The 72089-nt window shown below is 38.5% G+C and overlaps 3 protein-coding genes and 1 long non-coding RNA gene across 4 annotated transcripts; 3 read left to right on the plus strand and 1 right to left on the minus strand.

Moving 5' to 3' along the window:
- Positions 1-567: 567 nt before the first annotated feature.
- LOC125490209 lies at positions 568-1791 on the plus strand. Its single transcript, XR_007267537.1, has 2 exons — positions 568-924; positions 1418-1791. It is a non-coding gene; the product is annotated as an uncharacterized LOC125490209 (long non-coding RNA).
- A 12690-nt stretch (positions 1792-14481) lies between these two features.
- Positions 14482-16474, minus strand: LOC105395351. Its single transcript, XM_048628640.1, has 3 exons — positions 16027-16474; positions 14799-15562; positions 14482-14499 (listed from the first exon to the last, which is right to left on the minus strand). The coding sequence occupies exons 1-3, from the start codon at positions 16211-16213 to the stop codon at positions 14482-14484; spliced, it is 969 nt and encodes a 322-aa protein (XP_048484597.1). The 5' UTR covers positions 16214-16474.
- Positions 16475-17464: 990 nt separating this feature from the next.
- On the plus strand, positions 17465-23929 carry LOC125490166. The gene is made up of 2 exons (XM_048628581.1): positions 17465-18697; positions 23028-23929. Exons 1-2 carry the CDS (start codon positions 17828-17830, stop codon positions 23193-23195), a joined length of 1038 nt encoding a protein of 345 aa, XP_048484538.1. The 5' UTR covers positions 17465-17827; the 3' UTR covers positions 23196-23929.
- An 8725-nt stretch (positions 23930-32654) lies between these two features.
- On the plus strand, positions 32655-39400 carry LOC119690505. The gene is made up of 2 exons (XM_048628604.1): positions 32655-34275; positions 38951-39400. Exons 1-2 carry the CDS (start codon positions 33927-33929, stop codon positions 39211-39213), a joined length of 612 nt encoding a protein of 203 aa, XP_048484561.1. The 5' UTR covers positions 32655-33926; the 3' UTR covers positions 39214-39400.
- The last annotated feature ends 32689 nt before the right edge of the window (positions 39401-72089 follow it).

Below are 72089 nucleotides of genomic sequence, written 5' to 3' on the forward strand. Positions count from 1 at the left end.
GCAGATCTGTGCTCTGTATAAGAACAAAGGTGACCGTTCTGACTGCAACTCTTACCGAGGAATATCCCTGCTGTCCACGCCTGGAAAGATTTTTGCACGCATCTTACTCAATCGCCTTGTACCTGTCTCTGAAAAGATCTTACCTGAGTCACAATTTGGTTTTCGCCCACAAAGAGGCACATGCGAGGCCATCTTCTGCCTGCGGCAACTTCAGGAGAAGAGTAGGGAGCAATGTCAACCTCTGTTCCTCTGCTTCGTTGACCTTGAGAAGGCCTTTGACTGTGTGCCACGCGAAGCCCTCTGGATGCTGTTGGGTAAACTTGGATGCCCCGATAAGTTTGTCCGCATTCTCCGACTGCTGCACGATGACATGAGGTGCTGCGTCAGTACAGACGGTGAACAATCAGACTTCTTCTCCGTCACCTGTGGAGTAAAGCAAGGCTGTGTACTGGCACCTACCTTGTTCGCATTATACTTTGCAGCGGTAGTGAATGAATCACTAAGCGTTTCAACAGCCGGTGTCCAGATTCGATTCAGAACAGACGGGAATCTTTATAACCTGTAACGTTATTTATTTCTTCCAAATAAATAACTTACATCATAGTAATTAACTTAATAATTTAATTGTAAATTCCCTTTTAAAGTATCGACTTTATCGATAACTTAATCTTCGGCGTCGATAATTCTTTAAATTATCGACGCGTTCCCATCCCTAGCCAGCGAAGCGGTCTTTTGTTCATGTCCCCACTATCGCGGCAGCCCCACTCGGTGACCACTGGCTCTCGATCATTCGGCCACGGGCTACGGCATCGACTGCGCGTGACCCTACCTCACGGCAGTCCTCTAGGTGCCTAGCCCGCTCTAAAGTGTTGAATGACCTAGACTTTACCAGTGGTGCCTTGTGCGTGTCTTCCCCAATATCGGGTAAGTGTGATCAGACTTTCTTAGCTCATTTTAGGAACCTATTTGTGTCTTAAACGTGTACTTCTGTATTTTAAAAGTGTTAATTTAAATTTGTTTAACGTAGCTTCCTTTCTTGTTTTATTCGCTTGCTTACGCGCTAGCTAACTTAACTTACTGCGCACTTATAACAGCCAAGATGGCGGATATGCAATTACGCATTATCATTTAGATGTTTCATCAGCTTTCCTGTTTCTTTTATTTTATCTTTTTGAATACCCTAGCTTGCCTAGATGCATTAAATACTTTTATCCAAATTATGCTGCAGCTAGTGTACCGCTTTCGGCCTTTCCTTATTATTACTATTTCTTATTTAATTAATGTTAGGTATTCCGTTCTGGTTTCCACTGCCGCCTCAATCAAGTTAGATTAGGTACTCTGCTGTAGGTCTTGATGACGGTATGCGGAACCTAGACGATAACGGTGTACTGATGCGTTGGATTTCCATCTTTTCCAGGGTCCAAGGTCCACGCTACTACTCCAAGGTCCACGCTTACGTCCACGGTACGGTTTACCGATTCCACGGTCCACCTACGTGGTTTCTACGGCTCGCCCTCTACGTGCTGGTTCGGCAACCCCCTGCCTTCGTGTTGCTGACCACGCCGCGCAGCCGACCTACACGCCACGCGCACGCAACGGCCACGTGACCTGCCTGCCTACCTACCTGGCCACTGGAGAAGAGGACTTCCACGCCGGTCGCGTTATCGGGATTCCACGCCGATACTCTTCGACTCAGGGGAGTCCCTATCCGTACCAACTGAAAACTGACTGATCGTGTAGTGTAGGCCTAACCCACACTTGACCTCTAAATAAATTTGTGTCAAGCTAAACCCTGGCTTCTCATTTCTACTCTCCTCTTAGCTAGCCATTTTCATAAGCGCGACAAACCTTGCCAGATTAAAAGCGCGTACCAAGGTATCCTGTGACACAATTAGAGAGATCATGTACGCCGATGACCTGTGCTTTGTATCAGATTCAGTAGAGGGACTGCAAGAATGGATCACCAATTTCGACGAGTCATGTCGCAGGTATGGCCTAAAAATCAGTGTTGGCAAGACGGAAGTCATGGCGATGGACACTGAAGAAGGCACCGTCAATTCGACTCTCGACATAAAGCTCGGAGAAAACTCTCTGAAACAAGTGTACAAATTCAAGTACTTGGGTAGTACTGTGTCGGCGAAATACGATCTTGACCCTGAAGTCAACAGCAGAATCGGAGCTGCTGCTGCAGCTTTCGGGAAGTTGCAGGCCAAAGTGTTCCGCTCGCATGACATCAGGCTCTCAACCAAGATTGCTGTCTATATGGCAATTGTTCTCCCGAATCTCCTCTACTCTGCCGAAACCTGCTGCCCATATCGTAAGCACATCCGCGCGCTAGACAAATTCCATCTGAGATCCCTCCGCAACATTCTGAACGTCAAATGGTCTGACCGTGTCAGAAACACGGAAATACTGCGTCGCTGTAATGTTGGGGGAATTGAAGCTTACCTGATGAGACGTCAGCTGCGCTGGTGTGGCCACGTGCGACGGATGCCCGAGGAGAGAATGGCTAAACGCATTTTCTACTGCGAACTTCAGAAAGGGAAGCGCAAACAGGGCGGGCAGTACCTTAGGTTTAAGGACGTGCAGAAACGCCACATGAAGAGTTGCGAAATTGACCATTCGACATGGGAAGAGCAAGCTGAGGACCGAGCCGTGTGGCGGCATACTGTCAACACCAACATCTTCGAGTTTGAGGCTAAACGAAGAGCTGCTCTTGATGCCAAACGTGACGAACTCAGAAGTAGACCACCAGCTGCCATACAATACCACTACTCCAATGGAATCCTGACATGTAGCCAGTGCAACCGCACGTTCACAGCCAAGATCGGCTACATAAGTCATATGAGGGCACACGACCGACGCCCTCCCCAGCCGTAACAGTCGCCGTGACCGAATCCGGTCGGACAGAATCATCATCAAGTACTTAGTTAGGTTAGTTTCACTTAATTAAATGAATACCATGCACTACTCATAATAATATTATACACGAGTACAGCAATTAAATATACACGAAGTACCTGGCTCTAGCCACAGCGCGGCGCTCGCAAGTACCCCCTGAAATACATGAATTATTTACAGAGCTCCGTCTTGTATGTAATAACAATTAATTCGCTCTAAGTGGGCGAATGTACCGACCGACAACCGTTCATTTGCAGATATGAGGCGCCTCTGCTGACAAAGGGACTCCGAACTTAAATAACGACTATGTGAATGCATTACATTTGCTTACCGAGAATTAGTTGATGGAAACAATTTGCGTAGTTGTAGAATGAAGTACAGCCGAAGCCTATTCTCAACCACTCGTGTAGTTGTCTTTTTAGTCAAGTGAGTAGGTACTTATTCATTTCAGAATGGTCACTATTATTGTAATGGTTATTAATGTTCTTGCTTGTTTTGTGAGAATAGACTGGGTATAAAAAATAATACATCTAAGAAACCTGAAGAAACGTTCCTTTAATTAAAAATTAAAACTTGTAAAAAGGAAAACATACATATTATGTAGTTTATATAGGTTTAGTATTGTTTTATACCTTGCACTTAATTCATTCTCAATACAAAATGTATTAAAAAAATACAACAAATTGAAGCCTATTTGTGTACACTATTCGAGTCTCTTACCTCAATTGGGCTCGGTCACTCACAAAACTTCACCCACATAGACGCGGTATCATTGCACCCGAGTGTATTTGAGTACTAATATTACTGCAGCTTGTGTCGTCGTGACTATCAACTGAGAGTGCCATTATTCCTGGAACAGCTAGTTTCTCAAATAATATGCTTCAAAACTAACAGTAATATGATAAAGATAATGAGTACATTAATATTATCATATTATAGGTACCTACCTGAATATTAAGCATGTTTGTTTGTGTGTAGATATTTGTGAGGCTAGAGAGAACGACAACTAAATCAATCTTTAAAAAAAAAACTAAATAGGATTGCAAACTAAAGCGGAATTAAATTGCAGTTTACGTCAAGACCTTTTGAACTGGCGATTCAATCAGATACAAGCGGGCGCTCCCATTACCAGCAGGGGCCATCAAAGGGTTCAAATAGAAGATTCCATCATTGCCGTGCGTCGAAGCGCCGGCACTGCGGGGTTACTCTATACTGACGAAAACCGAGCGAACGAAAGATGTCGTGCAATCGGCACGTTTAATATAACAATTACCCAAAATAATAACACTCGTAAATTATTTTCAAGTTAGTAAAGTGGCGGCAAGTCACCGCGGACTTGTAGGGCGCCTTCAAATTAGTCGCTAAGTGTCGCGCGACTGCAGCGCTGCTGCAGCGCTGCAGTCGCGCTGCTGTCAAAATTCCATATAAATTATTAACGCGCGACTGCAGCGCTGCTGCGGCGCTGCAGTCGCGCATCTTTTAAATTACAAAATTTATATGGATTTTGACAGCAGCGCGGCTGCAGCGCTGCAGCAGCGCTGCAGTCGCGCGACACTTAGCGACTAATTTGAAGGCGCCCGTAAATTCGCACATGAATATTGAAGCCAGTCGGTCAGCACTGACTTGTCTGGATTTCAGCGCCAGTCAGTGTCAGTTAGACAGGGTCAGTGGACCCTGTCTAAATCTGCCTGTAGAGTCGTGGTGCGCGCTGCTGCACTCACGCTGTAGTGCTACGTAATTTCCTTTTTCTTCGTATAGAGTGACCCCCTGGGGCCGCTTGTCCATGTCCACGGGAGCGCCCGGCGGCGGCAGTGGAGCGCGCTCGCAGTAAGCCCCATCAGATTAGAGTGTGAACATATTCGCCGGCGGCGGATTTATGCCCAATCTGACGGCCGCGTATTTACAGACAACGGGTTGTTCAGTTTGGAAAAATGGTTCTGGAATAAGGTATTCGTTGGTCGCGCTTTCATTAAAAAAACAAATTTTGTTTTTATTGTAACTAAAAGTTTAAACTTATTTTTTTAAACATAGGTAATTATGTAACACATGTGTATGTGTATATATATTTAAGTATCTTTCTACTAGCGTATTAATTATTACAATGACGAAATATAATGGAATGAAAGTAAAAAAAAATAGAAGTATAATTACTAAATAATATGTATTCTATTATTATAATCGGTACATATAAAATTGTAGGAAATTGTAATAATTACAATTATCTGTGCAAGAAATTTTTTTTTTTTTAATTTATTAAAACTATTACTACGCTACTCTTACAGCTAAACCAATACAGTAGTGTAGATAAATAATATTAGCAATTTAAGTTACAACTTATCCTAATAACAATTAAAAACATGATGTGCACTCTATTCAAACTTTGTGCAAACCGTACACGATTTCACTTACAGGCTGTCATTGCCACTCGCACTGTGTCGGAGATTATTGCGTCTCGGCGAGGCATCGGCAGGCGAGTGTTTGCTGACGAGTGATTGAACTTATCGTTGCTCTGGAGACTGCGTCTGTAGTTGCGTATACTTTCATATCCATCTTTAGACACGAATATAATAGAAAACATTGAATAGATAATTGAAGAAATTATTATAATCTAAGAACTTATAAATAAAATCAGTACAAAAAAGCGGCATTATTGCTTAAAGCAATCTCTACCAGACAACCTTTGCATGAAAGAGACAATTTTAAAATAATTTATAGGAATTGTGCATAAACAGTAAATACTAGTCTAAATAATAAAACAACAAACAAAAATATAAAAATACTTTACCTAGACCTACACATTACATAAACTTAGAGTTATATTCCTGAACCTCCTGCAGGTTGACTGGTAGAGAATGCTCTTAGCATTGATTTATTATTAGCGTCCACGTCATAGGTGTAAGTACTTACATCAACTTTTTGTAAATTGTGCAAGTATAAATTGACGAATATTTATCATATGTACTAGGTATATTAATTGAAATATTTCTTCTAAAACAATACATAAAATTATTGTGCGAGGAAGGGAGTGAGTAATTAATTTATTTTAACATTGATATTTTCAATGAAGATGTTTTTAATGGAAGTAATAAGTGAACATTGAGTTCAGACACTAAGTAGCACATACAGAGATACGTATTTACTGCATTTTCTCAATGTAAAAAAAACTGAATTATTTAGAAAATACTAAAAAAACATAGAAATCATATAAAAGTACCGAATCTAGTCGAAAATTACGATTACATATCAAAAATATGTCCATTTTGCGAACTCACTGAGGTGTGAACGATTGTACCCTGACCAAAAAACATTTTCTTATTATTAGAATTGTAAAATAAAATAACTTACATAGGTACTTTACTTGTTTAAATTAAATAAATAATATTTATATATTTATGTAAATAATGTCTAGCTAGAACTCATCCATGCCTCGAGATAAAAGTATTTAAGATAAGAAACACTTTTAAAACACAAATAAACTACTGCTGCACATAAGAGCTCTAGAACATTAAATCATAATATGTTTTTCCTTGCAAACTCAACCACATCAAAATGTATTAATCACTAACTGCCAGTTTCAATAACTCTACATATCTATTGATACCTGACAGTTACTTTCATATGATTTTGACAGAATGCAACTTTTTATGTGTCAAACTCGTATGTATGATTCCTATCATACTGTCAGCTATCGATAGAGTATTGAAACTGGCAGTAATAGTTCATGGTGTGGTGACAGCGACGGCAGCGCCGCCATGGCGGGAGGCGCAGCGGCGGCCAGAGCTCGCGTTTCCACCCGAGTGACTAGTAAAAGGACAATAGCCGGTAGGACAAAGGCCTTAGAAAATGGATCCTTTCTCTCCCCACCTTGGGCCGGATTTAAATGGATTTTTAAGTGTGTTCTGTTTGTCTGATTCCGCGACGCCATCATTAAAACCCGCCAGATGAAAGAGCGCTATTCTTGTCACAAAAGATGAAAGAGAAATTAATATTTTTCCCGAGGAAAAAGTTGTCATCTCGAAGTCTAGATCAATATTGTGTTCAAGTGTATTTGTATGTGCCACTACCTAATGCATAACCTCAGGCGTTTACTTATTGTTGTGTTCTATTTGTGTCACTATAGGATCAGTATATTATCTTTTAAACTTTTTTGTTGTGATAGATGTATATACAGGATGATATTTTTATGGTGTTTGTGTTAAGTGTATATAGGATGTTTTTTTTATTTACTTACGAGTTTTTTTATATATTTTTTGGTTTGTATGTACAGGGTGTTTACATTTCGGGGGGGTGTTAAAAAGGTAAAACCTCCTTATTACAAGTAAATCACTGGCCTGTACAAACGTAATACAAAATGACACTGACAGTCAATAAACAGACATTAATACATAAAATATATATTATTATTTTCACTTCTGCTTTATCCTAAAATAATAATTTTAAATTTCGAATACCATTTTATAAAATACGGACGTGAAATGTGGATCTACAGCGGTACAGTCTACGTATTCTTGGCAGCGTGCTGCGCCGCAACTGTCGCGTCCGCTCGCCGTCTCACAGACACAGCCGGCCGACCGTACCTTCTACCTACTTGAGTAAATAATTACTTCTGCATTACCTACTTACTTTAAAATAGTTAACGAATAGTTTGTCAAGCATGCCAATGTAGCATCAGGCATCTATCTATCATGGCGGTAGCATCAGGCATATGATTGATAATACTCTGTTTGTTTAAATCGGGACAGAGGATAACCGAAAATCTAACTGAATTACGCATGTATCGCGCTAGTCAACCCCGAACAAACGTCATTGACTCGCACAAAAGCATTGCAGCGTGATTTGCGCTTCAAGCCGCGATACCTCGCCTCACTCCGCCTGCACACGATTATGGAAACACAATAAAGCGCTGTCATTGCTGCTACGCGAATACGCGCTCAGTGACAAGTGTGATTTAAGGGAGATGTTTGCACAGTGAATACAATACAATACAATCCTCTTTATTTGCACCAAAAACAGAAAAAAATATAAAATATAGCTTAAAAATAAAAAAAGTACAAAAAGGTGACCTTATTGCTTATAGCAATCTCTACCAGACAACTTTTGGATGAAAGAGAGTTTATACTAATTATTATAATGCTTTTATTTTCATCCGTTCGTTCCATATCCGTATCATTGCAAAGCTTACAATAAAAAACTATAGGTCGTATTAAAAATACCAACACAGAAACAGAAAAATAAACAATTCAACAATAAATCAAAAGCAATAACAAACTGGCAGTGTTGTCCGTCGATTGTCGTGTTGCGGATTTAGGCCTTGTGCCTTTGTGATAAGATTGGGAATGGCTTGGGGGCTGGTGGATTCAAATTATAGCAAATAGATCGGCCGGGGGTCAGCAGGGCGTCCCACGGGATGCTCGGCTCCATTAAAAGTTGAATTAATGTACGGTGGCCTGCGCCTAAAAGTATACAGGCGGAGTTTTTAAAATAGCGATTCCTGATGATGAAGGGACCAGCTACATCTGTTATAAATCCGGGGACGTGTTGTGTGTGATGTGTGTAGCAGTGGTGTTTATGTGGATGTGCTTGAGCAGCATGTGAGCTTGATATCGCTATTTTAAAAACTCCGCCTGTATACTTTTAGGCGCAGGCCACCGTACCTGTTTCTGTACACTGCTATATTTGACCGCATATTGTTATGGAAAATCTTACAATATTACCTATAAATAACAATTAAGTAAATTTATAATTTAATATGATATATAATTTAATAGATATATAATTTAATATAATTTAATATAATTTTATATTAATTTAATTATGTAAATTTTACTTATCGACATTTGTATAATTTTACTAAGGTGAGGGTGAGGGTGATAATAATTAAGAATCAAACGAACTTACCTTGTGAAGTTTGATTCCAATTATGCGAGTATCTCGAACGAAGACGATTACCTTGTTTACATGCAGCATTACGTAGTATGGTGCCATCCTTGTCACATTTTCAAAGCTATAAGTCAGCTAAATTCAAAAGTCAACTGGTATCCCCACGCCACTGCCACCTAGCGGCCTCCTTCATTCGGCGCCATTATTTTTAGTGTAAGTACCTATTGAATTTTTTGAGCAAATTTTGGGATGATATTTAAGGGTAGGGTGGGAGGTAATCGTCTTCGTTCGAGATACTCGCATAATTGGAATCAAACTTCACAAGGTAAGTTCGTTTGATTCTTAATTATACTTCGTATCTCTCCCGAAGACGATTACCTTGTTTACATGCAGATGTTTAGAGTCGCAAAAAATTCATATACATATACTGGAGCTTAAAGTATTTATTGATGGAATAGATCAGGAAACCGTAGGTTTAAAGGACAACGGTTTTGTTACATATTTCGAAAAAAAAATTATAAACATTGAGGTAAGTAGTTATGATACTTGTATACATTAATATCTATAAATCAAGCTTGCTCATAAATTTACAACTCCTTTATAATTGGGTATATTATAAAAAGATACGAATCATACTCGGGAAACAACATTGTATACTTAGTAAGTACTTAAAAGTAAGTGCAAAAAAGTAAACAATCAAAGTATCTAATAATGATAGGTTACAAACTGTGATATCCGCACACTATTGATTAAACAATGCATTAGCAAAATCATCATTGTCATTTTCGGCAACCTCTCGATTATAATATTTTAGGAAAACGTTAGAGGTCTGGCTCCAGCCCGCGGCCCTGCGCACCACCTCCAGGCTGACGCCCGCGCGCCGCGCCGCCGAGGTGGCCGCGTGCCGCGTGCTGTGTGCGCCGAACATGGACATGTCTATGCCACTTGCCTCTAATACCTCCTTGACCCAGTGGCCCAAAGTCTGGGACCCTACTTTTTTATGAGGCTTTTTAAAACTAATGAATAGATAATCACAATTTCGGTCAGATCTAAGATTTTCTGTTTTATTTATGTATGATTTTAAAGCCAATGCGGGGCATATTTTCGGATTCTCTTTTATGTATGGTAATCTAATAAGTGGTTGATGGGTCCCAGGCCTGGATGTTTTAATTAGATTGTCAATTTTAATAATGATTAAATCTTCTCTAAAGCAAATATTACCTATTTTAATCAAGCTCAGAGTTTGCATTCGCTGTGCGGATGCTAGTGCAAGTAACGCTATTGTTTTTAATGACAGATCACGTAGGGAAACACTTTCATTAGGGAAAAAATTACTAAGATAAACTGTAACTAAATTTGGATCCCATGTTATTTCATATTTTGGTCTTGGTGGTCTTAATCTGAATACACCTTTAAGGAATCGAGAGACACAATCACTAGATGTTATCTCAGAACCAAGTAACAGTGCCAATGCGGATCGCGTGCTATTTAATGTACTATAGCTCGCGCCTTCATTATACCGTTTAGTCAGGAATGATAACAACACCTTGAAATTTGATCGTAGCGGATCGCAATTGTTTTCTTGACAAAAACCCCACCAACACCTGAGGTTTGAATTATATTGATTGAGAGTGTTATCAGCAAATGATGCCATTGCAATATCTAAGGATACCATGGGCATACCGCCTCTAGCGCCTGCCGGATAATCTCACCGCCGCCAGGGTAAGGTCCCTGTGGAGTGGGTGGACGCGTCTGAAAGGAGAAATTAAAAGGGACTCGTTAGGATCAAATATTATTTCTTTAGATACCATTAGTTTTCGATATAATGGATACCATGGCTGAGATGGCCACACCGGAACTACTAATATGCCCTCAGCCTTGTCATAAATAATTTTTTGAAGGACTTTTGCAACTAGGCAAAAAGGGGGGAAGGCGTAGAAATTTAAATTTTTCCAATTAAATGTAAAAGCGTCAACCACCTCGGAACATGGATCAAGCTTCCACGAAGCATACCTCTCACATTTGTGATTCTGTACACTCGCGAAGAGATCGAACTCCGGAACACCCAGTACATCAATGATCTTTTGAAATGCGTAGTCGGCAATTTCCCATTCGGTGTCTATCTTTAGGTCACGTGATTCGCGGTCGGCAACGACATTATCCGTCGATTTTATATAAGAGGCAAATATAAAAATGTTGCGCTGTTCGCAGAACAACCAAATTTCACGAGTTATATCATTCAAGTGTGTGAATTGAATGCCACCCATCCTATTTATATATGAGATGGCTGTTGTGTTGTCAATTCTTAATAGTAAGCTACAATTTTTTAAGTTAGACCCAAATATTTTTAACCCGTAATAAGCAGCCTTTAGTTCTAGATAGTTTATATGAAATTCTAAATCTCCAGAATCCCAATGTCCGCTTGCTGTGTGGTTCCCACAGGCGATGCCCCATCCGGACCGACTCGCGTCACTAAATATTTCCAAGAGATAATCATTATTACGGAATTGAGAATTGGACTCTAAGATGTTATGAGACCACCATTCTAAGTCTGGTTTTATATGATCAGCCAGTTCCATAGTTTTATTATAATTGTTTGAATAATTTAATGCCAAGAACTTTTCTCTTTCAAAAATCTTTGTATGAAGCCAACCGTATTTTACAGCTGGGCAGGCAGAGGTGAGTAAGCCAATGAATTCGGCAAACTGCCTTATAGAACACTTACGTATTCGAAGGAATTTTTCAACCTTAGTTTTTATACGGACTCTTTTTTCTTCTGGCAAAGAGAGAGACATGCTTGTAGTATCGAAAATAAAGCCAAGAAATTTACATCGTAAGTCAGGTGTTAAATTACTTTTTTCATAATTGATTATAAAGCCTAGTGATGTTAATAGTCTTATTGTTTCTGAAACGTTATCTAAACAATGCCTAATACTATCCCCTTTTATTTTATTTTTTATTTTATACCGGGGGAACTGCTTAAATATGGCGGTGAGGAACTACACTCGGAAATATGGAAGCTTTTTAGTCTTATGTGGAATAAGGAAGAGGTCCCTCCAAGTTTTAAAGTTTCGCGCATAAAACCTCTATATAAGAATAAGGGTGACCGTTCCGATTGTGGTTCCTACCGCGGTATTTGCCTTCTATCAGTCCCTGGAAAAGTGTTCGCCAGAATACTCCTAAACCGCCTGATGAAAATCTCCGAAACATTGCTGCCCGAAACCCAGTTTGGCTTCCGACCTGACCGTGGCACAGCTGAAGCTGTCTTCTCAGTGCGTCAACTGCAAGAGAAAAGCAGAGAGCAGGGCCGTCACATGTACCTGTGTTTTGTTGACCTCGAGAAAGCTTTTGACAGCGTGCCTCGAGAAGCCCTCTGGTTGGTGCTGAAAAAGATAGGGTGCACTGAGAAGTTTGTGAGACTCCTCAGACTCCTCCACGACGACATGCAGTGCTGCGTCGCTGTCAACGATGAACAATCTGCGTTTTTCCCCGTTACTTGTGGGGTAAAACAAGGTTGCGTTCTCGCGCCTACATTGTTCGCGTTGTATTTTGCGGTCGTAGTCCGAGAGGTCTTACAGACTTCTATGGAAGGTGTCCGCATCCGTTTTTGCACTGATGGCAGCGTGTTCAATTTGGCGAGGCTAAAAGCCCGCACAAAAGTCTCACACGCCATGGTTACTGAGATAATCTACGCGGATGACCTATGCTTCGTGTCAGAGACCTCAGACGGCCTGCAACAGCTTATGGCCGATTTAGACAAGTCCTGCCATAAATTTGGCTTAAGAATAAGTGTCAAAAAGACGGAGGTAATGTCTCTAGATATCGACGGTCACGAGGCGCTTAAAATTAAACTTGGGGATGATGAGCTGAAACAGGTCGATAAATTCCGCTACCTGGGGAGCACTCTAACATCAAAGTGTGACCTTGACGCAGAGATCAACAGCAGGATCGGAGCTGCCGCTGCAGCATTCGGCAAGCTGGATAATAAGGTCTTCTGCTCACACGATATAAAGCTGGGTACAAAGATCTCAGTATACATGGCGGTTGTTCTGCCTAACATCATGTATGCTGCGGAAACTTGGACCGTGTACCGTCGTCACATCCGCATGTTGGATCGATTTCACCTAAGATGTTTGCGTAAAATCCTAAATATCCGATGGTCTGATCGCGTGAGGAATACCGAGGTGCTGCGTCGAGCCAATGTGGGTGGCATTGAGGCTTACCTCATGCGGCGACAGCTTAGGTGGTGCGGACACGTGTCTAGGATGTCAGAGCAGAGGGTCGCAAAGCGCATCTTCTATTCAGAACTTGAGGAGGGCAAGCGAAAGCATGGCGGACAACTCCTCAGGTACAAAGATGTGCTGAAGCGCCACATGAAGAGGTGCGGCATAGAGCCTTCTCAGTGGGAGAAGCATGCCGCCTTAAGACCTGAGTGGAGGGCTTTGGTTAAAACCAAAGTCCGTGATTTTGAAGTCCACCGGCGCGCCGAACTCGACTTGAAGCGCGATGAGTTAAAAGCCCGACCACCTGCGCTAACTCAATATAATTATGAGAATGGTGTGCTCACATGCCCGCAATGTGCGAGGATCTTCAGGAATAAGATAGGCTACACAAGCCACATGCGAGCACACGAGCGACGAGTCTGATCCTCGAAGCGGTCGCCGTGACCGAAATCGGTCGGACCGCATCAAAACACATAAAATCGTCCAAATAACAAACAGACATGTAGCCTGCCGTTCTAAGGTGTTGTAACACAGGTTTCAGTAGTTTGGTATACACATAGGGCGAGGTACATAGGCCAAAGGGTAAAACATTGAATTCGAACAATTGAGAGTTGTACTTCTGGGATTCCCATTTAAAGCGTAATAATTTCGTATCACCTTTATCTATTGATACTAAAAAATATGCGTCCTTTAAATCTGAATTTGACATATAATTATTTTCTCCTAAGGGTGAATTCGTCCAAACATCACGTTACACGAGAATAAGTATACCGGAATTAAAATTATACGCGAGTAAATATCTAAGATAAGTACATTTGCATTCTACCAAGTTATACCATGATTAAATTGAATGAACGAGGAACGAAACTGTAATGCAACTAAAATAAAAATAGCTGTGTTTCAAAGCATGCAATAGAAATGACATGCCAACTTAGTTTGAATGGATTATAAAAATATGAAATTGTTTATGTTTTAAAATTTTATTCGCTGTTGTTATTCTGAGACTTTGCCTTTTAACGTACTTTTGTTTATGTTTTGACAGATGTGTTTATATGTCATTATGACGGTTTTCTAATCAGCTGATGTGCTGCCGCCATTACAAAATTACTCTCGGATAAGCTCGTTACACGGTCAATTTTGGCGGTATAACATTTTATTCTTGGGATAAGCTAGTTATCTTGGTTTCAGGTTTGGTAGAATGCAAAATCTGCTTACTCGCGAGTAACTGGTACTTTACTCGTGAGTAAAAAGTTACTCGACGTTGGCCGAATCCGCCCTAAAAGTTTGAGTGCAGTGCGGTAATCTTCCATTTTAAAATGTTCTAACTTTATAAATTTATTTAACATTTTAAGATTTAAAATAAATCTATGTTTTCCGTTTGGTTTTGGCACAGTAAATATAGGTGATAGGAACTGTCCCTCGCAAGCATCACACATAGAGATGTATTTTAATTCAAGGAGCTCAGAAATACACTCGTCTATGATATCACATTCCGCTTGGGAATATTGCCTTGTTTTCAAGTCATAATTTTGGATTGGAGTGTCTTTAAAAGGTATTTTATACCCTTTTACCCAAGATAATATAACGGGATCTGACGTTAATTTACTCCATTGGTCGTAAAAAAAACGTAACCTGCCAGCTGTAACTGTAGGAAGTACCTGTGGGTTTAGGGCGATTAACGCCTCGTCCTCTGGTTCCGATGTTGGTAATAGGTCGTTCTCGGCGCTGTTGCCGTCTCGCGCTGCCGGTGGCGCGGCGCTGGCGGCGGCGGTGGCGGGGGCGCAGGCGCCTGACCTGATGGTACCGCGGTGCCGCTTGGCGCGGACTGGGCTCGGCGGCGGCGGCGGGCATCCGCGGCGGCCCCCTCGCGTTTAAAGCTCTCCGTACAGGAACTACAGTGCTAGCAACAGGCTGCCTAGCTCTTGGAGGAAGGTTGCGAGTTTGCATCAACTCGTAGCCGGATCTAGAAATAGCTTTTGAAGATTTCAGATGGTCAGCCAGCTCGGAGCCGAAGAGGTATTCGTCAATCTTTGTGTTTTTAACGGTATCCCTTGTTTGTTTATTAAGGGTATTTATGATTGAATATCTTCTTGACTGAGACTCTCTGTAGTGGAAGTCGCAAATCATACGCCCAGCGTCGCTTAGCGGTTTGATTATCTCGCGTATGACAGGATCCGTGTGGGCCAACGCTATATTTAAGGCTTTACCAACTGCGGCCAAGCAGCTTGATAAGTGTCTTTGTTTGCCCTGACTGTACATATCCTTTTTGTTGTCAATCTCGTTAAGAGCTGCCTTTACTTCTAAGTTTAACTTGGGAGCTTGCATATTCGGACAGTTTTGGGCCGGTAAATAAGTCTTCAGTAAGTCCGACTTGGTTTCTTTATGAAGTCCATTCAAAAGAATGTGCTGCCATCTATTAGCAATATCTTTGTGCAAGTCTTCGCCAAAGGTTCTTTCAACTAATGGATCATCGCCTAACATTTCGAGAATATCTGGATTTAATGAAGGTTCATCACCAATTACTTCAGTACTGCTTCGCGGTTCGTTGATAATTTCTTCTGTAAAAGAAGATTAAAGAATATAGGTAGGTATATACTTTTATCGATCTCGAGATAAACTCGGTGAAAATCAAAGATTACTTGTGTGTGTTTGTCCGTATAGGCACAATAATTATGTTTAACTCAACGCGATATACGCGGAGGTTTAGACGAGTTAGGCAGTAATGCTGGGATTCAGGGCTCAACACGGTATACGTGGAGCATAACTCGACGCCGACACTACACGATATACGTGGTGCGGGACAGATTTGTGAACTCACAGGACGTACGAGCACTTCACGGTACACGCGGTGCATAATGATTCGAAGCCACATAATAACATGACATGCATAAACATTGTGTAAAAACTCATTTTTTAACAAAACCATTAAGAAAAAAAGATAGTATCTGTTTTTAATTTTTTGAGGGTAGTTTGAAAAAATAAAAATATTTTTGAATATTGAGAAAAGAAAAGTAATGTTTACCTGATAAAGACGATTCATCATCGACGTTCACGGGTATTTGGGATAAATCCGGGTTCGAACTTGCTTCGCTATCCGACGAAGAAGATGATATGATCCTGCGACGTTTGTTTGTCTTTTCTTCCAGTTTTCTTAATTTGCGCATAATTTTTTCGTATTCACGGTCCTTACTGCGCTTTCGTTTCCCCATGATAACACGATAAGATGCACAGAATTTAAAATTAAAAAGTATTTTATAATTCTATAAATTAAATGCAAAAGCGTGTGACTCGGACGGCACGAAAAAACGTAATGGCGCCGAATGAAGGAGGCCGCTAGGTGGCAGTGGCGTGGGGATACCAGTTGACTTTTGAATTTAGCTGACTTATAGCTTTGAAAATGTGACAAGGATGGCACCATACTACGTAATGCTGCATGTAAACAAGGTAATCGTCTTCGGGAGAGATACGAAGTATAATTATTATGTACAAATAAAATATTCTTTGAATTTTTAACGAACATCATTCCACATTCCGGCTGGGGATCAAATCCGGTACCTTCGGCTTCTCAGTCAGGCTCACTAAACACCACACGTCGAATCTAGTTCGTTTTTGGTGATGTTTGTGAGATTATGATGGTACTATGAAAACTATGATCACTACAGCCAAAACTAACTAAAACAAACAAAAACTATACACTGAATAAAGCTACGTTCATAGCTAGTAGTCTTCAACACAGTAATTTATCATCTCGGCGGCGGTGTTGTTCTTGTTCCCTAGGGCTGAAAGCGCCGCAGGTAGCGCCTGAATCTTTCAATGATTCTATTCAGATCGGTTTTTGTTCGTCTGTACCCGAATGCTCGGGTGATGAATAGCCCCGCTGTAGCCGCCGCGCCAACCTGCCTAAATTAAATAGTTGGCGAATTTACCAAGTTATGTGGAATGATATTCAGTGCGCTCGTGTGTGATATTACCAACTAGAAGACATTATAATTAGTCGGCGAATAGTTTCCGAATGACGACCACACTCGCACCGTATCACCCGGCTCTAGGGAGCTTTACAGTCGAACAAAGCGCAAAACTCTCAAATCAACCGAAACTCTTATAAAAGAAGGAAATATGCAACCAATTTGGCGCAAAATTATTTCAGCCAAATTAAACAAACCTCACTTTGAAACTTTGTAAAGGCCGGCGAAGTTCTGTAAGAGGCATGAAAAATTTGACAGGCTCGGTCCCGCGGGGGCACGGGGGGGTGAGGAGAGGGGAAGGGAGGAGAGGGGAGGGAGATTTAATTCCAGATTACAGATTAACAAATCAAACTGAGTTGTGCGAATCAATTTGCGTTACAATCGCCGCGTCCCGGGGCATTGAGTTTTAAAGAATGTTTCGATCGAGCGTGAGCCGAGGCTGTCACGGAGATAATAAACTTGGTGTTGTAAGTGACGTCACGAACGTGTACGAGTGTTGCTTACTGTTGTGTACTTTTGTTTTTAAAAATAAAACGACAAAGTTCTAAGTCATAAGAAGTTTATTAAAAGTTTTATCTGGTAACAACTAAGTGCATTAAATGTTATCTCAATTATTAGTGCCGTATTAACATCAATATTAGTGTTACTAAAAGTGCCTAAAGGATATATTGTGGATACTAATTGTGGGTACCACCTAGTTCCTAAAAGTGTGTTTACCCCATAATCGCAAAATTTATCATTTAATAAATCAATAACAGCGCCATCTAGGGATCCCAATATCACAACGGACGCTAGTGACATCTATTACAATCATAGTGTACTTGCTATCTCGGTGGTAAACTAATTACTCTCACGATCATGACCAAGTGCGGTGGCTGTAAGAAATATATAGCTCGGGCGGATATCGCCAAGTGTGCGAAATGCACTAAATGCGGTACCGTGTACCATCCATTCTGCCTTAAGGGAGGCGAGGAAGGTACCCCTAACTGGGTCTGCCCGGGATGTGCATCCGGGAACCAGCCGCCGGCGCCCATCGTCGATGCTCCCGTTGCTGAGGGGATGGACTCCCTTGAGCTACCTGAACCGGTTGTGTCCGATGGCCGCCACAACTCCACTGCGAATGACACAACCGAAGAATTCAAAGTGGAGCTCGGGCTGGAGATCCGCCTGTTCCGCGAGGAGCTGAGCGCCGTGCGGGAGGAGATCCGCCTGTTCCGGGCGGAGGTCAAGGACCTGAAAAGCTCATTCTCCGCAACAGAGGAACGGCTCAGCACCCTGGACTCGAGGGTGGACGTCCTGGAGAAGCGGGTAATGGAAGGTACGGGTTCCCGTTTAGAGTCCGTCATCGCTGAGCTACGGTTAGAGCTCAACGAAAAGGACCAGGAGCTGCTGGGCAATGACGTGGAGGTCAGCAACCTCCCGGAGGAGAACGGGGAGAATGCCACCCATATGATCATGGCGGTGGCGACCAAGCTGGGCGTCACGCTCCGGGAGAGCGACATCGTCAGCGCGGAGCGTGTGGGAGCAAGGCGCCGGGTGCCGGGCGAGGGGGGGGACGCGGGCGCGGGGGCGGCGGGCCGGCCGCGGCCGCTGGTGGTGCGCTTCACGCGGCGCGCCGTCAAGGACGAGCTCACGGCCGCGGCCCGCGTGCGCCGCGGGGCCACCTCGGCCGACCTCAGCCAGTCCTCAGCGCCGCGCCCCTTCTACGTCAACGAGAGGTTGACCAAGTTTTTGTTTGAAAAACGTTTATTCATCAAATAATACAATAAAAACATACATTATACCCCAAACAGCAGTACTGTTTCTCGGGGAAGATACACTCTAGAAAAAAAAAATATTTATACATAACTAGCCATTATACCAAAGCCTACAAATAACATCTAACATCTAAATTAAAACTTAGTAAACTGTGCGGATACAATATAAGTTAAAATAAACATTATAGTTTAGTAATAATAACGGATCACAACTGTTTTAAAAAATGACTTTTAAGCACCTTTTTCATTATTACAAACTTAAATGGTATTACACTTTTAGTTGCGTCACTCATTTTGTTAAAAATTTTTGGAATTATGTATTGCTTTGTTCGTTTACCATACTCATTGTTAACTTTAGGTACAAAAAACTTCGCCCTGCTTACTTGTCTGGTCTTTATCTTTCCTACAAACTGTGTTTTATACATGTTTGACCAATACTCTTCTTTCGCTAATTCAAAATGGTATTTTTTATCTACTGGTAATATTTTACAATGCATAAATAGTCCCTCATAATTATCTCTAAACTTTCTTTTAATGTTTTTATCTACCAAAAGTTTTATAAAGCGGAGTTGAAGCTGTTTTAATTTGTTTATGTATGTTTTAAATGATCCACCATATATAACAATGCCATAAGATATCAAAGAGTCTATCAAGGCGAAATATAAACAATACAGGATTGATCGCGGAACAAAATATTTCAATTGATTAAATTTTCGTAGTAATATTCTTAATTTATCAGTTAAACTACTAATGTGTTTTTTAAAGTTAAACTTATTATCTATAATAATACCAAGATATCTACATTCATCAACCTGGGCAATCAAGGGACATTTACAGTTCATACAATTGATGTGCAGACACTCGTAGCTATGACCTTTTAATAATATTTTAGTGTCTTGTTTTTTATGCGTAGAAGAAATACACATTACATTTGTCTTTTTTACATTGAGTATGATGCCGTTATCGTGAGCCCAACTTGTTATGTTGTCAAAATCATCCTGTAAACATTGTTGGATTACATTCACATCCTTATGATTATATAGAAGACATGTGTCGTCGGCAAACATATATATCTTGCAATGTTTTATTACATTAGGCATACTATTAACGTGCATAATATAGCAGGCGGGCCCGGTCACTGACCCGGTCGCCACACCATAGCTGACATCCTCGCACCCTCCCGTATGGTTATCCACTTTTACGGTCAATTTCCTATGTGATAAATATTCTCTAAACCAAGAGTTCAGTCTGCCCCGAATTCCACAGGACTCCATAGACTTCAGGAGGACATCATGATTCAGCGTATCAAATGCCTTCCTGAAGTCTATGAAGATAACACCGACATGTTGTTTGTTATTTAAGTAGTTATTTATATCGTTAGCAAAACTGGACAACAAAGAGGACGTGCTTTTCCCTTTTTGAAAGCCAAATTGGGAATGTGCGATGACGTCATGTTTAGATAAGAAACGATGGATCTGTCCAATCAGGGCTTTTTCAATTATCTTATTAATGCATGACAAGATTGCAATAGGCCTATAGTTTGTTGTTTCACAATGGCTACCACTTTTATAAATAGGTCTTATAATTGAGATTTTGAGGTGGTCGTGGTACTTAGATTGTTCTACAAAAAGGTTAATCATTCTCGCAATTACAGGGCCGATAGCAGTTTTTATTTCTTTTAAATCAGATAGCCTTAATTGGTCAAACCCAGGAGACATATGGGTATCAAGTTGTTCTATTATCTTTATTACTTGAGAAGTGGTAACCCTAGCGAATCGTATGGAAGCGTTTACAGTTTTATTATAATTTTGTCTATTTAATAGTTCTGTGTTACAATTATGTTCTGATTTTAATTGCACAACCTCCGTAGCAAAGGTGTGGGCAAAGTTAGAGCAAATTGACTGAATATCCAACTGGGTACCCATATGTTGTATAATAACCTCATCTAACGATTTTTTATTACGGCCTAACCAATTATTTATATGCTCCCATATTTTTTTACTGTTACCTTTACATTGTTTTAATAATTCTTTCCTATGGAGGTTTTTTGACTTATTTATTAATTTGAATGTTCTATTCCTGTATCTAGTATATTCTAATCTTTTAGACATATCATTTGGACAACTCCTCCATTCTTTATACAATTTATCTTTATGAATGATACAATTCTTTATATCTTTAGTTAACCACGGACACGAATCTATTGTTTTATTTCTAATTTTAATTGATCTTACATTTTTATTATAAATAGTTTCAAATATTTTACACATTTTTTCATACATTAATAAAGGACATTGAAATGTTACCAACTCCGACCAGTCTATGTTCTTTAAGTCTTGCTTTATAGAAAAGTTATCAAATATTTGTTTTATCTTTTTTTCTTTATGTTTAATTGTATTTATAGAAAAGCCTATGTTTACAAGATGATGGTCGGAGGTACCACACTTAACAATGTTTGATTTATAGTTAAACAATTTGTTTTGTCGTAGCAAAATATGATCTAGACATGATACAATGAGTCGAGAATCCCTAATTTCCTCTCGGGTCACTCCAAATATAGTATTTAAGAGTCCACAATCGCTAAGAGTGTCTTCATACAACATTGTGTCGGTATTTTGTTTTACAAGCGTATTTATGTTTATATCACCGATGATCACAAGGTCACGGTCACGCGGGACCGAGTTCACTGCACTTTCTAGCTCACGCACAAACACAGGCACTTTAGACTGGGCTAACACAGACGTAGGGGGCCGGTATACGGCCAGCAGCTGCAAGCGGGCCCCGCGCACCTGCACGGCGCCCCCCAGCGCCTCGCACGACGTGAAGAAGGTGGGCTCCCGCTGGAACACGTGCTCCTTCTGGACATACATCAGTATGCCACCGCCTCTCCTGGTCTCCCGGCATGACGCGAACATCTCGAACCCCGGCAATTGATACATCGATACCATGTCGTCTTTTAAATTAATTTCGGTGAAGATAAGTACGTCTAGATACGATAAGGCGTCTCTTAGTTGAGCTATTGTCTCGTTAAAGTTTTTCTTGAGAGATCTCACATTTAAATGTGCAATGTTGACATTTATAATTTTGTCATCAGATAAGCAATCTATCCATTGGTTTGGACTTTCATAGGTTTTGGTATATTTTTCCTTTAAATAATCGTCTTGTGCATTGAATTTGAGTGGTTACAGGTCACACATTTAGGTATGCGCTAAAAGTAAGACTGACATTAAATATAACATAAGCAGGTACTCAGGGTTTGGCGAGAGCTTCGAGGTCTGCTCGGGTAGTGATGTGCATCGTTTTCGAATCATCACCTTTTTTACACAGGATACGCCCTTTCTTCACCCATATATATTTGAATATCCCTCGTAGGCTTTGCTTCGTGTTCCAAAGCAGCTCTCGATTGTACCTAGTGAGATCTTCATTCACGTAGATAGGTGTATCGGGCTCCTCCGGAAACAAGACCTTGTTGGTGCGGAGGAGGCCTCGCTTGCCCATCCAGAAGTCCCGGGCCGCCTCCTGTCGCAGGCGCACGACGATGGGCGGCGGGCGGCGGCCGGGCACGGCGCGCCCCACGCGCCAGGCGGACTCCACATCTTTAATGTCTACTCCCAGTTGCATTGCTATCTTCCCTATTGTCTCCTTTATATTTTCATTTTCTTTTAGTACAACGCCAACTATTTCGATGTTTTTATTTTTGTCCTTTTGTTCTATGGCTTGAACTCTTTGTTCTAAGGCCTGGGTGAGTTTTTCAAAGTGTTTACATCTATTAGTAATATCATCTATAATATTTTGTTGTTTTTTCATTGCAGTAAGTATTTCATTTTGCTTCAACAACATCTCATCATACTTTTCTGCGTAAAAACCGGTATCCTCCTTGATCTTGAACACTACCTCCATTTTTTTGTTTAAAGCGTGCAGCAGCGACTCGACCGTTAAATTTTTAGGATCGAGATCCAGAAATACCTTTGGAGTTGGGCTTGTGACAGGATTTTCAGGCATACAATTTTCACATACACCACGGCTGACCTTGATGCATGTCTTGTGATACACCTTTAGGCACTTTTTACATTTAAATTGCCCATCTTTGGAAGGCATATTTTTGCAACACTTCACACACTTATTAGGAGTGCTTGACATAATGCTAGTCCAGGTAAACTACCGGAACTACTTTTATGTACACTAGATTAGTAGTTTCAAATGTTCAGGTGTTTTTTTATTTATTTTGGCAACGGTTAACTTAATTAGCTAAGGTATAACGTAGTGCCGCGGCGAGCGCAACCAAACGACTGTAAACGAAGTACAACCGCCAATTGTACTACCAAACGCGGGAGGTCGGGCGACGTCTGTCCTGGAGGTTTCTCTGGACCAAGAAGGGACGCATATACGCCCGCCAGGGACAGGACACACCTCGACACTGGATACGGTCAGCTGATGACATTAGTCGTGTATTTGGAGTCGCGTCTTAAACCGCTCGTTGATCATGATAGCTGCCCCACACATTACTATAAAAATTTGACCCTAACCACCTCAGTATTATACTTTTTAATGATACTTTTTTGCCTGTTTGTGTCTTTGTTATGTGTTATTTGTATTACGTGCCTACTTTGTTTTGTACAGTATGTGAATCATGTATCTTGTTGTTGTACCACTTGTACCCCAGTCACTGCTCTGATTGTGTTGCTGCCCAGAGGTCAAACTGTTCCCCAGTTCCCTAATATCTTTGTACAATATTATCCTGTTTGTTTGATGTTTAAAATTTCGCTATATAAAACGCTAATTACCATGCCCACGCTCGAACGCAAAGTTACAACATATTATTATTATAACAGTCACCGCGCACACATCTTACATATTTCAAACTTATCCTATATATACATTATATTATATATTATACAAACTATCTACACTTCTATATGTACAGAATGACCGGTAAAAGCAAGTCATTATTAGTTGGACTTTTTAACGCGGGATCATTGGGCACAGGGCATGATGAACTCATAGCCACTGTACTGCGCTATGATGTCGACATTATGGCCATCAACGAAACCTGGCTCAGGGAGGGGGAGATAGACCGCGCGCCCGTCATACCCGGCTACAAACTGCGCCACACGCCGAGACCCCCAGGTAAGCGCATGCGAGGCGGAGGCGTAGGTATGTATGTGAAAACGGGTCTTAAGGTAAGATTTCGCACACATCCCGCCGCGGCCGGCGTCGAACAAATCTGGTTAAGTTGTACCGTAAACACAATTAAACTACTTATCGGAACTGCCTACAGACCGCCGTGGCAAGACTGTAGTACTTTCTTTGATTCGCTAACGGATAGCATAACAGCTTTCACTAATTATGACCAGATCATTGTGCTGGGAGACTTTAACATTAATCTTTTACCTAATAGTACTGACTACAAAAGGCGTCATTTTGATGATTTTGCTCATACTGTTGATTTAAAACAGTACGTAACCGAACCTACGCATTTCACCACCAGCAGCGAAACCTTAATAGATGTCGTGTGCTCTGACTCGGAAATTAAAAGTTTAAATGTCGACTACATACCTACCCTAGGAAAGCATGCCTTTATTACGGTAGAACTGAATATAAAAAAACCTAAACCTTTGCCCCGATGGATTACTTACCGGCCATTAAAAAATATTATTTTGGAACAATTTAACTCTGACCTAAATTTAATTAATTGGGAACATATTAAAAGTTTGGATGATGTCAATCAAATGGTAATTACATTCACGGATTATATTATAAAATTATTTGATCTACATGCTCCCGAGCGCACTGTCCGTGTGAAGGCCGCCGACTACCCGTGGATCACTGATAACGTGAAGTACATGATGAGTTTGAGAGATGCAGCCCATAAACGGTTCCGTATCACTAACTCCGCTTCAGATAACAATTACTATAAGGACCTGAAACATTTGGTAAATGCAGCTTTACACAATGAAAAGCGAGCATATTTTCAGTCCAACATAAACAACAATATTAAAAACTCGGCGAAATTATGGCAGAATCTTAAGAATACTGTTCTCCGTAAGCACAAAAATGACTGCCTACCTGATAGTTTTAGTGATCCAGACATGATTAATAAGCACTTTCTTGACATTCCAGGTAGTAATAACATTAATTTATCAGATATAATTTATTATGAATCTCACAGACATGGCACATACAAATTTAATATTTCACCTATCGACGAGCTAATGGTTGGCAAAATTATTAACAATTTTAAATCTAATGCACTCGGGTGCGATGGCATATCATTGGATATGATTATGCTGACGCTACCGCGAACCTTGGATATTATCACTTTTATAATTAACTTCTCTATTAAAACTTCTACATTCCCAGATCCGTGGAAAATTGCATTGGTTAGTCCTATACCCAAAATACCTACTCCGAGTCAATACAAGGACCTACGTCCGATAAGTTTGCTGTCATGTATGTCAAAGATTCTCGAAAAGGCTGTGTATAACCAAATGTCGCACTACCTGGAGGTTAATGGTATTCTGCCTGATGTACAGTCCGGCTTTCGTCGAGGCCGCAGCACCTCTACTGCCCTAATAGACGTGGTAGATAATATACTGGCCTCCGCAGACAAGGGTATGTCCACCATTCTCACTTTGTTGGATTTTTCCCGAGCTTTTGACACTATCAATGTTCCGCTGCTGATCGCAAAGTTGACATACTATGGTTTTGATGCTAATACGGTCAAATGGTTTTACAGCTATCTAGATCAACGCTCACAAATAGTTAAGCTGAGGAAATATGATGGCAATACAGTTACTTCTGCTGAGTATCCAGTATCTAGAGGAGTCCCACAAGGATCGACTTTAGGACCACTATTATTTATTCTTTATGCTAGCGATATCACCAACGAGATTTTAAATTGCAAATACCATATCTATGCTGATGACCTGCAATTATATATATCAGGATCCCCAACTGACGTTAGAAATACTTGTGATCTCATAAACCAGGACTTAGACCGTATTGCAACTTGGTCTGACAAAAATTTTCTTAAGCTAAACCCTGATAAGTCCAAGTTTGTTGTAGTCGGCACAAGGAAACAGGTACTAACTACTAATATCAATAACCCCAACATAAAACTGGCAGGAGTGGATATCGAACAGGTTAGCGAAGCTCGTAACCTAGGCCTAACATTTGACAATTATTTGAGGTTTGAAAAACACGCAATCGAAATGGTCAAAAACTGCTTCTTCAGACTCAAGACACTATATAAAATTAGACGGTACATTAATGTTGATATAAGAATACAGCTATGTGAGTCACTTGTTCTGTCCAAACTAAATTATGCTGATACTGTATATGGCCCATGTCTATTACGAAAAACTGAAAAGCTACTTCAAAGGGTACAAAACGCCTGCATCAGATTTTGTATGGATATTCCGCCCCGCTCCCATGTTACCCCATATCTCAACTCCTGCGGGCTACTGAAGGTAGCCGCCAGACAGCGGCTGCACCTTGCTGCGCTTCTGTTTGGTGTTATAAAGTATAAATCACCCCAGTACCTATACAACAAACTTGAATGGTCACGCGACTGTCATACAATTAATACTAGGGCGTCCACTTATCTTATGGTCACTCCGAAGCACAAAACCGCTTTGTTTCGCCACTCGTTCCGATACACAGCCAGCTTCATATGGAACACGCTGAGGCCACCCCTACGTGACCTGAAATCAATGACCACGTTTAAATATCGGTATAAAATGATTCTACTAGAAGAACAAAGAAAAGGGCCATAGAAAGTCATACTTACTTCGTAGGTATTCACGTACAGCAAGGACTCGGTGTTCCTTGGTTGTGACACGGTTCCAGACTGCCTAGCTGCAAGCTGCACGCAGTAGATCATCACCAAACTTATCATCATAACATCTGGTGTTGCTGTTTTTTATTCCGGTTACTCTGCTGCTTAAATTGACCCTGAAAACACACATTATATTTATTAAATTCTATTTTATGTTGAGTATACACAATATTTTTTATGATATATTAATGTCCACTAATATAATTATGGTTCATACTGTTTAGATATCTATTTATATTTTACCCGTCGTCGACATGACTTATTAATTATTTACCTACTACTTATTTCTAATTTCTGTGTTCCTATTGTCTTTTATTGCACCACAGTAATAATATTATTATTCTCTTACCTTTTATTTTGGTCAACGCAGCCTTCATCACGTAATGAAATTAGCATTATGTATCACTTTAGGTACTTATACACTGGAGTATAATGATTGTTGCTAGCTGTTCGTGGGGTACTTCATTTGGTAGTATCCGGGCGTGGGTGCGCGGGCGCCGCCTCGTCCCGTTATCTACGCACGGCTGGCGGGATGACGCGGGCACACTGAACGGGTCGCGCCCGGATACTGAAAAATATTTTCACGCTGCAGGCTGTCGGTGCCGTTTCATAATGGCTACCCGCCACTGCTTATAAGTAAGTAGGCGGTACCATGATTGGCTGGCATTGTGTACCGGCTAATAGTACCTACTACTATTGTGCACTTTTATTTACTTTTAGTTTATGTTTTTTATTTCTACTCATTCTACCCTTTCTAATATTTAATATTTATTACTTAATACATTTGATACAGATTGAACATATTACATTATATCTATATACCTACCTACCTTACACAAACACTGTCTCACCCACTATTTATTTATTTCTTTCCACAATTATAACCTATGTAATTATTCATATCTTATCACATAACACAACTCATCATAATTAATATATATATACCAACTTCGCGTTCGTGACTGAGGTCAACACAAGGGCCAGCTGAAAACCAGCGCTGTGGCCTCACTGTCCATAGCATATGCTGAGCTGGTGCCGTTTTGACACTCTGGACAGCAACCTTTATTTGTTTTGTTTGTTCTGTATTAAGTATTCTCTTTATTTTGTTGTTGTTTCTTTTTCTTTCTTTTTTGTCTTATTATTCTGTCTCAGTGTGTCAAATAAATGTATCTTTCTTTCTTTCTTTCTTTCTTTCTTTCTAAACTCTGGAGGCTTGTTTTCAGGGATTTTCCTGTAACAAATTATTTTTAGGACGGCAAAAATATAAATGAAAATAATATATTTTATTCACTTTATTAATAAATTCAGTATTGGTTGAATATGAATATTGAAAAGTCCCTATTTGGTAAAGCCTTTAAAAAGTTAATTGAAGCGCTGTAATGACTTATCTTTGAAGTATATTTTAAGCTAAGCTAATTTAATTTTCGCTTTTAACATAATCCGGAGCATCCATGAAATAAAATAAAACGTATTTTTATTATAATCCGTAAAAGCCACTTCGACATAATCTACCCTGAACGTATTAAAAAAATAAATGTACATATTTTTCACCCTCATATATCATCATAAAAAATATTGTAAATAAGGTTAATTTACTATTTTTATTACTTAATTCTGTTTGTTATATTTTCTTCCCTAGTTATTATACTAATACTGAAATAGTGGATCGTGTTTCTAATTTAATCTTGCCTTAAGGAGCCATAATCGTCATCATCATCAGCTAATAGACTACCGTTACTCGACTAAGGCCTCTTGCCATCGGGCCAGAGGATGTCCCACAGTGATGAGAGATTGCCAACTCACGGCCCCTATCCAAATTAACGCATCACTGGATATAAATAATGTACAAATCAAAACGGTTAGTTGTATACAGGGTGGTGTACAGTACGAATGTAATAGAGAGGCAAACTAACCAAGGTCCATTTTTCATTCGTTACGGTTTGGTTTTGTATCAAACAATAAATCAAAGCTGGAGATCACATGAATTGTGGAGATTCATGCATAAATGGATATAATAAATTACTCCGCCATCGGCGAGTGGCGCTCCTTGTGCTGGGGGTTACTCTATATTATGATGAAAAATCATTGAAGTATAATATTAGTTCAAGAGCAAAAAACTAAGTTTTGGAGCGCTACTACGCGAGTCACGACTCTATCTCGTTGTATTAAACGTGCCGATTGCACGAGCTTTCGTTCGTTCGTTTTTCGTCAGCATAAAGTAACCCTCCTTGAGCGACTAGTGGCTGCCCGCGGGCGGAGGTAATAACCTATTCATCTAAAGTGAAAGTATCATCTAAAAGTTGACCAAATACCTATGAGCATTTAATGTGTTTTTCAGATAGTAAGCTCAAATTGATGAAATTGAAAAGGTATGTTTTAATATTACAAGTTATTTACTTACCCGTTTAACATGTTAATACAGTTAACAATAGCAACAAGTCAAAACAAAATTCACCATTGAAGCATACTATTATATATATTATAAACATTGCTAAATTTAAAATATGTGCCTTTAGAATCGCTTCCAATAACAGGCCGTACACTCCAGAAAGCCTCTCCTGGGCCTCAATCTAAGAGCATTTTGGCAGCTCGCCGTCGCCAATACAAAACTACAATAACAACTGCTGTAATTCCCCGTAATAAGGTCTAAGTTAGCCCGTTAAGCCGTCGGTGGAGTAAATGACATGTTCTAATTAGTTCTAGTAGAGTTCTGTACGGCTAGTACTAGGCCATTTACTTTTATAGCTCACTCGATGGACGAATAATCGTAATGTTTTCCTTTTCGGCTTTCAGCAGTTTCGGCACTTGGCTTCTACTCTCTGAAACTTACTGTTAGTAGTACGGCCTCTGCTGTGGTTGGTTTCAACTATTGTTGTGTAAAGTAGTAGAATAGTATTGTAAGCCTTTTTTATCTTGCACATACAGGTTGTTGTAAAAAAGGTACACTAAGCTAAAACCTACGTGTGCAACGTATACCCTTTTTGCAACACCCTCTGCAACGGCCATGCTACCTGCCCATCCTGACTGATCTTTCATTTACAGTATTTACACCCAGTAGATGGTTTGCCAGAGGCGAGTCACAAACGAGTCATCTAGTATTATTTTTATTCTCGTGATGGTCAGATGCCGAGTAACATTAGTTAAAAGGATAATGTTTCCAGAGAACAAATGAACGTTTTGTTTCTCATTCCGCGGGCAGGGGCCAGTAATAAAGGAAGCGATGTATCATCACATTACAACGGCACAATTATTATTTACGATACTCTCCGCGTGTGTGAAATACGCAAAGGGAAAAAGATTCCATTTGCAAATATAAACAACAGAAATATTTTTCCTGCTTTGTGAAAATTATTATATTACGGCACTGTTATTAAAATAAGTATTATAAAACGGAAATGGTATTATAATGTAGATAATAAGTAGGTACTTACATGCAGCAATGCACCTTGGCCAACAATCTTGGAACTAATATTTAAAAAATGTATTGATAATCCGTGTTAAAACTTTGAATTTGCAAAATATATTAATAAGATGTACGGAGCAAGTCATAAAGTCGTTTTAAATGATATAGTTTTTTTTTCCTTCAGCATGCCACCATTGTTTCGGAAAACTGGATCTGATTAAAAGTATTAGTTTTATGTACTCATAGAGTACCTAATCTACTGAAACCATTTTACCGCTCATTTTAATTTATTATCGAAGTTTCTAATAAAACCGCAAGTAGCGATGCCGGCTAAAGAATTTATTAAATTGTTATTTTATCGCCGGTCACCCGCGGGATTAATTGATATTTTATCATGTTCAGTATATTCCAACCGTCGTTGTGGTGGTTTTAATAAGAAAGCAAGTGGTTATCATAAAAAATATCATGGTCCTGAAACAACAAATATTTACCTACTAGTTGTGTTACCATTGTTTCGGATCATCTCGTAACTAAAGATGTATAATTTAATATCAGGCAATTATAGGGTTTGAGTTTTGGAACGCAGCGCAGGCCATAATATTCTAATTGCTAATGCGAACTAGCCGATTCTCAGAAGTGCAAACTCCAGAGCAGGTCGCATAATTCGGTTTGCAACGCCGACCTTCGCTGCAAACCCATACCGTATAAATATAGCCCATAAATCCACCTGGTAGAGTTTATTTCATTTGCACAATTGGAGTTTCTTCGTGAGGTCACGGTGGTCATTCTGACCGCTCGCACACTTAAATAAATTGTTTTTTTTTTCTTCTCTTTGCTGTGTTTTAGCCAAACAGGGTTATTTATGGTTACAGCTTAGTCTGAATTAAAAAGTTATTTGTTTGCGTGTGCCGGGAGAGGGAAGCGCGGAGCTCGCGGCTATAAAATCATTCTTACTGATGAACATTGAATAAGGTTATCTATTTAAATTACTATGTAGGTATTGTTTGGTATTTCAGTTGTATAGTACCTACCACTATAATAAAATAGAAAAGATTTTTTTTTAATTTATAACAAACAAGTAAAGTCAAAACCACTGAAACTATTTACTGTCACTAAAATACTAATAAATGTTACATTTATTCATTCCGCTATGGACCGATATAGAAGAAACCTTTACCTATAGGTATTATACTCGTTTTATTGGATAGAACATTATTTGATTAAGTATAACATTTTATATCACATCTTATTATTGATATAAAGTACCTAAGATTACAAGGTTCATTGAATTGTAAATATCACCTTGGCTTGTGTAAAACCTGTAACTTAATATCGTTTATTTAAGGATTCAAGAACAAAGAAAATATATACGCATTGTATCGATGTCGCTTCGGTGAAACAAAGTCAATTGATATTCAATAATACACCTAGTCGACGAACAATCGAATCACAAGAGAAATTGCTAATATTTCATATTAAATTGGAACAAATGAAATATTGAGGACAAATGAAAAATTAATGAAACCGAATGGATATTAAATTTTATTTTGCTTGTGTAAACTGGATACCAAAATTACAAGAATATTTAAAATATATGTTAGGGTAGTGTATAACTATTAGAAGAGATATTGGTACTCTTGCCTCCAAAACACACCATAGATGATTAATAAAATATAATATTATCTTTACCCTATATATTAAATATGTATGTTATTGCTCATTAACCGGCACTCATTAAACAAGTGACCTCAAATGTTTTATTTAATTCGTCCATAAATCGTGTGAGTCAAAAGTGACACTTCATTATTTAAACTGGCATCAAGCTCGGCTTGTTTGTTAATGATTCTGCGTACAGTTTCAGTTATTTACAATCGCGGCCGTAGATATAAGCTTATCGGCATTTAATTACACAAATTGCACTAATGTAATGTTGTAAATGTAAATTAAACCCAACGAGAAATTCGATCATTGAACTCTCGCAGTCACCCCCTCTCAGCTTAGAATACTTGCTACTTTTGCAACACCCTGTAAATATAATATAAAATTTTAATAACCGTTAATACGCTTTTTACGATAGGCTATAAGTTTGTTATTTACATTACAAAACATAGATGTATTTATTAGTAACCGACAGAAATTTAAATAAGTTTCAATCGTTCACGGATGTCGCGGATGAAAGAGTGAGTAAGCAGCTCCGTCATATTATTATCTTCAGGGACACAATGTCTAGAAGAAATTGTTCCGAGAAACTGCCATGAGCGAGTCCACCTGACGCCGCTCACGAGATCGATTACTTCAAACTACCATAATTTCCGCGCTACACTGTATTATAATCATACTCCACTCAACAAATACGGGCTCTGCCAACTACTCGGATGTAATGTACATAGCTGCCACCTTACTCGTGCACTCCAGTTAATCAACTTTGATCTCTGTCCCCTTAACTTAAGAGCGTGGTGCAAGTTTGCTGGTGTCCCACGAAGTTGGTGGGCGCGGATAAGTCGAGACGCGTTCTAAGCTAGTTGTGACGTCATCGCCGGGCCACTAACATCGTCTCTACTCTCACGTATGTGAACTTTGCGGGCCAAGTTTAAACCCACTTGCTTATTTCCGTGAAAACAAATTGAAAATCCATCAGTTAGTGTGCATCACTTCCATTTAGAATGGGTTCTATTGTTATCTAATGGTTAGTGTTGAAGCACAACACTACGTGTGCGCCCCATCACTAGACGAGTGACGGCGCCCCCCCGCGCCCCGCACCCTCGCAGGCGCAGACGCAGACTACGGGCCGCCATTCTGAGACTGCAAGCCATTCGATCAACATAACCAATATTTCTTTGATTTTGAAAAGCTGATAAAGTCAATATATTTCTTGTAAAACGGATCTCCAACCTAGTTCTCATTGAGTAGATACCTGCGCCACCAAGTTTTCGAGCCGGATACGGGCTTTTTGGAAGATCTGAAGACCAGGCGAGACGAAAATCGGAATCCCGAGGCACGTATCGGCGAGGTCGTTCAAGGGCAAGGTAGAAGATCCACGCGGCACCAATCTGCTATTCGCCGTGAACTCCACGAAAATAATCAAGATACAACATTCTACGGCCAGTCTCGAATCTCAAGAATCACAAGAAAAACCAGAAACCACGACCAGAATCGAAAAACCAGGAAAAGAGGTTACAGTGTGGTATTGCTGTGAGTTCGTTCCAATTTCAATTATCCCCTGTGTGCACAATTCAATTCACTATCTTTTTTCCTAGTAAAAATCACGTAACAATAATAATTATCCCGTTTTAATCATCAATTCATTTTGTTAAAATTACCATTTTGGGTGTCATAATCTAATTATCTCCCATTTCTCCCGTCACCTGTCTATTTTTACACAATCGAAAGCGCATATTATTCATAAATAATCGAATCTATTCCCAATTTTAACCTACGTGTTTGCGTACCCACGTCATTAAATTATTGAAATCCATTTGCATCTGTCAATCCATTCAAGTTTATTCAGTTCAAAGGCCATATTTGTTTCAATGAACAGCTGTTTTCCCCAACACAGTGTATATTTTTAACAAATTGCATATTTTTTCTCGTTTTTTAACATATTGTTTTTATCTCATACATTCCAGTGAATCCGTCAGCATCGCTGTCGCGCAGGTGGTGCGTGCGCCGAACCGCCTCTAACCGGTTACGCAAGCTGAGGTGGCTTCGATGTTTGCATTGCTTGCGTGAGCTCTTCTGCTGACCCATAGTAGCTGCCTGTTAAAATTTAAGTATCGCTTCATACACTTCGAGCTTGTTTCACTATTTTCACAAATTTTACTTTATAAACAAAGTGTAAAACAGCTATAAACATTGATCGAATGGATTGCAGTCTCAGAATCATCTGAGAGACTTGGGCACCAGTTATCTTAGCTTAACTTCATTTCTTAGCCTACTCCATTAAGTCGCAACTCATTAAACATGGATATTAAATCATTAAAAAGGTCAAGAGCATCATTTAAATCAAAGCTTACAATATTTAAAACTTATTTAGAAACGCTTTTGCCTTGTAAAGAGCTAAATAACTTGCAAATTCGAGAATTAACTATTAGAGCTAGTAAAATACAAGAAATGTACAATGAATATGATTCAACTCAAACTGAAATAGAAAATTTATCTGAAATTCCAGGTGACGAACATTTAGAACGGGAGAGCTTCGAAACCAGCTACTTCAGCACAGTAGCTGCCGCGCAGGAGGCGCTCGATAAGCACACGGCGGCTTCTGCGGCGCGGGACAATCAGTCGGTAACGGGTTCTAGTGCATTCTCAGGTGGGCCAAACCTTAAATTACCTACAATTAATTTACCGACATTTTCTGGTCGCTATCAGGACTGGTTAGAATACCATGACACATACAAGTCACTAATACACACAAACACTTCAATACCAAAAATCCATAAATTTCACTATTTGCGGAACACTTTAAAGGAAAGTGCTTCTATAATCATAAAATCATTAGAGTTTTCAGCAGAAAACTATGATGTTGCATGGGATTTGCTGTGTGATCGATACAATAATGATAGAATTCTAGTAAACAATCACATACAAGCTTTGTTTAACATACAACCAGTTGTTCAAGAATCCTCAAAGGCGTTACGTAACACAATAGATAGCATTAATAAAAATCTAAGAGCCTTGAAAACACTTAATTTACCTACAGAACACTGGGACATTCTCATCATCCACATGGTGACTAGTAAGCTGGATTCACACACAATGCGTGACTGGGAAACAGAACGCAATCATATAAAGTCTATACCTACTTTAGAAGAATTCAACTCATTTCTCAAAAACCGCGCAGACTTACTAGAGACCATGGAGGAAGCACAATCACAAAAACACACACGCAGACACAGCGACATCTCTCACAATCGTCCAAAAACTTTTGTTGTAAATCATAACCAAACACAAAAACAATCACAATATAATTGCCCTGTTTGTAAAAATAATCATTCCATTTACCAATGTCTTAAATTCAAATCAATGCCTATCGAGGCACGCATTGAAAAGGTAAATAAATTAAACCTTTGCACTAATTGTTTACGGAGTGGTCATGACGAACAACGTTGTAGATTGAGTTCATGTAGGTATTGCACAAAACGACACAATACAATGTTACATAAAACGGATTCTGCATCTACACAATCACAAACACAAACAAAATCAAGTAGCTCGCAGTCCCCCTGCCATGGGTCAAGTGACTGTGTTGTCTTACCGTCCATAGCAGGGCAAAATCAATCACAAATACCACAGAGTAGTCAGAACAGTATGGTAGTACAGTCAGACAACATTACATTGTCCTCTACTCATAACAGTCAAGTTCTACTTTCAACTGCAATCATAAACATAACCGATCACCACGGTAACAATCACAAAATTCGTGCACTTCTAGATAACGGCAGCACGTCTAGTTTTATTACAGAAAAAATACAAAAACAGTTGCAAATACCCAGTTATTCAACTTCAATTTCAGTACAAGGGCTAAATAAACAGTCTTCAAAAATAACACAAAGATGTGACGTGACTATATCGTCACTCACCAATAGTGGTTATACAACAAACGTCAATTGTTTCGTTGTTCCACAAATCACCCAGTTGATACCTACTACAAGAATAAATTGCGAGGCTCTCAATATTCCTTCGCATATCAAACTAGCAGATCCGACGTTCTCAGTTCCTGCGGAAGTGCATATGCTGTTAGGCGCGGATTTGTTTTGGGCGGTCCTATCTAACAACCGCATCAATCTAGGCAAAAATAAACCAACCTTAGTTGAAACAACACTAGGGTGGATAGTTTCAGGATCTATACAAGTTCCTTATTCTAAACACAACAAAATGCAATCCTATAATACAGTCCACTGTCATTTTCTAAATAACATTGAGCTTGAGGAAAAACTCGATAAATTCTTTGAATTTGAATCAGTTTCCACCACTCAACAATCCCGAACTAAAGGTGAGAGTGAGTGTGAACAAATATTTACACAAACAACCACACGCCACCCAGATGGCAATTTCATTGTTACAATACCATTAAAAGAATCACCTGAATGCTTAGGCGACTCATCACAACAAGCATTAATTCAATTTAAATCATTAGAGCGCAAATTCAATCGCAACAGTGAGTTTAAACAAAAATACACAGATTTTCTTGAAGAATATCAGACCTTAGGTCATATGTCAGAAAACACTAACCCACAAGACGACAAAACTTCATACATAATGCCACAGCACGGCATTCTGCGTGAAGATAAACTCACAACAAAGTTGAGAACAGTTTTTAACGCATCGAGTATAACTAGTTCAGGCAAGTCATTTAATGACATTCAGTACATAGGCCCCACTGTACAAGATGATTTATTAAGCATACTGATTAGATTCCGTCAGCATAAGTATGTAGTGTCGTCGGACATAGAAAAAATGTACCGACAAATTTATGTAAAGGAGGAACAGCGAAGCTTACAACAAATTTACTGGCGATCAGATCCCAGTGAGCCAATCAAACTATACAAGTTAAATAGGGTCGCGTACGGTACAGCATCCGCGCCATATCTAGCTACCAGATGCCTAATGCAGTTAGGGCAAGAGTGTACAGACAAAAATGTAGGTGAAACAATCTTACATGACTTCTACGTCGACGATTACATCTCAGGTAATGATGACGAGCAAACCCTCATACAAACATGTAAGGGCGTCATACAAACACTACAAGGAGCTCATTTTCAGTTACGAAAATGGCGTTCTAACTCTGCCTCAGTATTAAACTCTCTAGACAATGAAAACAACAATGATGAACTATTATGTCTAAAAAATGACGAGTATGCAAAAAGTAGGTTTACTTTGGGCCTGCACAAAAGATTTATTACTGTTTTCAATAAACAACATCAAACAAAAACACAAAATAAATAAACGCATAATTTTATCAACTATAGCACAAGTATTTGACCCATTAGGATTAATTAATCCTTGTATGTTACAGGCCAAAATTCTCCTACAGAATTTATGGGCGAAAAATGTTGACTGGAACACTCAGTTACCAGCCGAGGTTGAGTCACAGTGGAACACATTTGTAAAACATTTACCGGAAGTAACCGAAATTCAAATTCCTCGTCGAGTTTTATGTGATTTCTACATCAAGGTAGAATTACATACATTTAGCGATGCTTCTATAAAAGCATATTCAGCTTGCGTATATGTACGCTCACTGTCTAACAATGGCAACGTAAGTGTCCACTTACTGTTGGCCAAAAGTAAAGTTTCTCCTCTAAAACAAAAAATTACTATGCCCAGACTTGAGCTGTGTGGTTCTCTTCTGGCTACTCAGTTAGCAAAAAAGGCAATAGAATCATTACGTCTACATATAGACGCACAGTACTTCTGGTGTGACTCAACTATCGTGCTGAGCTGGATAAAAACATGTAAGCTAAAACTAAAACTATTTGTACTCAACAGAATAAATGAAATCACCAAGAATTCAAACCCTCAGTCATGGAATTATGTTCCCACAGATATGAACCCTGCCGATATAGGGTCAAGGGGTTTAAATGCAGCAAAACTTAAATCATCAATTTTGTGGTGGGGAGGTCCGCACTTCCTACACCAAGCAGATATGCAGTTGCCTACTCAACCGCAAAACACAAATAGTGAGGAATTGCCAGAGATTAAGTTTCAGTGTCATTTATCTACTACTGAACCTCATGAAAATAATTTAGCACTTAACTTTTCTAATATTTGTTTATTACAACGTGTAATAGTACAAATTAAACGTTTTAAACATAACTGTTTCAATCGTAATAACAAAATAGTAGGTCTAATTACAGCATCAGAACTTGAAGACGCTATGCAGGTTTTATGTAAAATAGTGCAGAGTGATATGTTTTGTAAACAAAAATCAATTTTAATTAACAAAAAACCATTGCCGTCTAAAGATAAACTTTTAAGTCTTAATCCCTTTGTTGATGATGCAGGTATAATCAGAGTTGGAGGGAGACTGTCGAACACGAACTACGCCTACGACACAAAACACCCCATCTTACTACATGCATCACATCACATCACTAAACTTTTAGCCCAACACTATCACAAAATACTTTTACATCCAGGGCCACAACTATTATTGGCAACATTACGCCATAAGTTTTGGATTATCAATGGGCGTAATTTAACTAGAAAAGTAACTCATACTTGCATAACTTGTCTTAGATTTTCAGGTAAAACTTACCAACCCATCATGGGTAACCTCCCAAAGCAGAGGCTACAAGCTGACTATCCATTCGCAAACACAGCAGTCGATTATGCGGGACCAATCCTGATAGCGAACAAAAAGGGTCGTGGCAGTCAGCTGAAAAAAGCATACATAGCCATTTTTGTATGTATGGCAGTACGAGCTGTGCACATAGAGCTCGTCACCGACTTAACTTCCCAGGGCTACATGGCCATGCTTAATCGTCTAATTTGCCGCAGGGGCAAGCCAGCCTCCATAACATCCGATAATGCTAAATGTTTTATTGGTACCTTTAATGAATTACCTAAATTTTTGAAACAAAATTCCAATAACATAATTAATGAAGCAGCTAAGATTCAAATTGAATTCAAATTCTCTCCACCATACAGTCCGCACTTCAATGGGTTAGCAGAAGCGTCAGTGAAGTCAGTCAAACATCACCTAAAACGAGTTTTATCAATGACTCACCTAGATTATGAAGAAATGTACACTGTCTTGGTTCAAATAGAGGCAATTCTTAATTCCAGACCCATAACCCCTATTTCATCTGATCCATCTGATCTAGTAGCTCTCACTCCTGCACATTTTCTGATTGGACGAACGCTCACAATGCTACCTGCACCTCAGGTCGACAACGCTCCAATCAACACACTCTCTCGATACAAACGAGTCCAAGCATTGAAAGCACACTTCTGGAATCGCTATTATAAGGAGTATATTTCAGCATTACAGATTCGCAGCAAGTGGCACACCAATCGAGGTCAACTACAGCTTGGGCAGATGGTCCTCATCAAAGATGACCGGCTCCCACCCAACAGATGGCTGCTCGGTCGCATCACAGCCGTCTACCCTGGCACCGACGGCATCAACCGCGTGGCAGACGTCCTCTCCACTTCGGGGACCTTGAGACGGGCTTACAACCGGCTCTGCCCTCTACCCATGACGTTGGACCAGGATACTCCAGCTCCAAGGGGCCCAGCTTGTTGAAGCACAACACTACGTGTGCGCCCCATCACTAGACGAGTGACGGCGCCCCCCCGCGCCCCGCACCCTCGCAGGCGCAGACGCAGACTACGGGCCGCCATTCTGAGACTGCAAGCCATTCGATCAACATAACCAATATTTCTTTGATTTTGAAAAGCTGATAAAGTCAATATATTTCTTGTAAAACGGATCTCCAACCTAGTTCTCATTGAGTAGATACCTGCGCCACCAGTTAGGATGTCTGTATATTATTGCACCTCAGCTCAACATAATAAAACGTAGTCCTTATACTCGCAAACTATTTTTAAAAGCTTTTCTCTCATTTCTTTGTTAGAATATATAAAATAACTTCTTGTTAAATATCTTTTATAAAAACGTGTAGTAGAGTTTTTTTCAGGAAACACTTTTGAGTTAACGACATAAATTAAACATCGTTTATGTCGTTAACCCAAGACTCTATCAAGAGCTCTTTTTCAATCGTAAAATAGGTACGCTTTAAACTTTATTAAGCTTAGTATTCCCCCTTAAGCCTGCACCTGCGTACGTAGATAGGTAAGATGAAAAGCACTCTACGGAAGCTAGCGGTACAATTAGTTCCCAATATGCATCTAATAGAGTTTGACGGCGTCTAGCGCGGGAGTGGAGGCAATCTCGGGGACTCGGCCAATCCCGGCTAATATCGGGCGAAATGGCGATTTAACCCATCCGTGGGGTTACGCGGAAAACCATTTGCGTATAGAAAGAAAATTAGGAAAAATGTCCTCGTAAAATTATAATATTTAGTTATTTATTATAGATGGGAATATTTGTTTATAATTTTAATTTAGACCTTATTAATGTCTTTTTATTCTGAAGCATCCGTAGACCAGCTAGTTTCAGACATTAAAACTGACCACTTACCCGACAACTCAGCACAATGAGCTTACTTGTGTTGGGGTCACAAACTTTTGGGGTCCACCAACCCACAGTGTGCCCGCTTGGTGGACTAGGCCTAAGCACTTTCTTCATGAGAAGGAGACCCGTGCCCCAGCAGTGGAGATCGATGGTGGGTTGTGCTGATATTCTGTTTCGTTTGGAACATGACTTACCTCTATAGGGCTGTATAAATCGATCAGAAGAAAACAAGATTGGAATTTGTTTGTAGAGTACGGCGGCCGGTCAGCGGCGGCCTTACCCGTACCCGCGTGCCGAGACGGTTATTGCAGTACACCTATATACCACGCTATATACCACACCTACATTATATACAACACAAAGTAGCGCCGCGGAGGAAAAATCCTTGATAGAATTGCAGCTTTCAGGAAGTTATACTCGTATTTTGCAGCCGCGGCGGGTTAGCAACTTTCAAAATAATATTCTCTTCGCTCGTACGATGGGGAACTGAATATAATCCTATACTCTTTTGTATCAGTATGTGTATCCACATTTAGTTGTCGAGAAGGGCCCTAAGTTTTTGGTAGATTACTCTATTATTGGTATTTTGTAACACGTTATATGTTTACCTAGGGGCAAAGTATACACAAGACTTAAAAGCCAACCAAACAACTTGTGTGTGTCACAATCAGTGAATGGACACATACTTGCACAATGTATGCCACGCCAGGAGCGGTACTCTAATGTGACGAAAAACTAACAAACAAGAGCTGTCGTCCAATCGACATGTTTAATACAACGAGATAGAGTCGAGGCTCGCGCAGCAGCCCGCCGAAACCTCGTTTTTCGTCATAAAAAGTAACCCCCCAGTACCGGCAGCCCAGCAGAGGTAAAACAATAGCATACACGCGCAGTAAGTTAGCTCGCGAGTGCGGTGCGAGCTCGCGAGGCGAGTGCGGGGACAATGCGAGCTACTTGTGGCGGAGGGCGCGGCGAGGCACTACTTCAACAGGAGTCTGGGTTTGCAAACGTGTAACTTTTAAAGTTACGTACGTTTTACGTTTGTTAATTATGTAGCGTTGTTTGTTAATACTCATGAATGCATACCGATACTGTTTGATTTATCATTATAATTATGTACGGTCTGTTTCATAAATAGCACAACTTTTATATACTTTTTTATATTATAAGTACTTTTGTACATTTTCAAACCAACAAACCATGAAAAAGGTGGTTCGTACGTTTGACAAAGAACTAAAGTGTATCGCTACTACTATAATTATTATGTTCACTTTATCCTCAACCTTGTTACCTAACGATAAAAACTATTATTAAACAAATTTAGTAATTTTCCGCCCTAGTCGACCCACCGAGTGTGTGTTGTGTACTCCCGCAGCATGAATGGTCCTCTCGAGCCGCGTAGCGCCGCTGTTCGCCGCGCAACAACACGCGAACACGCTATAAAGAGATGTTACGCGTGGAACGAACTGATAGAAATGTTTTTAGAGTGAAAGCGCTTTAGAGCCGCGTTGTTTTTTGCTTGCAATATAGGAATGTAATAGAAATTGAAATTGAACCAAACCGATATACCTAAACACACAAATTATTTAGATAAGTACGTATGTATTACTATAGGTAATTGTTGCAGCTGCTATTATTAACTTTTTTCAGATTTTAAATTAGATATAGTTGTAGTTCAGTTTCAGTCTTCGAGCTTATAACTTCATTCGTTAATATTTAGCGGTGGCTACAATTATTCGCCTATGTACTACTGAGTGCTTTACCTTATTTACACTTAGTCAACCTTTTATCCTGTACCCATGTCGCAGTAACAAATGAATAAAGTGCAAACCTTCTACATATTAGTAGCTCTATGGCCTGGTCCACATGTTTTGTGCGCGAGTGGGGCAGTTTTACGCGCTGGAACAGCAATAGACGAGTTGAATGGAGTGTGTTTATGCGCTGTGAACCACTCAACTGTTTAGTTGGATATTGCTACGGAGCGGGGTAGCCAGTGTACGCTACGGCGCGGCGTAGCGTTATTGCTACGAGCCTGCTACGATGCTCACCATAGTGTTAATTTGATTACCCGGTGTTGAAAGTAGATGGAAAACTTATAAACTATAAATTTGGTGGCCGATTTATGATTCTGTTTAAAAGGTAGTATAGTATAGTAATAATGTATATAAAGCAAACAAATGTCTGTATTTAGGCCTTGGCCTAGAATAGGCTTAGAGGTAAGTTAGACGTGGCTTGAATTGTAGTAAGGTAAGTAACAAATCATTCGAAACAGCGTGAGGCATGCATTATGAAGTGTTTGATAAGAGCATTCCCCGGATCCTTGACTGCGTGTGCAGTAAGGAGTCCGTGTTGATAGTTGCCTGGTCAGCTCAGCATGGGAAAACATTAGGTATTATCACATTATTCTCCATTATGAAAGTAAAATTTACCGAACGGTAATAAATTATAAAAGTCATATTTTTAGAGACAAACAGAGTAGAGACAAAGCATTTCATAGCAAAAGATTCTAACTCTATAATAATTACTTAAAACAGAATTTAATTATGTATTTTTCCCCGTTTTAGATAGAAGAAAAAAATTACTAGTTCTAGTTTTACAGTACCCGTACAACTCGTATGGGGCACCGCTAAATTGTGTTCCTACTAAGAATTGCTCGGTGGTCAAGTATGTTTGTTAGCGGAATGGTACTTAGGAGATTTGACCACGGGCGGCGGCGGCGGCGGCGGCAGTGGGGGCCTAGTGGCTATTGGGTGAGAGTAATTGACGATCAACGACTTCCTCCAGATCTAGCAACAGTCAGTATACATCTATGGAAAAGCAATGATTTTTTCGTCAATTTTCAAAACTCGTGAAACAAAAGTTGTTCAGGATGACCCCCTGAGTCACCCCCTTTCGGCTTAGCATACTCTTTTTGCAACACTCTGTACAGAAAATAGGAATAAAATGTAGGGGCCACTGATAAAGATAAGCAAGGGAGTGTAAAAATAACTGCTATAGGAACAGGAGAATCCTACCAGAGCAGATATCTGGATTGACAAATATATCATGTCTGATGAGTTTGATAACACACATATCGGGTAAAATACCCTCACCCCAAAGTGAATGAAGAGTAAAGGAGTGAGTGAGTCCGCGCGACATCACCGTGTCAGCGACTGGCTGTTTTTCATACGAAGCAATCTAACTTTTAATGGATATCTGCGGCGCCCGCGGGAGCACCCTCGTCACTGCTTTATTGAGAACAAACGTCAATATCCCTGATATCTGGACGGAGGCCTCACACAAACACCGTTTACTTACCCTTGACCGCTACCCCAGCCCACCAACAACCGAAATACACCCGTTTTCCGCTGTATCTAGAGCCAGTGATGTACAAGCTGTGTAAATTTAAAGGACAACCGTTAGTGAATTAGAACACCAATCAAATTATTCGAATACGTTTTGAATTCGATTGTAGTCGGTACGTTTAATATTTAATGTGATCCTGTTTGTAGACGCCTACGGTACACGTGTACGTTTTGATTATTATTTTTTACTTTGATTTAGGAAGGAAATATTTTTACGTACATATTCCTCATGTCAATTAAAAGACGGTAATCTTACGTACTATTTTAGAAAAATACTGAATAAATAGTAAGAAGTAGAACCTCTCTAAGTCGCAAACCTTCACAACTCACGAACATGTCCGTTCAATTAATAAAATTTACCTATAAGAAATAGGTAATTTTTAAGTAAAAAAACTAAATATCTAACTAGTTCTTACCATCTCTTATGAGGTTCAAGTTACAGAGGTTATAATATATTTTTGATCGATGGATATCCGTTTATTTACTAGAATGTGATTTAACAAATTTAAATGTGGTATACGTAATATTGGATTGCTATTACACACAGGCGCACAGGTCAGCTCTCCGGCCGAACGCACTCGCCGCCGCCGCCGGGGGCCGCGGGGCGGAGCAGATGCTATTACACCTCGCTGAACTATTTCAATATTAAGCATTTGCTTACAAATGCTTACAGCTGTTGTTGTTATATATAGCTTAATGTAATTTACGTTTGTTCATATAAATTATTAATTGTTGCAGTAGTGGTTGCAGCTGGAAATGATTTTATTTACGCACAGCCCAATAAACCCTGAACAAAGAAAATAATATTGAAATATTTATATAAATGTATTCCCTTTTAATCAATCATTATTACTGGATTCACATAAGTAGCTCTCTAAAATAACGAATAAGGTGAAGTGCGGTAATTGCAACTAAAAATATTGAAGTCGTAACTTCATCATCTGATAATTGTTTATATATAAGGAAATAGTATTACTGTAAAATCATGCCAAAGTCAAAATTTTATGTAGATTTTATTCTACTATCATGACAAAGAAAAACTCTGAAGAATAAAGAGCTATTGCCAAAAGTTCTGGCAAAGGCAGAAATAGTTGCAATTACCCCTCCTGGCGGGTAATTGCAACTAATCGTTTTATCTCCATATTTTTCTATGTGTGGTGTATATTGTGTATTTGAAACACAAAGATTAAGAGAATATTCATAGGATTGTGACACTAATCTCCTTGTAACTACGACCAATTTCGCATAAAACTACTGTTTAGCCGTGGGTCTGGTAATTGCAACTAATTTCTCAAAAATAGTCATGGGAACTTTATCGTAATTTTATCGACAGTCATGTAGTCTCTGCCATCGACAAGCCAAGAAGACCATGGTAGCAGAATAAAACTCGGGGATAAAAATTAATAGCTATATTTTTATTAATCAACATTAAATATTTTACTTATGTTTAATTAAACAGCCTTTTTACAATTTTTTTGGAAAGTTTTCGGAATTTACCGCGGTCAGGATGCCGGGTGGAATTTTGCAAGTTTTCTAAAAAAATGTATGCTTAACAGATATGTTTAAAATTTGGTATTCAGCCTTTTATTCTTATTTGTGTGTTATATTATTAGTGATTGTATCGATATATTCATGTTCACTGCCCCATCACTGGCTTTTTCCAATTTCATACAAAAATTGGCAGCTAATTGTAACCACCCTAAAAACTGCAAAATAGTTGCATTTACCAGACTTTGCATTTTTTGTCTGGTAAATGTAACTACACAGAAAACTCGGAAAACAATCGTGTTAGAATAAAACAAATACATACAAAATGCAAATACTTACCGTTATTAGTTTTTACTTTTTTTTGGAAAAACCTTGCTAGGAACCACTAAAAAATATTTTATAAAATAAAAATGCACACCATGTCCATCCGACTCCAGCAGACTCAAAATGGCCGATGACAAAAAGCTTTATAACTCCCAAAATTCCTGAGCTATCAGCGCCATCCACATTTTTGGGTAGAACTTTTATTATGTAAAATTGATTTTAGTCTGTCGTTTTACAATGAAGTAACTCTAGAGGGAGTTATTGAAGTTAGTTGCAATTACCGGATAGTTGCAATTACCGCACTTCACCTTACCTAAGAAAAATCTTACTTACACGAGTATAACCGTACCTACACTCAAAATGATTATCAAAAACCTCCTAAATCATGTACCGTGGATCGATATCAAATATTCTGCAAGTATTCGACCATAACTAGCCACGAGCGAGGCCCGCGGTAAATCGTTTAATCCACTTTACCGACACGCAGCCGGCTGTGATGAGGAACCCATACCGCCGGCCCTTAGTCTGCGCTGAGATACTAAAAATTGATTAAATATCTTATGAACGCAGCCTACCTACTGCTAGGTACTGGTGGTGGTGGGGTCACTCTCTAAATCCACGAACGAACGAACATGAGTTGTCAAGCTTAAATGAGATAGAGCTGTGGTTAGCTTCGCTTAGATAAAACGAAACTGCAGCGCTAACCACGACTCTATCTTGGTGTATTAAGCGTGCAGATTGCAAGACAATTCTCGTACGTTCGTCGTTGATTCAGAGAGTGACCCCTGCTGTACCTAAATCGCGTGAACCTCAGGGTCACGCGCGGGTATACTCCGCTCACTCAGTATTTTAGGTTTATAGTGTATGTACGAAAGTTTGTAGAGCATTAACCGTAAACAAAATATCCATCTGTTGAATAAAAGAAACAGACCTTATGTTGGTATTCGTGTTTTTGGGAGGTACCTACGTTTGCTTTATCTGGGACAATCCAGGAGTAAGTGGAAGATATGTAATATCTACCTATCCGCTTATATTCTGAGTAAATCACTAAACAAATTTAATACCTACAATAATGATCGCCTAATAATATTATAGTTTCATAACAATATATTATGATATTACTTGAGCTCGTAAATATGTTGCTTATTATAAAACAATATTAATTATTTTAATTAAAAATACGAGTACCTACATATTACTTATGTATATTTTTTTAAAGGTAAAAAACTATTTCCGATTCTTTTACTCGGCCAGCCAGTAAACTGTTTTCATTGTTCTTCAGGAAACGGCGAACATACAAAACAAAGTGGTGCCAACACGAGCGCCGAACATTCTTATATGCAATCCCACCATTTACTTAAATGTGCCCCCAGGGACCACTGCTAACATGCTACAAACCAACTTCATTATACCTCCAACACAAATGAAAACAAACCCTATTACTACGAGGTCAAAGTCGCGTTAGAGCACGTATAAGTTAGCTTATAACGCAGTTTATGTGACTCGAAAGAAATAGGGTAAAACATTTAGCGCTTTGAAGTGTAATTAAAAAGCAGAAAAAGAACTTTGTGTTGTCGTGTTTCGCTTTATGAAAATTGTTAGCATTTCCAGCGTCGCCGGCCGAGGTTTCTAATAAAGGACAAGAGATAAAATGGCTCTACTCTAGTGGCTAAAACTAGCTTTTTTATAAGGCTTTGAAAAAACTTGGTTTTTATCTAGTCTACTCTACATACGTTGTATACTAGAGTCATTTGTCGCCAGATTTTTTCACTTCCATTACAGGGATCCCTGTAATGAAGATGAAAATAAAATTAGGATCTATTTTAAATATCAACTCCAGGACAACATTTTAATACAAGCAGTAGGTACCTTCCTTAGCGGAGAATCGAACCGACAGTCATCGTTACAAATGGACGCATTATGTCACGACGAAATAGCCCATGTGAAGCCGTGTAAATCTTGTGAACTTTATTAAATTTACACTTGCCAATCACAAATTCGTATATCACACAAACATGAATATTCACCGCGAGCGAGGTTGTATCTACAAAGTGGCAGAACTTCACGATCACACTACCGTTTATGTATGAATAAATATTTCTTTATATCTTGGATTGGACAATCTAGTGAATAGCTAAGTTAAAGTTACAAAGTTTTTCTTTCACAAACTTGTTCTTGAGCAGCTGATTCCTAGCCGTATTCAATGCTAGCGCGATGACGTAGAGACTCATATTTTATCTACTCTAGTAAACTCAAGGGGTCTAATCTGCCTGTTTTATCCACACTCCACTCCACTCCATTCACTTTTTATATTGAAATGAAATAAAAGAATGATTACTCAAATGTCAAGCATTGTTAGATTTTGAACTGACGTAGATGTGCCATAAAACAAAAAAAAATAAAGCTTCGTTTTAATAGCATCATTTTATGAAATAAAAAGAAATTATGACATTATTGAAAGTGTATGTATTTTTTTGTAAAGTGGCAAAATTTTCCATAATTAGCGAGGATGTACGACTTAAAGTTGGTCACTCCTAAAAAATCATAGCATTTTTTACCTAAGTATACTTAAATTAAACGTATGTAATTTATTTACATTAAAATTGGACACAACAAGGATGTAATACACTTGTCGAAGCATGTATTATTTGTTTTATTGAATAATATATTTGTTTGGGAGAGTGCGCGCTACTCGCTAGTGCTCCGGCGGAGGGTTTATTTGCAATCACTAATGCGATCTGAAGCGGTGCACAGATTGTATTTACACTCCTCTCCGGCTAAGAAAGCTCACGACGACGGCCAGAGAGATGCTTATGATTTTCTTCTTCCCACTTCTCTTTTAGATATTATTTTCATAGGAAATTAAAAAGTCACATCAACCAGGAAAATAATTAACAGCCAGCTATGATAGTGACAGATTTTAAATGATTCCGCTACGTCAGTATCTCAAGTTTTAGACAATAAACTCATTTGCTCAGCGTCCTAGGCTTGCCAAGCCGCACTTTAACTTTAAAATATAAATCACACTTTATTTGACAAATTAAAAGTGAGCTGCTCTCGTTTAAACGCTTTATATTTTTAACTACTTTCCCCGTGCACTGCGACTCGACCTTACCCTCGAGGTAGCTAAGAGTCATTTTGGGCTGGCCCGGTAGAATTTTAAATTGGTAGTGGAAGGGTCTGCAGTTTTCCAACAAGATGTCAAAATAATTATGACAAGTGACGTCTGCGGGCGCGGGGGGGTGGGGGGTGCGGGGGGGGGGGTCATTGCACTTCATACTTTTGATTTATTTGTGCTCACTCAGGCTTTTATTTCACAGACAATTTAGTGCCTTTGAAAACCGCTACTTGAGAATTGCTCTTGTTTTGAAAAGAAAGTTGTTAACTGTAAGGTCGTTATTTGTGTGGCTACAGATGTTGAGACGTGTAGTAGGTACCAGGGAATGATAAGCAGCAAGGTCGTGACGTATCATTTTGTGAACGCGAGTCTGAGCCCGCGGCGGATAGAGAGATGCTCATTATAAATGGAACAAGGGCTGAAAAGGGTTCTTGCTTAGTCGCTCACACATGTCTATGAAAAGAAGAGGAAAACATACGACTTGACAACTTCGTTTAGGAAATGTTTCGTGATATTCAACTATACATTACTCGTATGTTACGTGTATACAATATTTACCATGAGATGTGATTTGATTTTTTAATCTCAAATAATTAGGTGTAATACTCTTACTTTTAACTTTGATCGTTTTTAACTCTCTCGGTTCTATACGGACATTTGAAATCCTTTGATTTGAGACCCTTTGGTTTCATTGGATCATCCGTTTACAATGCCGCTTTTTTATCGTTGTGGTGTGTAACTTCACTTTGAATATCAACGATACGGCTTCCTTTGCCAATTTTTGATCAACGTCACTGGTCTTCACTTGAAACCAGGAGACCACCATAGCTTCTGAAAAATGAAGTTATCTATCTACATAGCTTTATATCGTTGCAAACTTACCGATTGTCTGACAGCTCTCGTTTGTTCGTTTTTTGCCCCCCCTGACTCAATTCATCGAAATTCGTTACTTAGAATTGTATGAGAAGACGATGAGGCAAATTTTGTATAAGTTCATTGATGCCTCAGTAATATTCAAAATGTAATATTGTGATGCTCAAATTCTCAGAAGATGTGTCGGCTAGTTCTAAGAATAATGTTTCTGTATTTAAATTGTAGTTTAGCAATAATAGTTTCGCAAATATGCAAAGGTTTATTATAATATATAATAAACCTTTATTTTGGAACAAACTGTAGGCAAATTGTATTCTAGTTTATTTTTTTGCATATTATCTATTCACGCGTGCTATAATGCAATAACGTATGCCTCACAGCCTTCAAATCAATAGCACCTGATTTCCCTCGAGCCAGACCTTGTAGATACCTACTCATATTAACTACAACCATCTGCAATGACATACGTTATTTAATACATAGGTACGTACACATAGTCACGCTTTGGTACAAAATACCTGGGCTAATACAAACTCCCAGATACAAAATCTGTTTGTAACAAAAGATACACAAGTTACAGTGAACAAATCTGAGAGCAGTGTAAATGATCGGTAATGTTCGTGCCCGTGCTGGCTGCATCAGGGTTCCGCCGTTAATGGCGGCGCCGGCCCGCGGGGGTGATCAGGGGCCCGTAGCCACATCTATCAGCAACCTCGGTGCTAGTAGCTAGGGGTCACTTTGGCTTACGAATGTGTGCTTTTTGGAGCATAGCTTTGCAACCCACGACTCTATCTCGTAGCATTAAACGTACCGATTGAATGACAGCTCCGTTCGTTAGTTTTTTGTAAAGCTAGAGAAACCTCTTGGCCATCTGAATGGTAAGGTAAAATCTACTGCATTAGCTTCCGAAATCTGTTTTGGTGTAATTAGGTGTGGATTTCATTCGGGTAGGTGAGTATCATGTGATGGGGCGAGTAAATGTTTACCGACGGATAAGTTTGTACTAGTTAATGTAATGTAATGAATTATATTAAAGAGTTTTCCTTAAAAGTCAGCCTCCATATATTTAATTGTACATTGCGTATAATATGTAGAGTTCGTAATAAAAATAACGTTTATCTTTGACATTAATAACACTATTTCAATACTAATGAATGTAAAGCTACGTTTACCATGCGGCTGCTCGCTACGTGATGTAAAAGAGGGTTATAACGTGTTAAAATGCTGCTAAGATGGTGACACATCTGATTTAGTATTCAGCGTGCGTATTCTATTTTTGCTTCTCTCCCCAAATGTGACGTATTATTATTATTATTTCAAAGGAACAAATGAAAATAGACGTTCAAGAAATGGAATTCTTATGTAGCGATGTTTTTACTGTGCCGCAGAAAATAAAGTAATAAGTTTTGCTCTTGTAACTTATATTATGTCAAGAACACTCTGTAGAATATATTATTAGGTATTAAGTAATAAAACTCGAAGAAGATACCTCCTACCTACTGTTTACCAAGTTCATGAAAGTAAATAATGATACTGTTGCCTCAGTAAATATCTGTACACTTTTATGCATATAAATTCAGAAACCGCCAATTACTTCACAAGGCACAAAAGTATACATTTATTATGGAGTTTCATTAACATCACACAGTCAGTACGAAGTTTATCAATATGCTACAATCTCAACTTGTTTTCTGGTTTAATAATAATTATGACTGTTATGTATTAGACATTAAGCAATCACACCAATAACTGAAGCACAGAATATATAGCGGTCTTGGGGGGTTATTTTTTGCTTGATGAAATATGAAATTTCAGAGATATTTATCATCAAATCAACATGTCTAATACAACAAAATAAAGTTGTAATTAGCGTAGCAGCTCTTCTTAACTTCGTATTTCGTCAAGTAAGATTAGTCCTGTAGGGTCACTCTATATGACCAAAAACTAAGTTTCGGAGCGCTGCGGCAAGAACTACGACTCCATCTTGTTGTATTAAACGTGCCAATTGCATGACAGCTCTCGTTCATTCGTTTTTCGCCAGTGTAGAGTAGCCCTCCAGCGACCGACAGAGCCGCCTGGGAGCGTCCGTCAGGGCTCGTGTTGCTGTCACGTGTCTCGTTGAACCGCCTCGCCTGTCCTGCTGGCCTGGTACTTGTGTCACGGTCATTTCATCTCAGACCAATTACGAGAGATTATTAAGTACTGTTTTCTCACATAAAAGTATGACCATGTTTAACAGGAGTTTAGAGAGCTAGTTTTAGAGGTTGGTCACAGTATTGGACTGTATAAGTTATGAAAGCATAAATATGTGTTTAACTTGAGTGAGTTGTTTTTATTGAAGACTTTTCTCAATAAGTTAACGTCACGTTTTATAGGTAAGAACTGTAAGGATGTGAAGCTCCTCCCTTAAAACTAATGGAATAATGAACCGAATTAATTTTGCGGATGCGGAATAACGAGGCATGCAAATATTCGTATGCTACGCCATTCCTCCTTGATTTATTTCACTAGCTCAGTGTGGTTATCTCGGAGACAATTTCCCTTATTCTAATTTAATCCACATTAGGAGAACATCAGTAAAATAATGTCTTGAATAATTATGAAGTTCGTCTTATGTTAACATGCACATACAAATCCGCAATTACCGCGCACGCACACATTGACAACTCCGACTCTCAGTATACACACACATATACGATGTAACACAACTTATTATTTCATCACAGAGTATGAAAGTTCACAGATGAAACGTAGTATAGTATTATTAACAGGTTGTATTGTTAGAAGGCTAGAGCTGAATTAATCAGCATTGATTTTTATATGAAAATTAAATCCACAAAGACATAAATTAATCGCATAATGTGTATTCGCTGAAACTCTGAAGGCCTGGACTGTTGCAGCTAACTACACGGAAGTGGAAGTATCTGTTAGTGACTATAAAGTAGAGTTTCCAAACATTTGTTTTACAAAATATTCGTTGTTCAAAATTATAATCATTTATAATCCTCTCTGCATTTTCTTATTTTGATATGTTAAAAAATATCCAAAAGTGAACTAAAGAAATCAAAATTAATAAAAGCTTTAGTTAGGAAAATATTTTGTTTAGATTTAGGTATCTATAAAAATCTGATGTGTAATGGGAAAGCAGATATTTCACATTGCTTATCAATCCGCTATTAGTCGATAACCAAGCTGTTCGATATTTCAGCACGTCATCTACTCTACGTAGCTAATCCTCGCCCGCGGGACGCCCTCTGCTCCACGATGGGGCCCGCCGGGATCCATTATCCTCCTCTACTAGTTCCCAACTCTGTGACTGTTATGGTTATATCACTCGCGAGTGTCATGGTGCGAGAGACACTTCTAGTGGATAGGTTTGTAAGTTACGTTGTTCCGTTTGGTTGCTTAAATTGAACTCTTTTGTGATTACTAAGGCATGTTAACTTGGTGGTGTAATAGAGGACTCTAAAAAAAAGAATACCGTACCTACTTAATAGTTTACCTCAGGATATACGACAAGAGCCTATGTTATCTAAATTTAAAACTAAATTAAAAAAATATTTTTTGCTTAACTTACCTTGATACAAGTTCACCTCAGATTATAATTTTATTATTTGTTGTGATATTACCAATTATGTATAACAATACCTAAAACATAAAAAAGTATTTTGTTTAGTATAAGAGACTCCGATCCCACAGGCAAATTGTATACAAACAGTTTTGTGGGACTCATTGTAAAACTACAACTAATATGTAAGCTTAATAAATAAATAAATAAAAATAAATGGTTCCAGACAAAATACAATTAGAAAATTGCAGGTTCATTTTGCTTTGTTTCACATATTTCATTGTTTTATAATTATTAACACAGGCGTCTTTGTGCATTGATAGACATAGAATGTGGCTGAAACCTTCATATCGATACAGCTTTGTGGCGATAATATTATACCACGATGATTGGATTAGTCCCGACTGCGACTGATGTCAAACATCGATTATATCGTTCAGTAAACAAATTTCGTTACATCGACAAAACACGATCACAAATTAATTTTTTTACTGATGGAAAAGCAATAAAAATGCATCAAAATTTGGAATAGTTAGCAGAATCAAATTATTTTTGTCCATATCCATGTCTATATTCTTTTTTAACCAAAACAGCCAAAACACACACTGAAATAAACAATGGAAAGCAATATTTATTACAATAGCAGTAAGATGTACAAACCGTGAATAAGATACAATGACATGCAGCTAACTACCCGTAGCGCTGCGAGTGCAGCGGCGCAGCGCTCGACCGAGAGACAAATTAATCCGCTACACAGCCCGACAGCGCTAAATGCTGATAAGAGCTGAAATGTTTACCTACACGACGCAAGATGGTGTTGACTCTCAACAGTCTCAACGTCAAGTGATTTTACCGTTTTATTTATTTGCGGTTTCACTTTGAACTGGAGAGACGTAAATTAAATTTTCACATTTATATGGAGGAGATTCGCAATATGTATTACATAAGGCGCATATTTGAGTAGCTATATGAATACAGGATGGAATTTATCAGCGCCTCGACGTTTTAACTTATCTGTACACCTATCCTAGTATGTCGTCGGGACTAGGGTATATTGACCTAAGAACGCGTATTATCAATGATCCTCAAGGTAAGTTTATTATAATTATCAATCTCGTTTTATTTATTTATATTTTGGCAAAAATTTACATCTAAAAATAAAATTTACATACCTACAGGTAGTATAATAGACCTATTTAGTACCAACATATAATGCTTAATGATAAGTAGCTTAGAAACTACCCGTAACATAAATAAATCCTAGAGTAAACATTAAGAAGCCGTAAATATAGCCTAGTCCTCCAAATGAGTGCCCCTCAGTGGCCGCGTGGAAACACCCTCGCTACACGGTCTCGCTGGTTTGTCGGGAACGGATGAAAGGAGTCTCCTGAATGTCTCGTTCAAACCTGCTACAGCGACTCTAACTGAGGGTGAAATTAGATTTTTAGAAGAGCTAAGAGATGTGTTGACGTTGTGTCTTTGTATGGTCAGTAGTAAATGATGGAATACTTTTTAAGCTGTGTACGTACTGTTTCTTGCGCGCGTATAATTTTGATTAAAACGACAAGAAGAACCTCTAATTTGATAAACAAATAATGATGATGTGAACTGAAGCTAAATTGTAACTAAAATAAATATTGTGCATTGGTATTTAGAAAATACTACCCCTTTTTGGAAACATAACAGTCGCGAGCATTAGGTATATTTGTATGCAATGTTAACATATAATAACATAACCTACTTCCTTCAAAGGTTAACTAGATGAAAGTGACTTGTGAAAATACTCCTATTAATTTTCATGATTACACGCCAGGCCTTTATTTAATTCGCTTAAATTAAACTTAACCCTTATCATCCGTTTTAATAATAGGTATCTTAATTAATTCTTTGACTTTCCAGTAAAATAATTACGTAAGTGTATAATTGGTAGCTATATAATTAACTACACGACTTAATTTAAGTAAAGTGGCTGGCGGAATCAGTGACGGGGGAAGGGTGCTGTTGGGAAACATTTTAATTACAACAACACCGACGCGGTAAGAAAAACACTCAGTTCCTCAGAAAATTATGAAAACCAAGAAATATTATCACCTGCAAATTCAGCGCTACCATCCCGCCGCCGCCGCCGCCGCCGCGGCATTGCCCAATCTCAATATTTGGAGGCATCCTATCCAAACAGTCGACCCAAATATGCAGTAAAACTCGCGCACTCAAATCCAACTTTGTTACAAATCCTTAGAGTATAAATTCATTTGGACGTCCTTGTTATTCAGGTCCGGAGCTGGAAAAGACAAGGTATATCATAAAAGGAATCTATTTGCTGGGTACTAAGGTGTGTTTTTCTGTTGGCGCCGCGATCCAGGCGCGGTTTTAAGTATACAGCTCGTCCCGGCGGACGCACGGAGCGATGTAAAAGGAAGACTGTTTGTCATTATCCTTTTTCTGTGAGAAAATTAATGGTGATGTCTCAGTCGGGGCGCGATGGAGGACTATGACGCAACGACGACGACGACGCGGCCGCTGACGGATGAGAAGAGAATACACCCCCGAACATCACACTGACACTTCCGTTAAAAAGGGTTTGAGTAGACGAATTCGGGTAAAATAATTATGAGCTGATAAAAAATATTGTTCATGTTCGGAATATTCCTGAGTTTAGAGAGGTTTTAAAAGCTATTTATATTTATTTTATACCTGGTACCTACTTAGCTTTAAAGACCCTTATTAGATGTTTTCCGAGTTACTAAGCCACAGAAAAATATCTACAGAACAAGTTATGTGACCTCGTTCCAGGTTCCATTACCAAATCGTACAGATCAGCAGAATTTCTTGAAATAGAATGTTATAAACATTTCAACTTTTCCATTTAAATTATTAGTAGAAGCTAAAAAATAGCGGAGGATTCTCAGTGAAATTATTCAATTCGCAAACTTGAACTGAAGAACGAAAGAAAAACCAATTCCTAGAAGTAGTCGGTAACAAGTTGTAATTCTTCGCAACTTGAAGTAATCTCTTCTAGAATATTCTTTCTGCTTCAAATTGGTATGTAAATAAATTTTCCTATTGCCCACAGTCTATCAGTCTATCTCACAGTAGTTATTGCGCGTTTCTACATTGTACTATGGCTATGAATGCTGTGATATAAGGTATGATCCGAAGAGAAACCAATTAATTTTGTGTTTTATACACGAACTTTTTACAGATCCATTATTAAACTACTTATCTGAATGATATCCCACTACACTCCCAACTAGTGATAGAATAATTATATTTTAAGCACAACTACCTGTTAACTAAATCTTTATAAAGGACATGTCAGGTCGTGGCACCTTCGCTAACAAAGTTTGTTTGTTCCAAGTTTAGTAACTTAATTCTAAAAACAAGCGGCCCCGGGCACTAATTCTACTAACAACTGTATTGGTTCTAGAAGTTGGGCCTAGGGCGAATGTGAGCAATCTGTTAACATCAGAAAGAATTATACACAAACAAGCTAATTACATTATTATTTTTGATTTAGTGTAAAAGATCACTGTACATTTTGAACAGACTGTAGGTTTTGTTTATATGCTTTTAGCTTTAAGTCCACCTTTTTATACTTTTATTTTGCAATAAATAATGAAATAAATAAAGAACTTATGTGATACTTTCATCTCAAAGTCATGTTACATGCATTGCAATTCCCAACTAAAGTGTATAAATTCAACAGCAGCTAAGAAATTCAAATAAAGTGTACTCGCTCCCAGTTTGTTTTACATCTTGCACACAACTCCACGGAGGAACCGGCGAGGCGGACAATGTACTTATCGACTCTTTGTTTTTGAATTGAAATACAAATTCGCAATGTCTGCTGTCCACAGACTAGGAAACCCGCCTCTGAAACTCACGTTAAAACCACAGTACGGAAGTTAAAGGGGAGGAAACACTCGAGACTGTGGCGCATGAATTTGTAGTTTGTATCTTGGCGTCACACGGGCGGCATCGTCAAAGGAAACCATTTATTCCTGTAATGTCTTATTCTGATCGCAAAAAACTCGGCCGTGCCAGCCCCCCCCCCCTCCCTAACCCCTCTCCGCCATATTTAACTGTTTGGCAGAGAGGAGAGGGAATAATGTATTATTTTGTACAGTGTAGTGTATTGTGCAGTAATTTTGCTCATGTATTGTGCGGAGCGTGTTATTTATGGTGTGTGACTGAATGATGGTCAAACTGTTGCTTGTCTTTTCATTTCTTTTGTCGTTGAAGTTAATAACCAAGGAATATAATAACCTCACTTGGAACTAATATTTTTGGTACTTATTTTAATTGTAACCGAAAATGTGTTGTATAAATTAAATGTAAGAATTTAGATATAAATTCCTCATGAAATATACCTACTATCATTTTTTTTTGTTGAAGCCCTTGTCCTGCACACGACTAAAGAGTAACAATTAAAAATAACTCTTCCTTTGATGGCATTTTCTGAGTAAACCATTAAGAATGAAGTGTGCGTTGCTTGAATAGTAGGTATTATTAGTATCAAACAGTGACGGAACACTTCTGCAGTCCTCTCACTTTGAAGACAGATTTATAACATTCCGCGAAACAAATAAAACTAAAATACTGTAAGATTGATCTGTTACTGTTCAGTTTTATTACTACCACTGACCAGTTATTCCTTTAATGTAACCATTTTACTGTATATATTTAATAAACAGCGCGCTACTGTAAGTCTTTGATTATTATATTAAAATTTACTTCAAAATATTGTGGATATAAGACCCAATTTGTAACATTTGAAAGTAAAAAAGAATAAAAAGCATTTAACTGATGGTTTCAATTCTAGTAACTACTAATAGTTATGAACGTGCCTTCTGAACAGATAATTTTGTCGTGAAATAAAATTGCAAAATGTAAGCTGTAATAGGTCTAGTTGTGTTCAATTAGCCGACACATTCACACTGCTCAATGCAATTACTAACTTTTTACGTTCATCCAAAAACTATTTCCCCACGTCCCTTTAACCCGATATCCACGTTCACACTCGATTATAGCTCCTATTTCACATTTATGAAGCCCTAAAACCGAATGGCCCCGAAATGATCGACTCGTGCGACTATTAGCCGCCAGGATCCACGTCAAAGTTGAACTAATAAATTGATATTATACAACTTGCAGTGGAAACTAATTTGGACGCATTGCAATTTTAACCTAATCCCGACTATTATACGAGTCATTCTGTCCAAACATAAGCTGCTCTATCGGAGTCAGATCTTATGACCACAGCGGTTGGTGATGGTTACGTCGGATTGTAGGTTGTATGTCTGGGGCTTAAGGGTGAAGTTGGCCTGCCAGCCGGCGCGGAGGGTCCCGGGGGTCACAAATTGGCCTCACCCGGCCGCGTCCTGATTTGTTGGAACTTTCAGGATTACACTAATTTTCAGTCGTGACCGAAGTTACGTTACATTTTTAAGTTCGATATTACAAGTTACTTTGATAGTTATAATGGCGTGAAAGTTTGCAGAAAGATGTTCCATTATCATTGTATTCAGAATCGGGTGATTATTGTGATTACAGAAAAAAATACAATGGTAAAATAGTGTTGCATTTCGTTAGCCACTTCTAGCTCTATACTGGCGACGGACGGCGGTGTCACGTGACGCGCGTGTTTGCGTGTCACATCCAAGTGTCAGTTGACACGAGTGACAGTTGACACAAGTGACAGATGACACGACTGACGGAAGTGGCGACCGCCACGGATCATGCTGCTCGCATGGCGTCAGATATGTTGGATGTTATATTCTTGGACACATCCCGAAAAGGGGTGAATCTATTTCGAAGATAACGTGAGAATACAGTGATTAATGTTAGACATAATTTTAGATTACACAGGCAAATAGGCATCATAATTAACTTAGTTGACATTTGCAAAACTAAATTTTAAACTAAATATTTCAAAAGGGCGAGAACTAAACGCGTCAGCGTCTTGGTGACAATGATATTATGTAGTTAGTTGGTACAGTTGCTCCTTTTCAGGCACAAAAACTCAAAACAAATTATAAAAAACCCATTTATGGTGTCTACAATTAAAATCTAAATAGCCGCTAAACACCAAAGCGACAAATTTCCTAATTCGTACAGGAGTTGCAACAACAGGGCAATTACTAAGCTGCAGACACACCGAGCGCGCTGTGACGTGGGGCGTGTGACGTCATCGTCGCGTCGCGCCGTTACTCACGCGCCGCCCAGCCGTGACAACAACTGAACAACGGCTGCAAGTGAGCAAGTTGCTTTCAAATGTTAGTACATTTTTATCACAAAGGTTTTTTTTGTAGGTATTTCAGTTTAATAAAAAATAATTGGATTGGTAATATTTTTTGTGACGTAGAATAAAGCTTAACCTAATAATGTAAGTGTTATTGCTAAGATAAAAAAATTATTAGAGCCAGAAGAATATTTTACTGAGATTTCAAATTTGTTAGGCACTTAAAAATTATTCATAAATAATTAATTAAAGTATGTTGCTCTATTAAATTAAAGTATAAACAAGATTGCCAGCAAGCTACGCTTAGCTTCTGTACATCCATAATATCTTAGCCGGGAGCAGCCAGCAGGGGTCGACGCCGAGCTGGTTGTAAACATCGCCCCGCGCCCCTCACCCCGCGCCCCACTCCCCGCGTCCCACGCGCCGTGCGGAGAAAATGAACGACGTGTGGAGGCGCGGTGTGTCGCCGCCTTTACTGCGTGAGTTGTAGTTGGAGACCCGACGTATGAACCACTCTGTTAGATCCTGACCACGGTGGGTTGCATTTAACGTTTATTTTTTGCCAAGTACGGTTTTCCATGGGCAACGAAAATTTATACTTACTGGAAGTTTTGTACTTTCAGCGCCTCTACATAAACAAATTCATTTTGTATGTGCCACTAAATATCTATTGTGTGTGCAATTACACATGCAAACTGATTTTCAAAGACAATTAATAAAATATTGCTGAAGTATTAAAAAAAATGGTTATTGCTAGAAGCTTCAAAACGTTTCGTACACATTTAGTCGAGTTTAAATCTTCATTTTGCATAAGTGACTCGCATTTCCATAAAAATGAAGCTACATATTTTGAGATGTACAATAAATCTGCAGATTCCGCCCCGTTTCAATGTGTGCAGTTTGTGGAAATTTAAGGTGGTATTAAATCTTTATTTCCCTTAAGAGCCATTCATTTTCCGGAGATAAAATGTGACTCGAGGCTTGAGTTATGTCTAGTTGTGTCACGTTTTATGGCTGCAGTTTAAAAGATCGGGTGAAACACAGAAATACCTAAATATATTATACATATACCTGCTGGTTACAGTATTATTATGTTTCAGTTTTCAGTACTTACCTAAATTATTATAACTAGCTACACAACTCTATTCTTTTTAGTAATAATAAAATAAAATAAATAAACATTAGTAAAAATCCTGGTCTTATTTTATGAATAAAATAGACTAGGTTTTACTTTATATTATCTAAAGTTTTAACAATAATGGAACGATAAAGTTCCTAGTAAGGGTACTCTAAATAATAAAATTTTAAAACGTAAAGTGAGTCGTGAGCTAAACTAAGTCTTCATACTCAGTGGCTGATAGATGAGAGAGTACTAAACTACCCCTTCCCTCTACCTACCCCTTAGTACCGCTTCTACTATCGACATTCCGAACAAGTAGAAGCCCTATGACATTGTCTTAATCTTACGAAGTGAAAGGGTTATTAAGCCACGGATGGACCTTGATAGGAAATGTATGCGTATGTATGATATTAAGTTAACCTATGTACATTTTATGGTGACAAAGATTTGCGTTAGATAGATAATCCGAAAGAGTTAGAAACTTCGATATTACGCAGAATTCATCCGTTCTCCATCACGATTTACTCCAACAAATATAGCAGAATAGGGGTACTTTTCATGCAGATTATGCGTTGATGTGTGTGCATGTGTGTATGTGTGTGTATGTCAGCATAATTATGTTGCACAACATTGTTGTTGCGAGTGCTCAAACTGTGAACAATTACGGGCATGTGTAGTGCAGTGTGTGTACCGCCACCGCCGCCGCCGCCGCTCATCATTTACATACTTCTGCTCAGCAGTTATACCACCACGTCGCAACATGGCGGGCTCATAATCACTTAATAACATAAGTGAAATTTATTAAATTTTATAATTTTGTAAGTAAAAATTGTCTATTAAAATTTAAGGTGAAATGGTAGCTCGGAGACTGACTCGTGTAAAATATTTTGAAAGAGTTACAAAATTGATGACCTGTCAGACATTCTTCTGAAAGTTTGTGGAATCCTGAAATATTCAACAAGAAGCTTCAGCCGTATTCCTGTAGTAAAATACCTACAAGTATTTCCGTATTTATTTTTAGCTTTTAGCAGAGATTTATGGTTATTATGTTGTATTCATAATACATACATATAAGTATGTTTCTAAAAACTCTTTTAAATCGTCATAATATTTTTTGTTTAGTTATTGATAATTTCTAATAAAAACATTAATTAAAACCGGCCAAGTGCGAGTCGGGCTCGCGCACAAAGGGTTCCGTAGCAGCAAATATAATTTACAGTTAAATCAACCTATCTCAAAAACTATAAGAGATACTTTGATCAAACCAAAAATCGTTGAAAGAGTTAATTAGCATGCATCACCTCTATTTTTTTTAGAATTTTATACCCCGTAGTTATAAAAATAGAGGGGGGGGGACATACTTTTTACGACTTTGAGAGCTGATATCTCAAAAACCGTTCACTTTAAGAAAAATGTTTTTTAGAAAACTTTATATCATTTTAAAAGACCTTTCCATTGATACCCCACACGGGTATGTACATCGAAAAAAAAAATTTCATCCCTCAGTTACATGTATGGGGGGCCCCACCCCCAATTCTTTTTTTTACTATTTAGTGTCATATTTTTGTAGCGGTTCATACAACACATATTCCCATCAAATTTCATCACTGTAGTACTTATAGTTTCCGAGTAAATCGGCTGTGACAGACGGACAGACGGACAGACGGACAGACGGACAGACGGACATGACGAAACTATAAGGGTTCCGTTTTTGCCATTTTGGCTACGGAACCCTAAAAACCGTCTTAAACAAACGAGACAGTCTCCGTCACCCGAGAAATTCCCACCGCGCCGGGAACTGAAAAATCATATTTGCATTTCAAACAAAATGTACCATTCCTACGTCCGTACCCTTTGTAATAAAGCAGAATAAATGGCAGGACGAGAGCCGATAAATTTACAAAAACGGAATACGTTGGTAAGTTAAATAACATGTCATATGCTGCGTAATATATGCACCCTCGGACCCAGCGAGCCTTGGAGTCTGGAGCCCGTAGAGCTATATCGAACTACGTTTAAAACAGATTGTCACTTTTCGTAAACTATGAAAAAATTGAGAACAGAGTGTGGTGTTTGGAAGTACCCCCCACGAGAGGTGTATGTATGTACAAAAAAAGTGCTAGTGGTAATTATACTTATACAAATAATAAAAAAAACAATCAATCAATAAATTTAATGTGGTTCAGCGTTGATAGTCAATATCTCTATAGATACTTAACATACAGCCCGTTGTGATGAAAGCAAACTGTTTTCCGAGGAAATCTCTTTAGCGTAAAATTTATTTTGTCTATTTTTAGTTCTATCAGATATTTCAGAACATGGCTGTTCGATTGGCGTACGTTAAACGTGGTCAGTTTGCTGGTACGCGGATGTGTGTATGTGTGTGTGCGTTGGCAGGCGAGGGGTGCCCAAAATCTGTTTGATTTTCGGCTGAAAACTGTTTGTGTTTCAGTCAGCTGAAGTTCAAAGGACAGTCTGTGCTTTCGGATAAAATTAAACTAGACTGTGGCTTTAATTTAGCTTTAGCATGAATACGTACGTATGAAATATATTGCGCGATATGCGTCGGCGGATTTACTAGTCCGAGTTAAGTAGCTTTGAAATCTATTCGGGAATAAATAAAGGGAATGAATCATGGTAATGCAGGTAACCTGTTTGTGAAATTGCTATTCTATGGATTCAAAAAACGCATGTAGAGTTGTTGGCAGCCCACCACAAGAATGTTAGATTAAAAATAATGTTCAATGAATTTTTGGTCTTTTGTATATTGAAGAAGGTTATAGACAATTTCTAGTATGTAGTTTTTCGTCAACTTTCCGTACAGCAAATAATTGATAAATTGTTAAATGTTATATTTTTCAGAATCGAAGATAAAAATACTATAAAAATAACCTTTTACCATTTACTTTAACCCTTTCATATAATTGAATAATGATAAAGGAAATCATTTCTGTATTTATTCCGTTACAATTATTATTAAACGTCTCAATATCCTCTGTAAAACGACCATTACAGTTATTGGAAAAGCAATTACTTTTCTGTGTAATAGAACACAAAGTTTAATCAGCTGCTGGGAGGCCCAGCTTTTACACAGTTAATTAAATAATTTTCATTATGTCATTCAATGAAAGCGTGGGACGCCCTATGGCCGCTGGGCCGACCTGAGGCAGGTAGTGGCTATATGAGGAAGGTTGAGGACAAACTGGTGTCACTCCCTGATTTGTTTCACATGTATCAATTTAACGCATGTAATAACATTTTTTTGTGTTTATTTATTTATTAACTGTGTTTTCATTTGTAATGTATTATACTGTGTTTTATGTACAATAAGTACACAATACACAGTATAATACATTACAAATGAAAACACAGTACCTATATATAAAAGCATGCAAGGGCGGCTTTATTGCAAAAAAGCAATTTTATTTAAATAATTAATCTAAACTCGGGCGAAAAAAGCCAGAGAGTCCGATTAAACATGTTTATTGGTTAAACTAGATTAAAAATTAACCAAACGAAGGTTGCGCGGGTACAATCAGAGCCATCTACCGGGGGCGTGTTTACTCATTACATTTAGGTACCTCATTGTTCAACGTACCGGATAATGCGACGTTACCGTATAGGTATTATAATGTATAAAATGAATCTACGTGAATACGTAAGGGGTTCTACTTATCCAAACCATATTTATCTACAAACATTGTTATTTTACTATCGCTCAATTTCAAAACCAATCTTATCTTATGTTCTAATTATCTATTTTTACATTATTTTTATTGGATTCTTATTTAATAAATAATATCCGTCTCATAACGCTCCATAAAGTGATAGTCGTGGAGTGAGGAAGGACCGCCGTGCAGACTAATGAGCGACGGATCAAAGGTGTCTTCATTTACTTGATCTCTGTAAAAATAGAGCGGAGTGGCGATGAAGTGACGCGGCGCGGCGCGGAGCGACTGATCTCCGGATTAGTCGGGCAATTTGTCGCGTCTCTCTTCACGGACCAAAATAAACTTATTTTCAACCAGCAGATTCACAAAAGGAGTTACAGTTTAATAATTGAATTGTATTATTGTGACTTTGTTCTAAGTTTGACGCGAGCTAATTCTCTCAGCGGTGGTAAACAAGATTTCCTTCAATTTGACGTTTTTTTTTAAACTGATAAGTTAATTATGAGTTATTGTTTTTTGTTACGTAAATCAAAGACTAGTCACAAGGAATGTACAGAGCTTTTCCGTCTTTGTATTTATTTTCCTTATAGCTACTGACTATTCTGTAATTTACCAAAAAAATATGGAAGTAGATATTATTTTATGCTTAAGTTGCATTCGTAAAAAATCTCGAGTTATCCTTTATTTTTCTAAATAATAATTTAATAGCCCTTAAGCTGTAGGCACGGTTTAATTTATTGTGGCCATTAACCTTTTATTCGTTACTTTCTGTAGCTCAAATAACAAAGAGTATTAAACGTCTTGGAGTTATAACCCAATTTAATGTATAAAAACAAATGAACAGTGCATAATCGTAGGAGAAACGTTACATTTGTATAACAATACGTTTGAGACTATACACTTACGAGAGAGTTCTGTAGACTTAATTTTTTTTTAAATTTTACACAGAAATGTTGCATAATAAGTTCTTAGGACCATTCTGGAATGTCTAATAAGTTAAAAAATTCACACATGAGCGTTTTGCGAGATTTGTATCAACACTACGTGTTTCTGTGCTGTGACTAAGAGGCTATTTTTGGCTTAGAAAATAATTTCATTATATTTGAGTCAATGAATGTCGCCAGTGGAGGAAGCCGCCGCCGCCGCCGCCGCCGCCGCCGCCACGCGACCGATCCATTATACACGAAACTATACTAAAGGTTACTCTGAATGTCATCGTTGTTTGGTTATAAACTAGCTAGCCTTTAACATTTTCTCATGTTATAATTCAAAAAATACAAACACAACATTTTATTTTGTTGAAATAGGTGCCGTTCGCACGTGTTGGCCTGGCCGAAGGACATTGAATATCACTATAAGTGTCACTCACCACTTGGTCACTCTGAGAGGGGTCGGTTTTCTTTGCCCCGGAATGTACTACGTTCCTACCGGTAACATACCGACACTTCTTGAAATAAGTACTATCTACCAAGTACATACGAATCTATAATGTGATTAATCGCTAGTCGTCGGTATTTGTGCAAATTACGCTAATGTGGGCGCTGAAGCGGACTTGATTGAAGCGACATTCGCGATTATTTAAATGAAATCTCTCAGCTCGATTCCGCCCGGGGATCCATTATTTACGTACATAAAGACGTCACTTTACATAATTTGCATAAACACATGTAGGTGCTGCGGGACGACGCTGTGATTTTCTTCGCTTAAATTATTGAAAGCAATTTGCATTTGCTCGCTGACGTCTTTAACTAGAGATGTTTGTACAGATTATTGTCGGATTTAATTGGAATTATAGTGAGGTTTAATCCGAGATCGCACAAATTATACACGCTGGAAAATCTGAGTTCTGAGTTAAGACTGTAATAGATCTAGAATATCTCTTGAAATGTTGAAGATATCTGTTTGTGATATAATTGTGAGACATCAGTGAAATGTTTACTTATTCGAAACATTGATGTAGTAATTGCATTATATCAATACATAACCTTTAAAAACACTGTTTTATAAAAAAAAACGTAAATACTCCACTACTTACTTAATTATTGAATATTAATATTCTTGAAACTATTAATACCAACAGCGTTAAGCAAACTCTTGCAGAAATCCGTAGAAAGAACTAGAAGAAAACGAGATAAAGCACGTCCCGTGTCTTAAAATATATTCAATTAAATAAGAAGAGAAAAAGCTCTCTTTACTGGAGCTTATGAAAGCTCAGAAGCAAAAACTACGAAACTACGAAGCTCGCGCATTATCGCATTAGTCTGGCCTGTTAGTGACCCGCGACCACTGAACCTCAACCTTCAAAATTATATATTTCTTGCTTGTTTTTAAGTATTTTATTGTATCACCCTAATCCTAAAGGGTCAGCCACATTTAGATAATCTAAAGTCATTGATATAAAACTTTACAGTCACCCCTGATACGCATTCATACACTTTTCTGTCGTTCGTTTGTGCCTAGATTTTAAACTGATAACCAATACCTACATACAAGAAACAATGAAGTGCTAATTATCAAGAAACAATGACGTCATTTATATGATAATCTAAAATAATATCATTAGTGTGGTTGTATGTTAGCCGATGATGAACTTGGTAACTGCTAAATACCAAAATACCATCCAAAACAAGAGAGAACTGTCGTCCCAGCACGCGTGTCCTCGCTTTGTCCGTGACAGTTTAACAAATAGCGTCTCATTCCGTGAAGGACATCAAAGAGTACAATAATAGCGGAGCGTATACTCCGCACCCTACACCAACGATATTTTAATACAGACTAGATGGAGTGTCAGTGCTAAAGAAAGGTCCCGACAAAATAACACCCCACTTATGCCACTGAGCTCTTATAGGTATTGAATTAGTTCTAGGTATATAGATTTGCAACTTTATTCATTGGTTATCATTAGGTTGAACTTAAAACGGTTTGACACTAACTGTTTTGTGACACGTCATCTTGTTCGTATATTGTTAATCTAAGCCCTGCGCCCGTGATCAAAGGACGAATGCACTCGATAGTCGGTGTTGATGTCGTGGAAGGATACTTTGTTTCGGCCTTTTTCGTTTTGTGGAAGCTTTTCATGGTTTGTTCGCTTGTTAAGAAGTTGTACTAATTGATAGTTTAGTTTACTCTTTATTTAGTTCTTTCTTATATTGCAGCTGAAAATCAGCGCAGATGCACCCAGTCACTGCATCATGATGAGCTGAGAGCCGTTGTTATTACCACAGTACTTGCATTATTATAATTACAGACTTTGTTTTAATTATTTGTAAAGGATATAAGGAAAGGTTTTTTTTTGTATTTGAGGTTAATACTGTGAAAAGAAGAAATTAATTATAATTATATATCTATCTAGTTATTCACAGTTGCACTGACGGTCCCGGGTTTGAATTCTGACTCGGATACATGCCGTTATATGTGGACTGATCTTGGTTATCCAATAATGAATGAGTCAAGTTACGAGTACAATAAATGCCGGACAGTAGTAGGCCTCACCCAGTAGTAGTAACCTACCCCAGTGGCTCCACCACGCGACGGCGGCGGCGGCGGCGCACGCGATTCCACAATTAAACCCATCGCCTCAATCAACTCTCATATTTATTTCCACCGTGTGTATCCGTCGCTGTGCTGATAACACTTAATGTGTGTTTATCGGTTATAAGCCGAGTTTGTTTGTCACTTCCATTTCGAGTTGTATACTCGCACGCTCGTGGGTCGCCTTCGTGAAAACGCAAGGGACAGATTTAGGTCGTCGTCCGTTTCACACATAAAATACCAGATCAAAGTACACGATCTTTTAGATGAATAAATATACAATCAGACTTCTGAAACATATTTAATAAACAGCAGAGGCCGAGCTCAACTACCGCTCACCAAGTTATAAAGACAAAGACGGATTAAGAATCTTGTGATACCAATTTAATTTGGGCTTCCCCTCTAAGTGGAGAATGAAGAAGCAAAAAGTTTCCCATCTCATTTGGAATCCCGTTACCGAGAGGCATTCGCAAAAAAAATAATCAAAAAAGAATCCAGATGAATATTCCATTACTCATTTTATTAGCTACAAGCGAAGCGAAACTTGATCTGCAAATTAAAATTCAAGGTCTGTGCTAAGTTCGGACTTAGTTAGCTCCGGCCGTAAAAACTGAAGGGCAGCGCGGGGAAAGTTATAAAATAAATAATTTATTTATGTCTCATTTGCTACATAGATAAAGCAGGCTGAGGGAAACCGACAGAGACTTTTACGGTCTCGGCCGACTCCGGGCACAAGTTAAGTATTTAGGATCGCCATCGCGACGTTATCTGGCTCCGTGCCTTCTCCGTTGTTGTACATTTTGTACGATAAAGAAAGCTGGATAATCTATTTCGAAGATAAGATTTCTAGATCGCTAAAGCTGCTTAGTTTAGTCTCAGGTACTGAGTAAGAATCTTAGCAAATTAACTAAGTTGTTTATTTTTTTAAGTAAATGTTTTTATATTAATTACATTAGCTCTATAGACTATCAAATTTTTACTTTTGGAATTTTTAAAGTAATTACATAATAAGGGTCAAGGTACTTATAAGGGTCACTTAACCCGCGGATAGTCGCGCGTGGGTCGAAAAGACCCAGCACTCTATGTATACCTCGATAACTTCTAAAATAATCAATATAACTAACTGGCGTGCTCTGTACCTTTAAGTTACCATATAGGCTAGCCGCACTCCCCGCCCCGGCCAGATTGCCCGCGGCACTTGGACAGGATGGACATTCAAAGTGAGTATGGGTCTTTTCGACCCAAGAGCGACGGTTTGTGTCAGTATTATTTTATTGATATTTTTTTTAATTTATAATTTTTTCTTTTCGGAAATGTCACGTAACCATTTAGACGATCGTTGTAGAGATCACACTGCATTTTTATGCATTAATTGTAATCCGAATATGTGAAAATACCGAAGAAAATACCTAATTATATACTTAATCAATACAACGAAGAAGTAATTTTATATGTAAATTTATGTTAACTTTGAAGGCTGATTGTTGAATATTTTTTTATATAAAAAGTTAATTTATTTTTTGTTAATTAGAAGAATGGTTATTCGTTTTTATAAAAATAAGGTTTTTTTATTGATAAATATATAATTAATAAAAATAAGCTGTAATTTATGTTCTTATGTAGATAAATAAGAACATGAAGCATACTACTTTTGAGACTGTCAAAACATATTTTTTTATGCATAAATTCATAAATAATTTTGATAATATTATAGTTTTATTACTAACCTTACGTTTAATGTACAATAATATCTAAATTTTCTTTTGTTTCGAGAAAATAGAGCAATTTACTTTCGGGTCTAAAAGACCCACATGCGACTGTTTGTGTTACAAAATTTGACGCGAGCACTGGCGGGTTAATAATGGTACTCTAACTGAAGAACCGAAGGCTGGGTTTGATCGCCGTCTGGAGCAGATATTTGTTACATGTTTTTTCAAATCATGGATGTACCCGAAGGGTGGTGCGGCAGGCTCGTCCCCTACGTTCGGGCACCGAGTGGGTGCACATTTTGATTTTCAATAAAGTGAAAGAACTCAATACAGTCATTCTCTTCACACTCGCGCGCGGTACAGTTTTTGTGAAAGCTCTATCGAGGTGCTCCACTCAACACGTGCTTCGAATCTACACTTGTACTGACGGACATTCATCGAAGCAATGTTTGCAGTTCTAATGTAACTCTTAGAACTATGGATTTAAAAGTGTTAGAATCTGTTTTTACTGGTCTTTCTGCCTTTGTCTTGGGTTTGTACCTAAAATGTTAGACGTTCCATTTATTTTAAATTGGCTCACTTTATATACCTATACGATATGGTTTAAGTTTTGCGCAATTTATAACATTACAGAAACGCCATTGGGCTAAAAATAATTCTGAATGGAATATGATGTCCGATACCCGTACAGGCGCTAGCTCTAGCTTGTAGCGTACTATCTCAGAGCCTCTACAAGTCTACACTAAATACCTAGCTAAAAAACATTGTGCAGTAAAATGGATACCTACATAGCACTGCTCTTGAGTGTAGGTATTTTTAAATCAGTTTGTTTTTGAGTATGTAGTTATTTATTAAAACAGTTACTACTTAACGTTAACCTTAGACAAGACATTCAAAGGACATAATAATATACACTGCCGGGCAATGAAAAAGTTCCACTCACAAAATTCCGACAACCAACGAGGCAAATTTTTTCAAATATTTAATTTAAAATAGGAACAAAATATTACCGATTTAAGTTGGTAATATCCTGATGCTCTAATAAATGTACTTCAATGTTGCAGAAGACGGTATTAAGCTAGCCTTTTCCGTTTAGAAGTAATTTAGTAATTTTCTGAGTGGAACCTTTTCATTGCCCGTGAGTGTATTATCCGCACACAGTACACGAAGTAAAACTAAAGAGCCACACAAAGCAAACGGGGTCGTCGCATTACTTTTAACTTCATTTCATTAGTGCATCTTATCAAGCCACTACAAACGGAAGTATAAAACCGAAACTAGCTCATCATTAAACAAAACTGATATAACAAAGGAGACCATTTTTTATCAAAACTATTTCTACACGAGCCATGATAAGAGCACCTTGACCAAATTACGTCTACCGTTGGCTCAACGAAAAAACGACCTTAATTTGTAGGTGTAAAGAGTGGCCGGTATAAATTACAGGTGTATTGTTGGAGTGGTAATGGTTTCCAGAGGTTCGTATACGGCTTCGAATAGAAACGAGCTGATTACTGAGAACCAGTGCGCTGGCGGGGTAGAAAAAGAACAGTACACTATCCTCGTCAAAGATACGTTCTCAATATATTTTGTATGTGAGCGCGTCCATACTAGATACATTATAGGATGCTCACAGAAAATACAACTTTAATGTAAATTTATAGTTAGGGCTGCGTGTTAATCGTATTAATTTAAAAGTAAGCATATTCCATAACTGTCATTCGTAGGTATCATTGCTAAGGCTAATCAGTCAGGTCCAGTTGGCCTACTTCAATATGTCTACTACGACTGTAGTCGGGAGGCTAATGAATAATAAAAACTTGGGGCGAATACTAGAGTACAGGAGGGCTACTCTACACTGACTAAAACCAACGATGAAGAGCTGTCGAGCAATCTGCGCGTTTAATACAACGAGATAGAGTCGTGGCTGGCGCAGCAGCGCTCTGACACTTAGTTTTTCCTCATATAGAGTGACCCGTAGAGTGGGTGCTTACATTTTTCTTCACTTGCATGACAGCAGCGAGCCAGGCTCAAGATAACCAGTTTTAATGCAGTCACATTAAGATGCAATAAGTAAGTGTATTGTTCTCTGAAAGCCGTAATAGAGATAATAATATGTTGTAATAAAAAATTCATTATTTAATAGTGAGTCGGTGGTGAATACGGTGTGCCAAGATTGTGCTGGTAAAAAATGAGCTTGTAAATGAAATAGGTATTATTGCTTGTATTCGAAGTCTTATGTAATAAATATATTCCTGTGAGGCAAACACTAAACTAAATTTCCAATTTAATATGTTGGTAACATTATTGCAGTAAAGCCGCCGTGCCGCTTTGGACACATTTTCAATTACTCCTATTCCAACATAATAAAGGTTAATTTTGATTAATTTCCGGGAACGCTATTTGTGAACCTGCATACTGTTTACTTTCGAATAATGACTCGACCAGTGCACGGGCGTATTTCAGTGCATTTAGTTACGTACCTACTGATACTAATATAATTATTGCATATTTTATTATATTTTAAATCGTTATTCTAAATTAGTTAAGTCAATGGATGTTCAAAAAAAATATAATCCAAATCACAATTTCTAAATTATTATGAAAAGGTATTTTCTTATATTATCAAAATATTTCAAGAACGAAATAAAGAACGCGAAAGTTTTCCCAACAAACCTCATAACCCCCCAGCGACAACGAACCTCGAAAAAACTAAATCACATAAACAAAAAGAAAAACAAATAAAGCTCAAGTTAAGTTAGCAACTCGCTCCCGATCCAGGGACATTAGCGAAACAGAGATGGCGGCGCAACACAAAACCTCAACATGGCCCAAAGTTAAAACAATAGTGTTTCTAACTCGTTTAATGGGCGTTAATGTGGTCCCAGACTCGTCGGACCACGAGACAAGTCCTTCATGTTCTACTTTCTATTTGTAAGGAAGGGGTTCCGCTCATCTGGCATAATCTTTATTGACCAAAACTCATTTCGCATACGAG

This window comes from Plutella xylostella, chromosome 21 (assembly GCF_932276165.1).
Source record: "Plutella xylostella chromosome 21, ilPluXylo3.1, whole genome shotgun sequence".
Lineage (NCBI taxonomy): Eukaryota > Metazoa > Arthropoda > Insecta > Lepidoptera > Plutellidae > Plutella > Plutella xylostella.

Excerpts from the sequence above, each read along its gene's own strand:
- LOC125490166 (XM_048628581.1), top strand. The coding sequence starts at position 17,828 with ATGACCAAGTGCGGTGGCTGTAAGAAATATATAGCTCGGGCGGATATC. Across the intron at positions 18,698-23,027 it reads TCAACGAGAGGTTGACCAAG|TACAACCGCCAATTGTACTA; the intron begins TTTTTGTTTGAA and ends CTGTAAACGAAG.
- LOC105395351 (XM_048628640.1), bottom strand. The coding sequence starts at position 16,213 with ATGGGGAAACGAAAGCGCAGTAAGGACCGTGAATACGAAAAAATTATG. Across the intron at positions 15,563-16,026 it reads TGATGAATCGTCTTTATCAG|AAGAAATTATCAACGAACCG; the intron begins GTAAACATTACT and ends CTTCTTTTACAG.
- LOC119690505 (XM_048628604.1), top strand. The coding sequence starts at position 33,927 with ATGGATATTAAATCATTAAAAAGGTCAAGAGCATCATTTAAATCAAAG. Across the intron at positions 34,276-38,950 it reads GGGTTCTAGTGCATTCTCAG|CATTACAGATTCGCAGCAAG; the intron begins GTGGGCCAAACC and ends AGTATATTTCAG.